General features: G+C 37.3%; 2 protein-coding genes across 2 annotated transcripts; both read left to right on the plus strand.

Annotated features, from left to right (window-relative positions):
• The first annotated feature begins 9166 nt into the window (after positions 1-9166).
• ASB13 (ankyrin repeat and SOCS box containing 13) lies at positions 9167-50454 on the plus strand. The gene is made up of 6 exons (XM_074194914.1): positions 9167-9437; positions 26144-26331; positions 29226-29376; positions 38356-38490; positions 47019-47210; positions 49138-50454. The coding sequence occupies exons 1-6, from the start codon at positions 9260-9262 to the stop codon at positions 49263-49265; spliced, it is 972 nt and encodes a 323-aa protein (XP_074051015.1). The 5' UTR covers positions 9167-9259; the 3' UTR covers positions 49266-50454.
• A 6736-nt stretch (positions 50455-57190) lies between these two features.
• MMGT1 (membrane magnesium transporter 1) lies at positions 57191-58555 on the plus strand. Its single transcript, XM_074194915.1, has one exon. The coding sequence runs from the start codon at positions 57411-57413 to the stop codon at positions 57804-57806; it is 396 nt and encodes a 131-aa protein (XP_074051016.1). The 5' UTR covers positions 57191-57410; the 3' UTR covers positions 57807-58555.
• Positions 58556-72089: the final 13534 nt, after the last annotated feature.

Consider the following 72089-nt stretch of genomic DNA (forward strand, 5'->3'; position numbering starts at 1 on the left):
CCCCCTTCAGTATTTTTGCCCTCCTACATCACACCCTTCCCTTTCTTTCCCCTTTCCCTTTCTCCCTTTTCCCTTCCCTTGCTTTTGTTATTTCCCCTTATTTCCCCCACTCCCCTTCCCTTTCTCTGTTCCCCCCCTCCCCTTTTCCCCTTTTAATACTTGAAAGGTTAGATGTTTTATAAGTTAACTGAGTATGTGTAGGTTGACTTTAAGCCAAATCTGATGAGAAGAAGATTCAGGTGTTTCTCCTCTGCTCCCTTCTTCCCCACTATTACCATAGGTTTTTTTGTACCTTTTAGTGTAATGAGATTTACCCCATTCAATCCCCTCCCTCCTCCCGTCTCTTTCCTGTCCCCCTTTTTAGGGCGGTAGTGTTTTATTTTTTTTTAGATCCTTCTAAGTCATAGAAAATTCTGAGTGTCTGTCCCTTCTAGTTCTGTACATTCTGTTGAATAGAGTCAAAATTCCTGAGAGTTATTAGAGTCTTTCTCCCAAGTGGGGTTAAAGCCAGTTACATCCCATTAGATAGTAGTTTCATAGATAGGTCATGAATGTACATCATTTCTGGCTGGGTGTATTCTCTCTGTTAGAGTTACATTTCTCAAGGTTTATGAGAATCTTTTTTTTTTTACCCCCATGCTGGGGTTTAGCCAATTTCAACTTACTGGATTGCATTTTTTTTCCTTTTACTGCCCCCCCTTTTTTTTACCTTTTCATGTGTCTCTTGAACCTCCTGTTTGATATCCAAATTTTCTGTTTAGCTCTGGTCTTTTCATCAGAAATTTTTGGAATTCTTCCATTTCGTTAAATGTCCATCTTTTTCCCTGGAAGAGAAAGCTCATCTTTGCAGGAAAGTAGATTCTTGGCTGCATTCCAAGCTCCTGTGCTCTTCAAAATATCTCCTTCCAGGCCCTTTGATCCCTTAAAGTTGATGCAGTCAGGTCCTGCATGATCCTTATTGTGGCTCCTTGATATTTAAATTGTTTCTTTCTGGCTGCTTGTAGGATTTTCTCTTTTATCTGATAGTTCTGCACTTTGGCCACAACATTCCTTGGTGTTTTCATTTTAGGATCTTTTTCTGGTGGGGATTGATGTACTCTTTCAATAACTACTTTGCCCTCCAATTCCATGCTATCAGGGCAGTTTTCCATCACTAGATTCTGTAATATTAAGTCCAGGCTTTTTTTCTCTTCAATGTTTTCAGGAAGTCCTATAATTTTCAGGTTGCCCCTCCTCGATCTATTCTCGAGGTCAGTGGTTTTGTTTATGAGGTATTTTACATTTGCTTCTATTTTTTTCTATTTTTTGATTTTGTTTAACTGACTCTTGCTGTCTCATGGAATCACTAGTTTCTGTAGACTCCATTATTTTTTGGGGGGAGGAGTTTTCTTCATTAACCTTTTGCAACTCCTTTTCCAATTGGTCAATTCTACTTTTGAAAGAGCTTTCCATTTGACCAATTGAGGTTTTGAGAGAATTAATTTCTTTTTGCATTTGCTCGTTTGAGGATCTGAGAGAATTATTCTCATTTTGTAATTGTCCATTTGATGATCTGAGAGATTTATTCTCCTTTTGTGTTTGTCCAATTGTACTTTCTAAGGTATTAATTGTCTTTCTCAAATTTTTAAGCTCCTTCCTTATTTCTTCAAGGAAGTCTTTCTGTGCTGGAGACCAGATTGTATTCTCCTCAGAGCTTCCAGGTCTCTCTGAGTTGGGGTCTTTCCCTTCCAGGAATTTTTCTATGGATCCACCTTTCCACTGACTCTTCTTCATTATGCTAAGACCTTGAGTTGGGGGGGGGGCTGGTTGGCCTGGGCTTGGGATCACTAAAGGCTTTACTGAGTGCAGTTTCTCTGGCTGGCCAGTAGGAGGTGCTGGTTGTCCTCTCTGGAGTGTCTGTGACCTTGGTTGGGAGTCCTTCTCCCTTTGCTGGAAGGCAGGAGTTGGAATTATTGAATTGTTTTGCCTTCAATCAGTGGTGGGCTTTACCCTGGCCTGAGGTCATTCCTCAGCTGGGCTGGTTCTTCTGCTCACACACCTGGGCCTGAGGCAGAAGTAATTTGCCTTTGTTTGAGGAGAGGCCTCTGTGCAATGGAGGTGTGCAATCAGAGTTTCTCAGACCCGAGAAGCCTAGGGATGGTGTCTGCAGTTCTCCTGCACCAGAATACTTCCCCCAGCCTGGTCCCCAAGCTCCAGGGGGACAGCACCAACACCAGCGCCTCTGCTCCCTGCGGACCCAAGCCCCTTTAGTCCAGCCCCACCACTGATCCAGCAGGTCCGGCTCGGCTCTCGGGCTCTCAGACTCCCGGTTCCAATTCAGCTGTTAATGTGGCTGATCCTCCCTTGGAAGCCCAGACTCAGCCACCCGGATTCCTCCAAGGCTGCTGTGGCAGACAAATCCTGAGGTAGCTGTTCTTTCTCCTGGCTTTTCTTTCTGGGTTTTCTGGATCGAATTTCTTTTAAGAGGTTTGTTTCATGTGATAGATGGGGAAGAGATCAGGAGACTTTAGAACTGTGCCTGTCTTCTCTCCGCCATCTTGGCTGGAAGTCCATTGTACTATTTTTGGAAAAAATACAAAGAATGAAATAATCCCTATTATCCAGGGGTTTATATTCTGTTTGGAAAATAACATGATATATTTCAATTTGCTGTTGAATCCCAGGGCCTAAGGAACTCTCTCTCTCTCTCTCTCTCTCTCTCTCTCTCTCTCTCTCCTGTTAAGGAATATTAAGGGGTCCCCTAAATTTGTCTTTTTGAGTTGTCATATTTTCTAGAAACACTGGTATGCTGAAGACCTTGAACATGTCAAAGACAAAGTCCTGTGCCCTGAGTTGAAATAATATATTGTTTGCATCCTAAGCTGATTTCCTTATGTCCCTGGGAGTCAAAACTGGCACCAATTAGGGTCCAATTTTGATAGTACAACCTGTTATTTATGTGCCTTTCATTTTGTTTCAATTTTTGAATGAGTTCCCCTACGTTTTGAAGTGAGTCAACACTGAATGTGTTCTTAGGATGGGTCAAACTAATACATCACTAAACTGATAGCTCTTATCACAATTTTTCTGTTGATGTATTATTGCAAGACTGGGATGATCCCAGTTTGTTACATTGAAGGATTTATAATAGTTAAGAGGCAAAATTCCCAATAAAGTATTTAGAAAGCTACATTTATAACTCACTTATTCCAAATGCTGCATTCTCCCCCTTTTAAAAATAAATAAATTTTTTATTGGGAAGATTGTTATACTGTAGTTATTAAAAGAAGCAATATTTAATATTTTTAATTTTAAAGTCTATTGTTTTTATTTAATTGTGTATTGATGGAAGCATAACATCTTCATAATAGTTTATTGATTTGGAACTGGGAGCATTATTAAGAGGGACAGCAGGGTAGCATTTGTATTTTGTTGATAGAGATGAAATTCTTGGATCATCACAAGATGAACCAGAGTCATTTGCAGGAATGTTTTCATTAATTGAGACAAAAGTCATAAATTTGAAGACAATCAGATACCATTGTAGTTCTGACCATAAACGATGACAACTAGCAATCTGGAAACATTTTTCCCATGACCTGTCTGGCAGCTTCCAGGAAACCAAACTCTTTAGGTTTCAGGGGGACTACAGTTGCAGGCCAAAGGAGAAAGGTTTGTGATGATGACTAGACCATCAATAGTCAGGTTTGTATGTTCAATATTGTTAGTCTCTTGTGCTGAAGTGTCATTGTGCCTTGTTGGTAAGGGAGGGAAACCACATTCAAAAGGCCATGAACTCCCATAGCATCCAGATCATCATCTTATCAAATCAGTTCATGGATGAGATGGTTTTAGAAAAGGCAGCGAGAAGGATATCTTTTTACAATATTCCCCTCACTATAATAGACATAATATTTCCCTGATAGTGCGAGTCATGGTCTTCTTTGATTACAAAGGACAACTACCTACCTACTAGACTGTGAAACTGCTTGTGGAGCTAGGATCCTTGTAGATAAGCTGACCATCATATCTCCATGATGTAGCAGTTCTCAAGGGGAAAAAAAAAACCTACTGCTTTTGTCATCACCTTGTTCCATACCTTTGGGAAAAGTTTTGGTCTTTGGCCTTTTCCTGGTTTTTGCAATGCAATGGGGTTTAGTGACTTGCCCAAGGCCACACAGCTAGGTAATTATTAAGTGTCTGAGTTCAAATTTGAACTCAGGTTTTCTTGACTCCAAAGCTGGTGCTCAATCTACTGTGCCACCTAGCTGCCCCCTTTTCCTGCTTTTACTGAACCTTTCCCCCTACCACACTATGCCCCTTTAGGTGGAAATTTTTGTTTCCTCCTACTTCCTTTGTTGTATATTGTTATAAATATGCAAATTTCTATATGGATTGTGATTCCACATGTAAGTCTGTTTTTCTTCTGATAAACTTTTTTAAGGGTTTTTTTTGCATAAACTTAGTTTTCACATACGTTTCATGAAGTTATGATTGCTTGTTGATACTACTAATTCTGAAACTATGCCCATGAACCATGTTTAGCCTAGGGAGAACCTAGTTACATAGAGAGAGGAGTCAGGTTATTTTTCTCAAAATCTCTGGGTCTTTATATCCTACTCTGGAACCTTGAGGAGAATTCTTAAAACTTAGTTTGGCTCAGATACAAGTTCTGCCTAAGAAGGGAAGAGTAGAAAAGTATTTAATATATGATACAATTCAGGTATAGGAAGTTATCCAAACAACACACACACACACACACACACACACACACACACACACACACACACACACACACAGCTTGCTACAAGAGATTTAAGAATACACATTTACAAAGTTTTAAACAAGCAGCAGTAACTTAGAAACTACTACTAAATTGGAACTTTAAACAGCAAAACATGGAAGAATTTGAGAAATTGCTGAAATAGCATTTCACCTTTCACTTCCATTCTGAATTATTTCTGAACTGTGAAATAGATTCTCTATCTTCTGATAAGTATAGTCTGGTCCCATGGCTTCTCCTATCCATGATCATCTTTCAGAGATATATAGTTGAAAAGTCCTCCTCCTGCTGCTAGTCATCATTTAAGAGACCCAAGAGCTCTAGTTTTTTGAACTCATGGTAGTTGTATCCATCTCTGGATCACTGTTTAATTACTTATGGTCAGGGAAGGGATACAAAACAATAGAAGCAGCACAGGCCCCCCAGACTGAGGTTCCACTAAACTAAATACAAACATTAGCTGTTAATAGGGTAGGGGAAGGCTAATCCTCCATCATCTCTCATGGGAATCCTAGAGAGGAAGGATTTGCCGAATGTTCTAGAATTCCTCTTCTCCCAGCTCTACCAGTAAATCTGGGGACTTGGCCATATGTTCCATATCAGTTAATAAGATACACTCTATATATCTATTTTAATGGATAACCATAAAAACTGATCTCTATCTCACATCTCTAGCAATAAATAATTCAATTTTCAAAACTTATCCTGTGCTTTAAGTATACTTTTTATACAACAAAAGAAAGAACAAAATTAATTAAAAACAAGAAAAAATAATACAGACTGAAACAATTTTCTTATTAGATACTCCCCTCAAAGGAAAAAGAGAGAAAATGACTGATTCACGTTACAAATGATTCTTCTGAAACAATCAATTAATACTAGCCAGCCTCCCATTACCATGAGATAAGAATGGGTTATTTCATTGCTTCTAAGCTCATTGTTATTATGCTCATCAAATGTCTATATTATTGCCTTTCTATCTCATCTTTCCTTCTTTTTAAATTGGTTAAATTTGACATTTAATATTAAGCTCAAATGGCAATTTTTTACAAATTTAAATTGCAGAGCAAGGTTACCCACTGTTGGTAGAACTCATCAGATCTCTACTGATGAAAATCAGGTAAAAGATCTATTTTTGTTTGGAGTTTTTTCCTTTAAAGAATGTAAGCTATTTGAGAGTAAGGACTATCCATTTTTACCTCTCAGTCACCAATAAATTAGCACAGTGTATATAACATGAAAATGGTTCTGTACAGGTCTAAATGGGTAAGTAGTCCAAATAGAAGGTAGCATTTATCTTGTAATCTTTTCTGAAGTTAATCCTTTTAGATGTTGCTAGCTATCTTCTCAAAGTGATATTTTTGTTTTCCTTCACCGACTAATTTAGGAACAAGGCATTCTATTAAGCTGCTAGAAATATTGGTAAGATAATGCATTACAAAACTCTCCAACTCTAATAGAATGTCTTAAAGTTTATAAAACATTCCTTTTAAAATGTTGAATGGATTTACAATTTTATTTATGACCATGAAAGCAAGACTTTAGTCTCAGTCTTTCTGGTTTTCTCAGTTGCTAACGCCTATCCTCTCATCCACCTCCAAATTACTTGGAATTACCTCATAAACACATGCATGTACATGATATGCACTCATCTACTTATACATTGCCAAGTATACAATAAATGCATCTGCAGAAAATATATGTAGATATATGTATATATCATTTAAAAAGCAGTCCTTCAGAGGAGTAGTAATAGTAGTAGTAGGTAGAGTAAGATTCATGAGCATCAGGAACATGGAGTTCCAGTCTCACCTTTCACACATGCTGGTTACCTGGACAAGAGCAGTTTCTTGGAACAGATTATAAGTCCAGTAGCAATTTTCCTCTATCCTTAGTAATGATTTTCATAAGCTCCTATTCTTGGTATTTGAGAAGCAACAGATTCCTTTTTAACAGCATTGCCTTTCTAGAGTATGACTGTGTACATGTAGTATAGAGTGCTGGTCTTGGAGTCAGGAGGACAGGAGTTTGAGTCTAGTCTCAGCTACTTGCCAGCTGTGTGACTTTGGCCAAGTCACTTAACCCTGATTGCCTTCACCTGATTCCTATCTGGCTACTGGACCCAGATGGTTCTGGAAGAGAAAGTGAGACTGGTGACTTAGCACAGCACCCCCTCACTCAAATCTAGTTCACCTGCTTGTCATGTAAAATACTAAATAAATAAATACCTTTTAATTTTAAACGTATAGAGAGAGGGGTGGGTGGGTGGGTGGGGGTGTCTGCGTGACAGAGACAAAGATACATGGGTATACGTGGCATCACCTCCCAGATGTCATGGTCTTATTTGAGAATGAAGGAAAAATAACATTATCAAGAGCTGCTCAGCATTAGTACAGGGTAAAGAAAATTCTTCAAAGAAGTCCCTTATAGTAAGGAGTTCAAGGGTCAAAAGGAAAAAAATCGATTATATGTATTTTCACCTCAATAGAAGGTAAGCTCCTTGAGAACTCAGTGTGTTTTTGACTTTTTTGTTCTCTTTATGTCTACTTAATAATTACTTGGTAAATAAATGAATGAAAGGAAACATCATTTTGTTCTCCAACATCCTCTTAAGGATCATCTAACTTATTGACCTATTACTTGGAGAACTGCTTCTCAAGGCATTTAAAAAATTTTTCATTCCTTTTTCTGACAACATTAACTCTTAGGAAGTTTTTATTTAAATTGAACTTACTCATGTTTTAGTAATGTCCTATGTCTATTTTTTTTAGGTTTTTTGCAAGGTAAATAGGGTTAAGTGGCTTGCTCAAGGCTATACAGCTAAGTAATTATTAAGCGTCTGAGGCTGGATTTGAATTCAGGTGCTCCTGACTCCAGGGGTGCTCTATCCACTGCACCACCTAGCCACCCCATTAGTAATGTCCTATGGAGCCCTATGGAGGAAGTATAAAATCTCTACTGACAATCCTCCTAATATGTGAAGGCAGCTATTATGTTTTTATGCTTCCTCTTAAGTCTTTTCTTCTTAGGGCGAAACCCGGGTTCTTTACACTTTTCTTCATATTAAAACTGAACAGTTGGTGGTACAGTGCATAGAGCACTGAACCTGGAGTCAGGAGGTCCAAAGTTGAAATCCAGCCTCAGATGCTTAATAATTATCTAGCTGGTTGACTTTGGGCAGTCACTTAACCCCATTACCTTGCAAAAAAAAACCAACCAAACCTAAAAAAACTAAAACTGAACAGTCTCCTATGATATGGGATAAGGACAGTCTTTACACAGGACCATGGTTATCCAAATTCTACTTTGTTAAAGTTCTGTCTAAAATGTAGAATTTCCAACACAATATTTCCTTTGAGAAAAAATCTAGGAAATTGTGATAATTTACAGCAACTCATTGCAACCTAAGTGGTGAATAAATGCTTCTTGAATACCGAATTAAAGAAGTCAAGCTACCTAAAATTTGTAGGAAATAAAAATATATATTTATATTTACATAAATTTATATTTATATAAACATAAATTCACATTAATATAAACATAAATTTATATTTATATAAACATAAATTTATATCCATATAAATTCATATCAATATCAATTTATATAAATTTATATGTATATAAACATAAATTCACATTAATATAAACATAAATTCATATTAATATAAACATAAATTTATATAAACATAAATTTATATCCATATAAATTTATATCAATATCAATATAAACATAAATTTAGATCTATGTAAACATAAATTTATATCTATATGAACATAAATTCATATCAACATAAACATAAATTCATATTAATATAAACATAAATTTATATTGATATATTTATATCAATATAAATTTATATCTATATAAACATAAATTTATATCAATATAAACAAATTTATATCTGTATAAGCATAAATTTATATCTATATGAACATAAATTCATATCTATATAAACAAATTCATATTAATATAAACATAAATTTATATTGATACATTTATATAAATGTAAATTTATATCTATATAAACATAAATTTATATCTGTATAAACATAAGTTTATATCTATATGAACATAAATTCATATCTATATAAACAAATTTATATCTATATAAACAAATTTATATAAATATAAATTTATATTCATGTTTATATAAACAGTTTATATTTATATAAACAGAAATTTATATTTATATAAACAGAAATTTATACACTTATGTTTATACAAACATAAATTTATATTTGTATAATATAAATTTATATATGCGAAATGCTCGTATTTTTTCACAAATGCAAACCTGCCTCCCCTTTCTTAGATTACTGATTAATGGGTGGTAGTTATAGACACACAGCTTCAGAACGTTTCAAGCCGCAAAACGCCAAAATGCAACCGCTAGAGGCAGTGGCTCCTCCGGGTCCGCAGCTTCTCTCCGGAAGGCCGTACCTCGCGCGCGGGGAACTACGAATCCCAGCGGGCACCGGGAGCGACGTTTGCCCGAGATGCCCCCTAGCCTCGGCTCGGGGATAGGCCGGGGATCGGGCCTCGCGTCCCCGCCGCCGGCCTCCTCCTGTCTCCCTCCCATCCCGTGGCGGGGAGCGGGGCGGGCTGCTGTCCAGGTAGGAGACTCGGCGGACAAGATGGAGCTGCGGAACGTGGACGGCTCCTTTGGAGAAATAGGTCAGTGCGCCGGGGGCATAAAGAGAGGCCGTGTAGCAGGGCCGGGCCGGGCCAGCCCGCCCCCGGGGCTGCGAGGGCCGAGTTCGGCCCGGCTTCTTCGCCTGCTCCGGGACGACGGAAAGCCCGAGCCCCCGGGCCAGAGCTTGGCGTTCCGTTGGCTCCCCGGAGGAACCGCGGGCCCCGCCGAGCTGTTAACGCCCTTGCCGGCCGGGCAGCGGCTCACCTGAGCGCGGCAGCGGCTCACCTGAGCGGGGCAGCGGCTCACCTGAGCGGGGCAGCGGCTCACCTGAGCGGGGCAGCGGCTCACCTGAGCGCGGCAGCGGCTCACCTGAGCGGGGCAGCGGCTCACCTGAGCGCGGCAGCGGCTCACCTGAGCGCGGCAGCGGCTCACCTGAGCGCGGCAGCGGCTCACCTGAGCGGGGCAGCGGCTCACCTGAGCGCGGCAGCGGCTCACCTGAGCGCGGCAGCGGCTCACCTGAGCGGGGCAGCGGCTCACCTGAGCGCGGCAGCGGCTCACCTGAGCGCGGCAGCGGCTCACCTGAGCGGGGCAGCGGCTCACCTGAGCGGGGCAGCGGCTCACCTGAGCGGGGCAGCGGCTCACCTGAGCGGGGCAGCGGCTCACCTGAGCGGGGCAGCGGCTCACCTGAGCGGGGCAGCGGCTCACCTGAGCGCGGCAGCGGCTCACCTGAGCGGGGCAGCGGCTCACCTGAGCGCGGCAGCGGCTCACCTGAGCGCGGGCCGGGGCCATAATTGTAATAAGTGCAATGGAGCTTACAAAGTGGACGAGAATGAGGGGACGCTTAAAAATGCCCTTTTTTAGCCAAGACGCTGTAGACCAAAGGGTAGTCCCGATGTTCAGTTTATCAGTCTGAGTTTCTCATCCTTAAAATGGAATTTATAGCACTTAATTCACGGTGGTGTTAGGAATATTTGTAAAGTGATAAGCAAATCTGTTTTTTTTTAATTTTAGAAGGTTTTATTTGAGTTTTACAATTCCCCCCCCCCAATTTCGCCACCCCCCAGGCAGTTTGTTAGTCTTTACCTCATTCCTATAGTATGCCTTGAGCTAAGTTGAATGTGATGAGAGAGAAATCATATCCTTAAGAAACAAACTATAAGAGATAGCAGAATTACATAATAAGATAGCATTTTTTTCTAAATGAAAGGTGATAGTCCTTGGTCTTTGTTCAAACTACGCAATTCTTTTTTTTAATTAAAGATTTTATTTATTTTGAGTTTTACAGTTTTTGCCCTAATCTTACTTCCCTCCCCCACCCTCCACAGAAGGCAATTTGTCAGTCTTTACTTTGTTTGCCATGTTATACATTGATCCAAATTGAGTGTGATGAGAGAGAAATCATATCCTTAAGGAAGAAACAAAAAAGTCTAAGAGATAACAAGATCAGATAATAAAATATCAGCTTTTTTCTAAATTAAAGGAAATAGCCCTTGGTCTTTGTTCAAATTCCACAGTTCTTTCTCTGGATGCAGATGGGATTCTCCATTGCAGACAGCCCGAAATTGTCCCTGATTGTTGCACTGATGGAATGAGTGAGTCCATCAAGGCGCCCCCATGTTGTTGTTAGAGTGTACAATGTTGTTCTGGTTCTACTCATCTCCCTCAGCATCAGTTCATGCAAATCCCTCCAGGCTTCCCTGAAATCCCGTCCCTCCTGGTTTCTAATAGAACAATAGTGTTCCATGACATACATATACCACAGTTTGCTAAGCCATTCCCCAATGGAAGGACATTTACTTGATTTCCAATTCTTTGCCGCCACAAACAGGGCTGCTATGAATATCTTTGTACAAGTTATCAAACTCCACAGTTCTTTCTCAGGATACAGATGGCATTCTCCATCGCAGATAGCCCCAAATTGTGCCTGATTTGATTTGCAAATCTTAAAGCTTTGCAGAAATGGCTAGTTGTTATTATTTTGATTCCTTGTAAGTACTTTAAATTGGGTATTATTTGATTCTTGTCTTTATTTTTCTCAGATGCTTTATGCTTAACAAATTCTTGTTAAATGAATTGCATTGTGGCATAATATTGAATATCTTTTGCCATATGAAAAAATTTGCTGAAGCTCCAAATAATTTTAGTGCAGTCACCTTTTTGCAGAAAGGGGCTTTCATTCATTAATTAATAGGAGAATTGAAAGTCAGAAGACCTGGATTTGTAGCATTAATACTGCAGGACCAAGTGCCATTCCCCTAACCTCTTAAGAGCAGCTTCCTGAACTGTAAAATTGAAATAATAATATTTATATTGTGAACTTCAGTGGGCTTTTATGAGGAAAAGGTTTTATAAATCTTAGCATTATTTAATGTGATGTATTATTTAATAAAGACCAGCTTATTATGTTTGATAGGAAACCAAGCAAGTTAAACATTGTAGTCTCTTTGGGAAAGTATTTTTATACAAGTACAACTGAATAAATATTGAATGAATATTTAAAATACATAATTTTTTTAAAATTTTGAGTTTTACAAATTTTCCCCATCTTGCTTCACCCCCATCCACAGAAGGCAATTTGTCAGTCTTTACATCGTTTCCATGGTATACACTGATCCAAATTGAATGTGATGAGAGAGAAATCATATCCTTAAGGAAGAAACATAAAGTATAAGAGAAAGCAAGATCAGACAATAAGATATCAGTTTTTTTTTCCTAAATTAAAGGTAATAGGCCTTGGTCTTTGTTCAAACTCCATAGTTCTTTCAGGATACAGATGGTATTCTCCTTGCAAACAGCCCCAAATTGTCCCTGATTGTTGCACTGATGGAAAGAGTGAGTCCATCAAGGTTAATCATCACCCCCATGTTGCTGTTAGGGTATACAGAGTTTTTCTGGTTCTGCTCATCTTACTCCGCATCATGAACTCCTAACTTTTTTCAGAGTTCAGTTTATTCTTCTTGACTTTCACACTTTCCCAATGGTACTTCCTTTTTTTTTTTTTTTAAACTTAAAGGCAATGGGGTTAAGTGATTTGCCTAAGGTCAACACAGCTAGGTAATTATTAGGTGTCTGAGGTCACATTTGAATTCAGGCTCACCTAACTCCAGGGCCAATGCTCTATCCATTGGGCCACCTAAGCTGCTCCCCTCTCCCTATACCCCCCCCAAGGTATTTCTTAATTCTCCTTCTTCTTCCCTAAACTACATACAATACTCTACTGACAAACTCTAGCAGATAGTTTTGTTAATAACTGTATTTAACTCAGAAAAAATAATGCTGAGCAGTGTTTTTTTATATACAATATTGATGAATAAACTATATATGGGCAATTCATAGTAGCTGTTGTACTTTTGGGCCTAAATGAGATAGGGAGACCAAATCTTAAACTATAAAGGGATTCATCCCCATTAGAAGGAACCTAAAGGTTTTACCAGTTTGTCAAAGGAATGTGTGACACAAAAAATGATTGAGAACACCTGTTAATGAACATTGTTGAATCCATGAACCTAACACATACTGTTTATTTATGATAAATGACTATAAGGAAAATATGGGAAATCAGCCATCTGTGAAGCAGAAAAGATCAATGAATCAAACCTTTAACTTGTACCTATTATGCTTTTTGAAACATTTTTTATGCTACATTTAATCACCAAAATATAAATAAGTAAATTTCCATGCACAAAGAAAAACCCCAAAAGAGGATTTTATGAAATTGTGACTTTTTGTTTCATACTGGTTACTTTAAGATATAGGCATTATACACATATATTTATATTTTTATTAAATAAATTATGTGCATAACTTTCAAAATTGTCATCCTTGTCAGTACTTCCTTCTGTTTTTTTCTTTGCATTTTCAGCCGTGTTATGTTGGCCTCCCTTTGTTTTTGGCACCAATCTCCCTCTGATTCAACTTTCACCCTTTAAAAACTCAGAGAAAAAAAAGGAGGGAAAAAACCAAACCATTGTAATGAATTAGTATAGTCAAGCAAAAGGAATCTGCAAAAAAAAAAGTATATCTCTTTATCATGTGTCTATCACTTCTCTGTCATGTGGTAGGTAAAATGCTTCACTGAAAGGTCTTCTTTTGATCCTCTTTCAAAGTTGTCTTTCTTTATTGTTGATATTCTTGTAAAAATTGTTCTTCTCTTTCTTACTTCATGTGGCATCACTTCATATTACCCAGGAGCCTCTGAAATTGTCTCTATTAAAATTTCTAACGGTACAACAATATTCTAACCTCCATTTGTCTCAATTTGTTCAGCAATTTCTCAAATGTCTAAGAGGCAACCTCTTCCACTTTTAACCTCTTCTACCTTATTTCTCTCTTGAATCTGATTTCTCTATCAAACTCTTTCTGTGTTCAACTCTTTTTTTAATCTCTTAGATAAGAATGAGATTTATCAATGAGCATCTACCCCTTTCTCCATGTTTGTATATTCTTCTTAAGCACTCCAATTAGGAGAAAAAAAAATAGGTTTCATTTTCTTTTTCATTCTCTTTACACCAGTATGTTTCTCTTAACCTTCCCTTCTTTTTCCCCTCTCCAGACCTTCAGAATAAATAAATGCAATGACAAACCATAATTCCAGAGGACCAAAGATGACGTATGCTACCTACTTCCTGACAGAGAAGTGATGGACTAAGGATTCAAGACAAGACATACATTTTTAGTCTTGGCTAATGTGGGAATTTAATTTTCTTTGTTTGATTATGCACAGTTATTATTTTATAAGGGCTTATTTTTTCATTTTTGTACAGTTAGATTTCAGGAAGATAGGAGGAAGGGAAAATAAATGCTTGTTAAACGAAAGAGATACTAAAGTTTTGAAGATAGAGATCATTATACAGCTTCTTCAGATTCTCAAATAAATATTTCTTTTCTGTGTTTCTCTGGATTCTTATTTTTGTATTTCAGAGTTCCTAAACAGCCCTGGTCTTTTCATCAGAAATGCTGGAAAATTCTTTATTACATTAAAGGTCCATTTCCTCCCATTTAGGATTATGCTCAGCTTTGAAAAGTAAATTATCTCTGGTTGTTCATCTATTTCTTTTGCCTGTTAAAATATTGCATTCCAAGATCTTTTGATTTTTTTTAAATTTTAATAGTATTTTGTTTTCTTTAACTACATGTAGAGACATTTGTCTTTGCAAAATTTTCTTCCTACTTTCCCTCCTCACTCCTCAAGACAGTTAACAATTTAATATACATTATTCATGCACAATCATTATAAACATTTCCATATTAGTCATATTGTGAAAGAAGAATCAGAACAAAAGGAAAAAATGAGAAAGAAGAAACAAATTTAAAAAAAAGTGAAAATAGTATGCTTTAATCTACATTAAAATGCCATAATTTTTTCTCTGGATGTGGATGACATTTTCCATCACTAGTCTTTTACAATTATTTTTGATTACTTTAATGTCTGTTATACTTAAATATTTGGATTTTATTAGAAACTTCCACATCTTTCAGAGTGTTTTTTTTTCCTTTGATATAGGGGCTCTATTTATTGTCTGTGACATTTCTGAATTTTTTCCTGTTGGAATACCTTTCCAGATATAATTGATGGATTATTTTTTTAAGGTTTTAAATTTATTTTTATTAAATATATTATTTGAGTTTTACAATTTTCCCCCAATCTTGCTTCCCTCCCCCTGCCCCCCCACAGAAAGCACTTTGTCTTTACTTTGTTTCCATGTTGTACCTTGATCCAAATTGGGTGTGATGAGAGAGAAATCTTATCCTTAAAGAGAAGAGAAGTCTAAGAGGTAACAAGATCAGACAATAAGATATCTGTTTTTTTTTTTCTAAAATAAAGGGAATAGTCCTTGCACTTTGTTCCAACTCCACAGCTCCTTATCTGGATACAGATGGTACTCTCCTTTGCAGACAGCCCAAAATTGTTCCCGATTGTTGCACTGATGGAATGAGCAAGTCCTTCAAGGTTGAACATCACTCCCATGTTGCTGTTAGGGTGTACAGTGTTTTTCTGGTTCTGCTTAAATTGATGGATTATTTAACTCTTCATTTTTTCCCTCTGATTCTAATAGATCTGGGCAGTTTTCCTTAATGATTTTTTTTAATATAGTGTCAAGACTTTTAAAAAATGATGGTTTTTAGAGAGTCCAGTGATTCTTAAAATTTTTTTCCTTGACCTGTTTTCCAGATCTTTTTTTATATTTTTGTGTTTCTGATGTCATTCTTTTTTTCTAATTTTTAAATCTTTAGATTTTGTGTGAATTGGATTTAAGTGAGGCAGAATTGCACAAAGTTGTCAGCCTCACTCTCTCTTCCAGAGTCATCGAAGTCCAGTGTCAAGACAAAAGTCAAGATGACTGACGATGGCCCCGGAATGCAATGGATGACCTTAGCATCTCCAATGTCTGGCTAAACTCTCAGCGTTCCACAGCACCTGCTTCAGCTGCCTTCATGGCCATTAGAACAAATTGTTCTCATCCTCCCATTCCACCAGGGGAAGTCTTCACATACTTGGGGTAGATACTGCCCTAATTCACCAACAGATTTTGAGGCCTGTCAGCCTGCTTTAGCCTGTCTGCTGAGACGGTTTTACTGGGGTGTGGCCGCTGTGCAAACTACAGCTTCTTGGAGCCACAGGTGAGAGTTGAGTGCCAGGTGGACACCAAAGGTGCTGGTCTTCCCTGAACATTCCACATTATTCCTGGTACATTGTAGACACTTAACAACGTTAACTGACTGCTTAACCAATTCAAGGGTATAATGGAGGCAGGGTCCTACAGATTTGAAACATGCTCCAAAGCTGCATGAGTCACCACTTTCTGCCCTGCTAGATGTGGTGGTGGTGGTTGTGGTGGTCCCTATATATTATCCATACTATGTTATCTTTCTATGCCATGACTAAGTTTTTATTTTATTAACTGTTGACAGATAAATGTCTCTTTTGTTGCAATATTGCACCTATATCAACCTAAGTCAGGTCCATCCAGGGAAAAATAGGAAATTTATAGTTTATCCAAGTGGATTTGGTTGTGCTGGTTTTCTTCAGCTCTATTGCACAGCACATGAGTAAGGGTAGGAGAGGAGGTCAATAGTGAGAATGATCCAGGGTTGGGGTTTGGCAAGATTTGAGCATCAGTAGGAAAGGGAGGATGTAGAAGATTCAAGAATAGAGAAGAGCATAATGGTTCCTATTAGAAAGAGAGAATAGTGAAGATAGATTGAAGTTTAAGCGGAGTAAGAAAAGTTTGGCCATTCTTACAAGATCTAATGCAATTAACTTATGTAGAATAAAATCATAATTACTGCGACATTCTGTAATTCTATCCATTAGAGCTTTCAAAGGCATTTTATTTACTCACTACTTGTAATGAACAGACTACTATATAGAGGCACAAGATATTTTTTCTGACTTTCTAACCTAACATATCTTTATAATATTGTTGAATGTTCATTTCAGAACCTCAGCCAAGAATAGTGAAATCATTTTATTGTTCAGCTCCCTAAAAGAAGAGAGTTAGTGTGGAGTGATATTTTTGCCATCTTCTCAGACTTTGAGGAAGGAATAGTCATTTTCAGTCTGAAGATTGTGGGAAGGTTTTCTGGAGAAATGAATCCTTGAATTATGAGAAAGATTTCAATAGGCATAGATATGGAAGGAGGATGTGTGGAGAGTTAGAGAATTGAGATTAAAGAAATTAATTTGAGAAATATTAGTTCACTGGAATGTAAAGAATTTGAAAAGGGAATAATAAAAAATAAGGCTATTGGAATTAGTGACTAGTAACTTGGAGTGTTATATTTTTTAGTGTTTTCCATTCTGCTTACTTCTCTTTGTATCAGTTCATCTACATCTTTTCATGCTTCTCTGTATTTATCATGTTTGTCTTTTTTAAAATTACAGTAATGTTCCATTACATTCTTATGCTTTAGTTTGTTTAGCTGCTTTTCACTTGATTGCCATTTACTTTATTTACAATTCTTTGTTACCCTATAAAGTTCATCTTTAAATATTTTGTTATAAATGGTGCCTTTTTGTGAAGTGAAGGAAGTGAATAAGAAAAGTGTATTTAAAAGATTTTATTCTTTTTTTATTTAATAACTCCCAATGTGATGATGATGATGCCCATCATCAGTATACACTGCAACCCATCCTTCTCTTCTCATTCAGTATGCCTACCTATAGTTTATAAGAAAATCATCTACCTACTATGCTTTATGCTTTTTTTTATATTTTGTGAATACCAGTAAGACAATTGAGGTGTTCAGTTATTGTTGTTTTTTAAAATATAAAATAATAAAATAGCAGAAAGCAAAAAATCCTGCCATAGTTCAGAGGAAAAAAGTAGATAAATACTATACTAAATTTCCATAAAAGTATTATTCTTTTGCTTTAACATTTATAGTCAATGACTCAAATGGATCTAATTTTTTAAGGAACAGTAAATTTGATTAAAAGCTCTCTAATTTTCAAAGACAACCAAGTCTAAATAACCAGATCATAAAAATAAAGTGAATTATTCTACTCCTCAAATTGGCACTGTGGCCCCAACCCTTAAGAAATGTGGTCTTGGGGCGGCTAGGTAGCATAGTGGCTAAAGAACCGGCCTTAGAGTCAGGAGTACCTGGGTTCAAATCTGGTCTCAAACACTTAATAATTACCTAGCTGTGTGGCCTTAACCCCATTTGCCTTGCAAAAAAAAAACCTAAAAAAAAAAAGAAATGTGGTCTTTGGGAGTGACTAGGTGGCACAGTAGATAGACCCTGAAGTCAGGAGGACCTGAGTTCAAATCCATACTAAGATAATTAAAAAGAAAAGAAAAGTAATATTATCTTTAAATATAGGAACTTTGTAATAGATACATCAGATATTGAAATCCAATGTCAGAACAGGACATCTTGTGATATTAATTGGATTCAGAAATGCATAAAACATATAGTAGTTAGTTTCAAGTATATATATATATATATATATATATACATATATATATATATATATATATATATATATATATATATATTCTTTTTTTAAGGATTTTGCCAGGCAAATGGGGTTAAGTGGTTTGCCCAAGGCGACACAGTTAGGTAATTATTAAGTGTCTGAGGATGGATTTGAATTCAGGTACTCCTGACTCCAGGGCTGGTGCTCTATCTACTGCATCACCTAGCCACCCCCATGTACCTCTTATATTTTATATTTATATATTTACAATATTTTATATTATAGTATGTAGCACATAATAGGCACATAGATGCTTAAATGCTTGTTATAGAGACTTCTGGCCAAGATGGCGGAGAGAAGACAGGCACAGTTCTAAAATCTCCTGATCTTTCCCCATCTATCATATGAAACAAACCTCTTAACAGAAATCTGACCCACAAAACTCAGAAAGAAAAGCCAGCAGAAAGAACATTTACCTCAGGATTTGTCTCCCTCAGCAGCTTTGGATGAATTTGGGCCAGTGAGTCTGAGTGCAGAGGGTGGATCAGCCAGATTAGCCCTTGAATTGGAGCTGGGGAATCTGAGGGCCCAAAAACCAGACCTGCTGGATCAGTGGTGAGGCAAGACAGCTGGGGCTTGAGTCAACAAGGGAGCAGAGGCACGCTGACCCTCTGGAGCTTGCCAACAGGGCTGGGGGGGAGAGTTCCAGTGTAGGATAGCTGGGGACACACCATTACTGGGCTCCTCTGGTCTGAGGCCTCTTCCCAGAACAAACAATAGCAGACTACTTCTGCCTCAAACACAGGTGTGTGAGTAGAAGAACCAGCCCAGTTGACAATAGGGAGAGGAATGACTTCAAACCAGGGTAAAGCTCACCATTGATTGAAGGCAAAAGGATTCATTAGCTCCAACTCCTCCAAGCTAAAGGAGAAGGCCTCAATCAAGGTCACAGACACTCCAGAGAAGGCAACCAGCACCTCCTACTGGCCAGCCAGAGAAATTGCACTCAGTAAAGCCTCTATCGATTCCAAGCCCCTGTGAACCAGCCCTCCCCAACTCAAGGTCTTAGCAAAATGAAGAAGGGTCAGCGGAAAGGTGGATCCATAGAAAAATTCTTGGAAGGGAAAGACCCTAACTCAGAGAGACCTAGAACCTCTGAGAATACAATCTGATCTTCAGCACAGAAAGACTTGAAGAAATAAGGAAGGAGTTTAAAAATCAACAGGAAAATTTGGGAGAGACAATACCTTGTAACAAGAAAACAAATCCTTAGAAAATACAATTAGACAAATACAAAATGAGAATAAATCTCTCAGGTCATCAATTAGACAAATACAAAATGAGAACAATTCTCTCAGATCCTCAATTGGGCAAATGCAAAAAGAAAATAATTCTCTCAAAACCTCAATTGGTCGAAAGCTCTTTCAAAAATAGAATTGACCAATTGAAAAAGGAGTTGCAAAAGGTTAATGAAGAAAACTCCTCTCTCTAAAAAAAAAGAACAGAGTCTGCAGAAACTAATAATTCTATGAGACAGCAAGAGCCAGTTAAACAAAATCAAAAAATAGAAAAAAATAGAAGAAAATGTAAAATACCTCATCAGCAAAACCACTGACCTTGAGAACAGGTCAAGGAGGAACAACCTGAAAATTACTGGACTTCCTGAAAACATTGAAAAGAAAAAAAGCCTGGACTTAATATTACAGGATCTAGTGATGGAAAATTACCCTGATATCATGGAACCAGAGGGCAAAGTAGTTATTGAAAGAATACATCTGGGTGGCTAGGATAAAGTGTATAAAGCACTGGCCCTGGAGTCAGAAGTACCTGGGTTCAAATCTGGTCTCAGACATTTAATAATTACCTAGTTGTGTGGCCTTGGGCAAGCCACTTAACCCCCTTTGCCTTGAAAAAAAAACCTAAAAAAAAAGAATACATCAGTCTCATCCAGAAAAAGATCTTAAAATGAAAACACCAAGGAATGTTGTGGCCAAATTCCAGAACTATCAGATAAAAGAGATAATCCTGCAAGTAGCCAGAAAGAAACAATTTAGATATCAAGGAGCCACAGTAAGGATTACATGAGACCTGGCTGCATCAATATTAAGGGATTGAAGGGCCTGGAATGAGATATTTCGAAGAGCAAGGGAGCTTGGAATGCAGCCAAGAATCCACTATCCCACAAAGCTGAGCCTTCTCTTCCAGGGAAAAAGATGGGCATTTAATGAAATGGAAAAATTCCAAAAATTCCTGATTAAAAGACCAGAGCTAAATAGAAAATTTGGACATCAAACAGGAGGTTCAAGAGACACATGAAAAGGTTTAAAAAAAAAAAAAAGGGGAGGTGGTAAAAGAAAAAAAATCAGCTATCCAATAAATTGAAACTGGCTATATTGCAGCATAGGGAAAAAGATTTTCATAAATCTTGAGAATTGTAACTCTAACAGAAAGAATATATCTAGCCAGAAGTGATGGACATTCATGACCTATCCATGAGACTGTTAACCAATGAGATATAACTGGCTTTTACCCCCACTTGGGAGAAAGACTCTAATAACTCTCAAGAATTTTAACTCTATTAGATAGAATGTACTTAACTAGAAGTGACAGATACTCAGAATTTTCTGTGACCCAGATAGAATGATCTAAAAAACACTACCTCCTTAAAAAGGGGGACAGGAAGGAGATGGGAGGAGGGAGGGGATTGAATGGGGTAAATCTCATTACACTAAGATGTACAAAATACCTATGGTAATAGAGGGGAAGAAGGGAGGAGATAAGAAACACCTGAATCTTCTTCTCATCAGACTTGGCTTAAAGTCAATTTATACATACTTAGTTAACTTAAAAAACATCTAACCTTTCAAGTATTAAAAGGGGAAAAGGGGAGGGGGGACAGAGAAAGGGAGGGAGAATGGGGAAAAAAGGAGAACAAAAGGAAGGGAAGGGAAAGGGGAAAGAAAGGGGAGGGGTGATATAGGAGGGCAAACACACTGAAGGGGGTGGTATTCAGAAACAAAATACTGGGGAATACAGATAAAGGGGGAAAGGGGGAAAATACAAACAGAGGGAAGATAACACAGAGGGCAATAAAGAATTCGTAATCATAACTTTGAATGTGAATGGGATGAACTCTCCCTTAAAATGTAAGCGAATAGCAGAGTGGATTAAAAACAAGAATCTGACGATATGCTGCTTATAAGAAACTCATTTGAAGCAGAGAAATACATATAAAGGTAAAAGGTTGGAACAAAATATATTTTGCTTCAGCTGAAATTAAAAAAGCAAGGGTAGTAATCCTTATCTCAGACAAAGCAGCAGCAAAAATAACTTTAAAAGAGATAAGGAAGGAAACTTTGTACTCCTAAAAGGTACCATAGATAATAAAGCTATTTCAGTATTGAATATATATGCACCCAATGGGACAGCATCCAAATTCTTAGAGAAGCTGAAAGAACTACAGGAAGACATAGACAGCAAAACTCTACTAGTGGGAGGCCTCAACTTCCCACTCAGATCTAGATAAATCAAATCATAAAAATAAAGAAGAAAGAAGTTAAGGAGGTAAATAGATTGTTAGAAAAACTAGATATGGTAGACTTGTGGAAATTGAATGGGGATAGAAAGGAATATACCTTTTTTCTCTGCAGTACATGGAACTTATAAATATTGACCATGTACTAGGACATAAAAACCTAATGATCAACAGCAGAAAGGCAGAAATAGTGAATACAACTTTCTCAGATTATGATGCAATAAAAGTCATATGCAATATTGGGCCAAGGGGATATAGACCCAGAATCAATTGGAAACTGAATAACCTAATTTTAAAGAATGAGTGGACCAAAAAACAAATTATAGAAAGAATTACTGGGGCAGCTAGGTGGCGCAATGGATAAAGCACCGGTCCTGGAGTCAGGAGTACCTGGGTTCAAATCCAGTCTCAGACCCTTAATAATTACCTAGCTGTGTGGCCTTGGGCAAGCCACTTAACCCCATTTGCCTTGCAAAAATGTAAAAAAAAATTAACCATTTTATCCTAGATAATGATAATAATGAAACAACATACCAAAACCTATGGGATTCACTCAAAGCAGTTCTCAGGGGATATATTATAGCTTTAAATGCTTATGTGAATAAATTGGAGAAAGGAAATCAATGAACTAAACATGCAACTCAAAAAATTAGAGAAAGAACAAATTAAAAATCCCCAATTAAATACCAAATTAGAAATTCTAAAAATTTAAGGAGAAATTAATAAAATTGAAAGCAAGAAAACTATTGAATTAATAAAGCAAAAAGTTGGTATTATGAAAAAAACAATAAAATTGATAAACCTCTGGTCAATTTGATTTTTAAAAATGAAGAAAATCAGATTCCTAGTATCATAAATGAAAAAGGTGAACTCACCACCAATGAGAAGGAAATTAAAGTAATAATTCAAAATTATTTTGCCCAACTCTATGCCAATAAATTTGATAATCTAAGTGAAATGGATGAATATTTACAGGTTAAATGAAGAGGAGATTAAATACCTAAACAACGCTATCTCAGAAAAAAAAATTCAACAAGCCATCATTGAAGTCCCCAAGAAAAAAATCTCCAGGGCCTGATGGATTCACAAGTGAATTCTACCAAACATTTAAGGAACAATTAGTTCTGATCCTATATAAACTCTTTGGAAAAATAGGGAAAGATGGAACTTTGCCTAACTCTTTCTATGAAACCAATATGGTGCTGTTACCTAAACCAGGAAAAGTTAAAACAGAGAAAGAAAATTATAGACCTATCTCCCTGATGAATATAGATGCAAAAATCTTAAATAAAATCTTAGCAAAATGATTACAAGTTATCACTAGGATAATACATTATGATCAAGTAGGATTTATCCCAGGAATGCAGGGTTGGTTCAATATTAGGAAAATTGTTAGTATACTCAATTTTATCAGCAAACCTATCAGAAATTATATGATATCAATAGATGCTGAAAAAACTTTTGACAAAATACAGCATCCATTCCTACTAAAAGCACTAGAGAGTGTAGGAATAAATGGATTGTTCCTTAAAATAATTAGTAGTATCTATCTGAAACCATCAACAAGCATTATATTCAATGAGGAGAGGCTAGAGGCATTCCCAATAAGATCAGGGGTGAAACAAGGGTGCCCATTATCACCACTACTATTCAATTAGAAATGTTAGCTTCAGCAATTAGAGAAGAAAAAGAAATTGAAGGAATTAGAATTGGGAAGGAAGAGAAAAAACTCACTCTTTGTAGATGACATGATGAGAATCCCAAGAAATCATCCAAAAAACTACTGGAAACAATTAGCAATTTTAGCAGAGTTGCAGCTTATAAAATAAACCCTCATAAATCCTCAACTTTTCTATATATGTCTAGCAAGATACAGCAGGAAAAGCTAGAAAGAGAAATCCCATTCAAAGTAACCTCAGGCAATATAAAATACCTGGGAGTCTATTTTCCAAGACAGACTCAGAAACTTGTTGAAAACAATTATAAAACACTACTCACAAAAATTAAATCAGATTTAAATAACTGGGCAAATATCAACTGCTCATGGATAGGTAGAGCTAATATAATAAAAATGACAAATCTACCAAAACTAAACTACCTGTTTAGTGCCCTATCAATCAAAATTCCAAAAAATTACTTTACTGAGCTAGAAAAAATTGTAAGTAAATTCATATGGAGAAATAAAAAGTCAAGAATTTCCAGGAGCTTAATGAAAGAAAGTACAAAAGAAGGTGGCTTAGCCCTGCCTGATCTAAAATTGTATTAAAAAGCATCAGTCATCAAAACTGTGGTATTGGCTAAGAAATAGAGTGGTGGGCCAGTGGAATAGACTAGGTGCAAAAGCAGGAGACAATTCTAGTAATCTGCTGTTTGATGAACCCAAAAAGTACAGCTATTGGGATAAAAACTCTTGATAAAAACTGCTGGGAAAATTTGAAGTTAGTATGGAAGAAACTTAGATTAGACCAACACCTAACACCCTTTACCAAGATAAGATTCAAATGGTTATAGGACTTAGACATAAAAAACAATACTATAAGCAAATTAGAAGATCAAGGACTAGTTTACCTGTCAGATCTATGGAAAGGGGAACAGTTTATGACTAAGGAAGTGTTGTAGAACATCACCAAATCCAACTAGATGATTTCGATTACATTAAACTAAAAAGTTTTTGCACAGATAAAACCAATGTAACCAAGATCAAAAGAAATGTAGTAAATTGGGAAACAATCTTTACAACTAATGATTCTGACAAAGGACTCATTTCTAAAATATACAGAGAACTGAGTCATATTTTTAAAACAAAAAGGCATTCCCCAATTGACAAATGGTCAAAGGATATGCAAAGACAATTTGCAGGTAAGGAGATCAAAGTAATCTATAGCCATATGATAAAATGCTCTAAATCATTAATTATTAGAGAAATGCAAATTAAATCTTCTCTGAGGTACCACCTCAAACCTCTCAGATTGGCCAGTATGACCAGGAAGGATAATGATCATTGTTGGAAGGGATGTGGGAAATCTGGGACACTAATTATACTGTTGGTGGAGCTGTGAACTCATCAAACCCTTCTGGAGAGCTATTTGGAACTATGCCCAAAGGGCAACAAAAATGTGCATACCCTTTGACCCAGCAATACCACTACTGGGTCTATACCCTGAAGAGATGAGGAAAAAGGGTAAAAACATTACTTGTGCAAAAATATTTATAGCAGCCCTGTTTGTGGTGGCAAAGAATTGGAAATCCAGTAAATGTCCTTCAATTGGGGAATGGCTTAGCAAACTGTGGTATATGTATGTCATGGAACACTATTGTTCTATTAGAAACCAAGAGGGACGGGATTTCAGGGAAGCATGGAGGGATTTGCATGAACTGATGCTAAGTGAGATGAGCAGAACTAGAAAAACACTGTACACCCTAACAGCAACATGGGAGTGATGTTCAAACTTGAAGGACTTGCTCATTCCATCAGTGCAACAATCAGGAACAATTTTGGGCTGTCTGCAAAGGAGAGTGCCATCTGTATCCAGATAAGGAGCTGTGGAGTTTGAACAAAGTCCAAGGACTATTCCCTTCAATTTAGGGAAAAAATACCAGATATCTTATTGTCTGATCTTGTTACCTTTTAGACTTCTTGTCTCTTCCTTAAGGCTATGATTTCTCTCTTATCACACTCAATTTGGATCAATGGACAACATTGGAAACAAAGTAAAGACTGACAGATTCCTTCCCGGGGGGGGGGGGGGGAGTAACATTGGGGGGAAAATTGTAAAGCTCAAATAATATCTTTAATAAAAAAACAATAAAAAAATAAAAAAATGCTTGTTATCCCATTTCTTTCTTTTTTTATATATTTTTGCAAGCCAATGGCGTTAAGTAGCTTGCCCAAGGTCACACAGCTAGATAATTAAGTGTCTGAGACTGGATTTGAACTCAGGTACTCCTGACTCCAGGGCCAGTGTTCTATCCACTGTGCCACCTAGCTGCCCCTATCCCATTTCTACTTTAAAATTTTTTTATGTTCTCTATTTCTAGGTTGCTTTCCTCCCTTTAGAGAACCCAACATATACTGTACATAAGACATTTTGCAAAACAGATATTTTGTGGACAGTATATGTGGGACATATAGTACTGAACTCGGCATTAGAAATCAAAAATAAATTTTGCCTCTATTTCTAAGGACATAATTTTCTTAACTCCAAAATGAGAGCAGGTGTACTTATTGTATGAGAAATAAAAGAGTGGTGGTTGTTGGGAGTGTTTAAGGGCTCCTTTTTTCTTCCTAGGATTCTGGGTGGATCGGACACCCGTTCATGAAGCTGCCCAACAGGGGGAAACCTTGCAGCTTCAGCAACTGATTGAGAATGGTGCTTGTGTCAACCTGACCACGGTGGACTCCATCACACCTCTGCATGAGGCTAGCCTTCAGGGTCAGACACAATGTGTGAAACTTCTGCTGGCCGCTGGAGCCCAGGTTGGTTATCTTGGTATGGAGACAGTTTTACAGGGAAGGGCTACTCAATCTATTTCTGAGGAGATGCTTTTGATAGTGGCTATTTTTTTGCATCTTTGATGCTCTACTTATGTGCCATCTTCTGATCATGCATGTGGGTAGCTTAGTTGAAATGAAGGAATATTATGAGAATGGAAGAAGTTGATGAACTGGGAGACAAATATGTTTAACGAGATATCAGTATTTTTTTTTAAGGGTTTGGTGTAGAAGAGGAATACTACGAGCTGTGTACTGATTCCTTTTTAACAGTGTTACTACAGATAAGTAGAGGAGGGGAATGCTGTGATGTGGCTTATTTAGATTTTAGCAAAGCTTTTGGTAGGGTATTCTTGTGGAGAAGATAGAGATATGGATTAGATGACAATACAATCAGATTAATCAGAACTGGTTTTATGGTTAGACTTGAAGTAGTTGTTAATGTCTTGGTGTCAACCATTAAAGTTCCTTAATGCTCCTTGTTTGACCCTATATTGTTTTAACACTTTTGATAACAAATTATTTGGATAAAGGCATAGTTGGTATACTCCTCTTATTTGCAGATGGCACAAAGCTTGAAGGAGTAGCTAACTTGGTGGATGTCACAGAGGGAACAATCTCATGATTTTTCCTTTTAGTTTTTGATTCTTTTTTTTAAGATTTTTATTTATTTAAAGCAGTAGGGTTAAGTGACTTGCCCTAGGTCACACAGGCAATTATTAAGCATCTGAAGTCACATTTGAACTCAGGTTCTCCTGACTCCAGAGCTGGTGCTGTGTCTACTGTGCCATCCAGCTGCCCCATAGATGAAACAATTTTGACAGATGTAGCGATGAGCCAAATGTTATTAGATGATTTTTGGTATAGATAAATTTAACGTCTTGCATTTGGGTACAAAAAAATTCAGTTCTATAAGTACAGTAATGGAGAACTATGTAGTTAAATATTACTTGTTCTGAAAAATTCAAGTCAGTAGTGTGACATGATAGCCAAAAAACATCAGTGGGCTGCATTAAGATGGGGCATAGCTTCCAGGAATTGGGTGGTGATAGTCCCCCTGCACATTGCCCTTAGACTTCATTTGAAATATTTGAAAACCACAGTTTAAGAAGAACCGTATAAGCTAAAGAGTATGCAGAGGAGGATATCCAGATCTGGTGGGCCATGAGTCTGTCATATAAAATTAGTAGAAGGAACTGGGCATGTTTAACTTGGAGAAATGACTATTCAGTCTTCTTTTAACTATCTTTTCTGTTTTTTTGGTTTTTGCAATGCAATTGGGGTTAAGTGACTTGCTCAAGGTCACACAGCTAGGTAATTATTAAGTGTCTGAGGCCAGATTTTGAACTCAGGTCTTCCTGACTCCAGGGCTGGTGCTCTATCCACTATGCCACCTAACTGCCCCCTTAACTACCTTTTGATTTTTAGCTGTTTCTAAGTATTTGAAGGGTTGTTTAGTGGAAGAGGGATTAGATTTGTTTTGTCCTTAGAGGGCCAAACCAGTAGCAGTGGGTCTAAGTTACTACAAGAGGCAAATTTAGGCTTGACATCAGGAACAATTTCCTAACAATTAGGGTTGTCCAAATGTATAACAGTCTAACTTGAGAGGCATTAGGTTCACCTTCCTTGGAGATCTTGGAGTAGAGGCTGGACAGTCACTTGTTAAGTATACATAATGGGAATTCTTTTTGGTGTATTGGTTAGATTAGATACCCAATGAGGTGATTTCCAACTCTTAAATTCTGTGATTTTTTTGTGATCTAGTGGATTATAACAAATTATTGATCTAACAATCTCAGATGAAGACAGTATTAATAATATAGGTTAAATTTAAAACTGGATTGTAAACTTGTGTGCATGACTATCTTTTCATGAGTGCATATGGATTGTATACATGTATGCATGACTGTTTACATGCATGCATTTATATAACCTATATCAGATTGCTTACTGTCTTGGGGAGGGACAGAGAAAAAAATTTGAAACTAAAAATCTTATTTAAAAAATGAATGTTGAAGTGTAATTGGTAAAAAAAAACTACTTTTTTCCAAAAAAAGTAGATCATGTCTATTTTTTTTCTCTTTGAGAGTTATTGTTAAACATTTACCAGCATGTCATTGCTTAAATTAAATTTATCATTTCCTTGACCCTCACTGTATTCCATAGGTCTTTAATTTGATCAAAGAACAGAACTGAATTCTCTGTTAAGAAAGAGATCCTTAGGGGTGGCTAGGTGGCATAGTAGAACATATTTTAATGAAAAAAATACCTAAACTTATAATCAGAAGTTTAAATCTAGACTTAGGTTTATTTTTTCACTGGTGTGACTGTGGACTTAACTCATTTCAGCAAGCATTTACTAACTGCTTAATGTATGCTAAACTCAATATTAAAACAGAAATAAAACCCATCTCTGCCCTTTAGGAGTTTATAGATTTTTTTTCTGACCCTCAATTTTTTCATGTATAAAAGATGAAATTAGATCACTACTTATATCATAAGGTTGCTATGAAAAGTTCTATAAACTGTAAAATATCACATCAATATTCAGCATTATTATTTACTATTAACTAAGGGGCCTCTGCTGAACAAATTTCTCATAGATTTTGTGATGTATAATATATGGCAAAATACTTTGTAATTATAAAGTACTATATAAATGAACTTAAAAAATAAGTACCTCAAAGACTTTTTCAGTAAGAGAGATTATTCACGTATAGCGAGATTAATATTACCAAGCAATATTTTCCATTGTGTGTGTATGTGTGTGTGTGTTTATGTGTGTGTATGTGTGTATATATGTGTGTCTGTGTGGCTATGTATGTGTTTATGTTTATGTGTTTCTGTTGTTTGTCTGTTTTCTTTTTTCCCCTCTTGAGGTGGATGCCCGGAACATTGATGGCAGTACCCCTCTTTGTGATGCCTGTTCCTCAGGCAGCATTGAATGTGTGAAGCTGCTGCTTTCTCATGGGGCAAAAGTCAACCCACCACTGTATACTGCATCTCCACTACATGAAGCTTGCATGAGTGGTGAGTAGTCATCTGTGGAGCCTTACTGACCTAGTGTTCTTTTATAGTCTTTTTTTTTTTAAGGCTCCATGTCAATCAATCAAGAAACATTTATTAAGGGTCTACTATGTCCCAAACATTGTGCTTGTTATATTAGGGACATAAAAGGAGACAAAAGACAGTCCCTGCCCTCAAGGGAACTGAATGGAAGAGACCAAATACAAGCAAATATGTATAAAGAAACCTGTACATAAGATATAGAAGAAATAATTAACAAAAAAGAAGGCACCAACATTGAGAGAGATTAGAGAAAGTTTTCTGTAGAAGATGGGATTTTATTTGGAACTTTAAAAAGTCAGAGAGGGTAGTAAACAAATTTGAGGATATAGAGCAGTCCAGCTAGAGAAAATGGCTAGAGTTCAGAGATAGAGGGACTTTTTCATGGGACAGCCAGGAGATCAGTGAAACAGAATCAAAGAATATGTGTCAGGGAATAACAGTGACTAGAAAGGTAGGAGGGGACTAGATTATGAAAGGTTTGAATCTCAATAGTCACTTTAGTGACTGAATAGAGAATAGATCGAGTAGGGAGAGAATTAAGGCAGCTGACAGACCCATCAGCAGGCTATTGCAAGTGTGAGGTGGTAAGAGCTTATACTAGAATCATGGCAATGTCAGAGGAGAGAAGGGGGGCATATTAGAGACATATTAGAGAGGTTGCATATTAATGTTTTTGTCCTTCATTTTGGAAGAAGATCACAATATTAGGGAGGTGATGCCATGACAAACATGTGAAATGGATTTGAGTGAGGGGGTGCTGTGCTAAGTCACCACCTCACTTTCTCCTCCAGAGCCATCTGGGTCCAGTGACCAAATATGAATCAGGATGCCTGGAGATGGCCCTGGATGCAGGGCAACCAGAGTTAAGTGGCTTGCCCAGGATCATACAGCTAGTAAGTAGCAATTGTCTAAGGCTAGATTCAAACTCCTGTCCTTCTGAATCCAAGGCCAGTGTTCTATCCACTGTGCCACCTTGGCAACAGATATGGGTCTGAAAGATTAGAAATAATGAGCTCAGGATGACTCCTATGTTTTGAGCCTGAGGGACTGGGAGGATGATGGGTGGGGAATGTTTAGGGGAAAAGAAAGTGACACATTTTGAATTGAGATATCTATTGGATATCCAGTTCAAGATTTCTGCAAGGCAATTAATTGGAGGTGCCAGAGATTGGGGGGAAGGAAAAGTAGATTTGAGAATTATCATCATACAGTTGGTAATTAAATCAATGGGACACATACAGTTAGGAGGTGAGGTTTGGATGATGATCTAGCAAAGGAAACGAGAATGGGAGTGGTCAAATAGGAGAACTAGGAGAGAGTGGTGTTCTGGAAGCCTCTTTAGGCTTTAGGAAGAGAGTGTCAAAGAGCAGGGAGTGATTAGCATTGTCAAAAGTTGAGATTGATCAAGAATGAGGATCGAGAAATATTGTCACGGGCGGCTAGGTGGCGCAGTGAATAGAGCACCAGCCTTGGAGTCAGAAGTACCTGGGTTCAAATCTGACCTCAGACACTTAATAATTACCTATCTGTGTGGCCTTGGGCAAGCCACTTAGCCCCATTGCCTTGAAAAATCTAAAAAAAAAAAGAGAGAGAGAGAGAAACATTGTCACACTGGATGTGAAAACTAAGCAATCTGTTTCAATGGAATGAAAAGATCAGAAGCTGTATTATAAAGGATGAGCAACAGTCTGAGATATGTATTGTAGATTATTGTAGATGACCTTTTTGAGTTTAGCTTTACGAAGGACTAAAGAGATACAGGACAATAGTTAGTAGAAGTGGAAGGATTAAGTGAGGGGAAATGTGGGCATGCTTGTAAGGAATGAGCCAATAGACAGGGAGAGATTGAAAATAAGTGAAAGAGTAGGGATGGAGGTGCAGCTTAGGTGGTGTAGTGGATAGAGCACCGGCCCTGGAGTCAGGAGTACCTAAGTTCAAATGTGGCCTCAGTCACTTAATAATTACCTAGCTGTGTGACCTTGGGCAAGCCACTTAACCCCATTTGCCTTGCAAAAAGAAAAATTAAAAAAAAAAGAAAGAGTTGGGATGAGGAGGTAGCCTATTGGAGGAGAGGGGATGGAATGGGATTGTTAAAACAAGTAGAGGGATTAGCCTTGGTAAAAAGTAAGGCCACTTCATCATATGAAATGGTTGAAGAAAGAAAGAGTGGTAGAAAGCATCTGAATTAGAAGAGATAAAGACAAGGGGAAGTAGAGAGAGCTCACAGAATGGTCTCAAATTTTTTTCTGTAAAAATGAGCATAAAAATGAGCAAGGGAAGACCATGGGAAGTTTAAGGAAGACGAAAAGTTTGGAAAGTGCTTTTGGAGAGTGAGATAAAAGAGGTATACTAGAATTACCTAGCATTAGTGACAGCCCAGTTGGGATTATGTAAGGAACTCAGAATGGTTGTATGATTTTCTTCATCTTTGTTCAACAGTATATGTGTAGGAGCAAAAACAGCAAAAGATAGAAATAATCCAAGTAATCCAAGACTGAGATTTTCACTGGATGTAAGCGGCAATATGATGAAGGTAGAGATTCAAGAGAGGAGGACAATGTGGAGCTGAATTTGTTCACCAAAGGGTCAGGATGGGTAAGAGAGGAGAGAGTAGCCAGGGTAGGGAAGATGGTCTATGAGAGAATTCAAGAGTCAGAGGATTGGAAATCATGGTGACGATGAAGAGTAGGATTATATAAGGAAAGGCGAAAGGAGAGATGAAAAGCCAATAGTTTATGATTGGGTAAGGGAATTTTGGAATTCTTGAACATAGAGGTAGAACATTTGCAGGTCATGGCAAGATCAAAACTGTGACCACCTTTCTCTGTAGTTATGAGGTAGGGTTGTAGAAATAGATCATGGAAGTGAGTAACTTGAGGAACTGAGTGGTTACGGCATGTGAGGGAGAGTCAATACATATGTTGTACATATGTTGAAGTCCCTTAATATGAGGGTAGGAATTAGGGAGGAGAGACAAATTGTGAACCAGGTACTAAACTCATTGATGAAGAAAGGGGAATGATCAGTGTAGACATCAGCTGCCAGGATATCGATTTGATTGGGTAGAAGAAATGAGTATCATAAAACTCTAAAGGAGAAGAGATGGAGGCAGAGAAAGAACCTTGAAGAAGCAGTGGGGGAGAGCAAGAGAATTACAACTCCCCTGCTTCATTCCAGGAGAATGAGAAGAAAGCTGCAGGCAGGAATTCTGTGTTGACACAGGGGAGGCCAGGTTTCATTAAGAGCTGAAGTAGGGGGGCAGCTAGGTGGCGAAGTGGATAGACCACCAACCCTGGAGTCCAGCCTCAGATACTTAATAATAACCTAGCTGTGTGACCTTGAGCAAGTCATTTAACCCCATTGTTAAAAAAAAAAAGATTTGAGTTAGATAGAAAGAGTGGATGAGAAAAAGATTCAAGTTGAAGGTATGTTTGTGGCCTAAGGAAAAGGCATTTCAGGGGCAACTAGATGGTGCAGTGGACAGAGCATCAGCCCTGGAGTCAGGAGGACCTAAATTCAAATTCAGCCTCAGACACGTAGTACTTACTTAGCTCTGTGATCTTGGGCAAATCACTTAACCCCCATTGCCTTGCAAAAAAAAAATGAATAAGCATTTTAGAGGGCACATTGACCTAGGAAGCGTGATATTAAAACTTTGGGGTAGGAGGGCTGAGAGGTATGACAATGAGGAATCAGAGAGTAATGTGGGGAATCAGAGGAAGTGGGGAATGGGGTTTGGATAATGATCTTCATGAGTTCAGAGTCTATAGAAAAAGCTTCAAGCTGCTTCTCAGTGGCTTGACATATTTCCTATCTTTTTTTTTAATTTATTTTTTATTCTCATTTTGTACAAATTTTTCTTTACATTAATAAAATATACTTGTTTACAAGTAAACAAAATACCCCTCCCCCCATGACTATAGATAGACTTGCTTGGGCAAAAAAGTAAAGGGGGGAGAAAAAAAATTAAAATTAAAAAAAATAATAGTAATAATTGTAGCTATGGCCAGGTGGCGCAATGGACGAAGCACCAGCCCTGGAGCCACTAGCACCCGAGTCCATATCCAGCCTCGTAAACCCAATAATCACCCAGCCATGTGACATGCAAGCCACCCGATCCCCACTGCCCTGCAAAAACCAAAAAGAAGAAAAAAAAAGACCCAAAATAAAATAAAATAGTAATAATAGTAGGGGTGGCTGGGTGGTAGACAGAGCATTGGCCCTTGAGCCAGGAGCACCTGGGTCCAAATCCGGCCCCAGACACCCAATGATCACCCTGCTATGTGGCCCCAGGCAGGCCACCCAGCCCCACTTGCCCTGCACCCTCCCCCAAATAATAATAACAAAAAATGTGTTTCAGTCTTTGTTCCAACACCATCAACTCTGTCGTGAGTGGATCACATTCTTTATGATAAGTCCATCACAAAAGTTACTTCCATATTTTTCCAACGTTGCCATTGCTGATCGCAACTCCCTCCTTTCTTATTTCTCCACTACCATGTACTATATTTTCTCTCTCCTTTCACTCTGACTCTGCTGTAGGGTTGCTGAGTGGCACAGCAGACAGATCCCTGGTCCTGGGGTCAAGAAGCCCTGAGCCCCCATACCACCCCTTAGGCCCAGAATCCACCTGGCCCTATGGTCCCAGACAGGCCATCCAATCCCAGCCCCTTGCAAGAAGTAAAAAAAAGAAAATGTGTTATATCTGACCACTGTCCCCCCATGGTCCATCCTCTCCTCCTTTATTCACATCCCCACCCCTTCCCCCTGCTCCCCCCTCCTTCTTACTCCAGTTGTCTATACCCCATTGAGTATATCTGCTGTTTCCTCTCCTAGCCATCTCTGATGAGAGCAAAGGTTCCCTCATTCCCCCTTGCCTCCCCCCTTCCATATCATTGCAATAGCTCATTGTAATAAAAAAAAATCTTATTATGTGAAATATCTTGGCCTATTCCCCCTCTCCTTTTTCTTTCTCCCATTCCATTTCCCTTTTTTTCTTATTGACTCCATTTTTATACCATATTTTATCTTCGAATTCAGCTTTCTCCTGTGCTTCAACTATAAAAGCTCCCTCTACCTGCTCCATTAACTGAGATGGTTCATATGAATATTATCAGTATCATTTTTCTATACATGCAGTTCATCATCATTAAGTCCCTCATATTTCCCCCCTCTCCTCCAATCTCCATGCTTCACCTGAGTCCTGTATCTGAAGATCAAACCTTCTGTTCAGCTCTGGCCATTCCAAAATGAACCTTTGAGATTCCCCTGGTTCACTGAAAGTCCATCTTTTTCCCTGGAAGAGGACATTCAGCCTTGCTGGGTAGTTGGTTCTTGGCTGCATTCTAAGCTCTTTTGCCTTCCGGTATATTGTATTCCAAGCCCTACGAGCTTCCAATGTAGCTGCTGCTAAGTCCTGTGTGATCCTGACTGCAGCTCCACGATATTTGAACTGTGTCCTTCTGGCTGCTTGTAATATTTTCTCTTTGACTTGGGAGTTCTGGAACTTGGCTATAATATTCCTGGGGGTTGGATTTTTGGGATCTCTTTCTCGGGGGGGGGGGGTCGGTGGATTCTCTCCATTTCTATTTTGCCCTCTGTTTCTAGAATATCAGGGCAATATTCCTGTAGTAATTCTTTGAAAATGATGTCAAGGCTCTTTTCCTGATCATGACTTTCAGGTATTCCAATAATTTTCAAATTATCTTTCCTAAGTCTGTTTTCCATATCAGTTGTTTTTTCAAAGAGATATTTCACGTTTTCTTCTAATTTTTCATTTTTTTGGTTTTGAAGTATTGATTCCTGATTTCTGGTAAATTCATCAATTTCCTGAATTGTATTCTTTGTCTGAAGAATTTATTCTCCTCAGAGAGTTTTCTTATCTCTTTTTCCATCTGGCCAATTTTGCTTTTTAAAGAATTCTTCTCCTCAATAACTTTTTGAACTGTTTTATCCATTTGACCTAAGCTGTTTTTTAGCATGCTATTTTCTTCAGCATTTTTTTGGATTTCCTTGACTAAGCTGCTGACTTCATTTTCATGTTTTTCCTGCATCTCTCTCCTTTCTTTTCCCAGTTTTTCTTCCAACTCCCTCATTTGATTTTCAAAGTCTTTTTTGAGCTCTGTCATAGCCTGAGCCCAATTTCTGTTTTTCTTGGAGTCTTTAGATGCAGGAGCTTGTGCTTCCTCATCTTCAGACTGAGTATTTTGATCCTTCTTGGGCTCATTTGCAAAATATTTCTCAATAGTCTTCCTCTTATTTGCTTGTTCATTTTCCCAGCCTAAGCCTGTTTTTTGGGGGTGCTTCCTGAGCTTTTGGGACACTCCCACAAGGGTCTCAGTGTGTGAGGTTCTGTCCTTCCTCCTGGTCTGTGAATGACCATAAGCACCCCCCTCTGCCACAGGGCCTAGGTGGCGGGGGGCTGCTGTTCTATGGGGGGGCCTAGACTGAGATCAGGATCTGAATGTGGTCAGAGCCCCAGAGTCCTGTTCCAGGGGCAGAGGACAGAGCTCTGCAGTCTCTCTTCACTCCCCTCCCTCAGCTCAATGGGCTCATGCCCTGGGGGCTCCTGCTTACTGGCTCCTCCTGCTTCTTTTTTGGGGTCTGGGCTGCTGAAAGACCAAGCTGCTGGCTGTGTGCCCTGAGGGCTGGGTTCCATGTGCTCTCTTAGGCAGAGGTCCCCCGCTGCTCCCCCACTCCATGCCGGTGCTCCCCGGGGTGCAGCCCAGGAGACTTCCCTGCTGCTGCGAGCTGCGAGCTGTGAGCTGTGGCTCCCAGCGCCCTGGGGCTGCCTCCCGGAGGCTGAAGTTCCTTGGCTCTGGTGGGCCACCCCTCCGGCAGGCCGCCCCTCCGGCCCCGGGGAGCAGAGCCTTTCTGCTCTTTTCCAGGTTACCTTGGGTAGGAGAACTGCCTCACTGGGTCCCTTTGTGGGTTCTGTCTCTCAAAAGTTTAGTTAGAGTCCTTAGTTTATGAGTTTTTATCAGAGAGCTCCTAAGACTCGATCCCTTCATGTCGCCATCTTGGCTCCAACCCCCATATTTCCTATCTTGTTTGCTGTTAGGGAGTTTCATTTTTCTGTCTCACATTAAGTTTAAAGCAAAGTATTTGATAAAGTCATGCTAACCCTTTTAGATAAGATATGATATTTACTAATAAATAGGAGGGTTAGATAGATTGGAAACTCTTTAGGAATTCAACATCAGCTTGAAGAGAGATCTCTAATGCTTTGCCTCAAAAATCTGTCCTTGGATATATGGTGGTCAAAAAATTTGTAAATGACTCAGAAAAAGGCATAGATAGAATGTTTACCTAACTTTGAGGTGATAAGAAGTTTGCTTGATACCTAATGTTGAATATAAAAAGTCAGCATTCAAAAAATATCTCAAAGAAGTGGAAGTCATTGGTCTAGGTAAATAAGATGAGAATTAATAGAGATAAATATGAAGTCCTACATTTTGATTCCAAAATTTAACTTCAAAAGTATAAGATAGTGAATACATGATAGAGAGCAGTTTATAAAGAAATGTGTGGCATTTAGTTGACTGCAGGTTCAGTATGAGGCAATGGTTCAACATATCAGTAATAAAAGTTAATGTTAATAAATTACATTTTTAAAAAAGCATAATATCCAGACCACATTTGAAATATTAAGTTTGAGGCACCACATGTTAGGATCTGGAACAAAAAATGAGGAAGGGTCTTAAGTCCCAGCCATAGCGAACTGGAGATATTTATACTGGAGAAGGGAAGATTGAGGTGGGGAGGGCAGGAACATGAGGTTGTCTTCAAATATTTTGAAGACTGTCACATGGAAGTGTGGGATTAGACTTGTTTAGAAGAACAAGCTAGGTGCAATGTGTGAAGTTTCAGGGAGGTAGGTTTAGGCTCAAAGTTAGGGAAAAGGGTCTTGAGGTTTATTTCTGTCCTTGGTTTCTCTCATCTTCCCACCTATGAAACACATGATTTAATTGTAGACATTACCTCTAAAAAAAGACACTTTTGATCTATAGGAGAAATATTTCATATTATAGTAAGTTTTTTAGCTTGAGTTCAAATTTAGCAGGTAATAGGTAAGGATCAGTCATTTATCAGCTTCCTATTGTTGCACAATTCACTATGCTAGGAGCAAAATCTCATAAAGTAAGATCTCTGCCTCTGCTGACCTAAATGAATCTATTCCAACATTCAGTCTTAGAAGCCTCTCTTCTCTTATTATCCTTTCAGTTTCAGAGACTTATTGGCTTTTATCTATCATTCCTTAGTAGATAATTCCTGAATTTTCCTCTTCTGTCCTGATTTTTCTTCTAAATTCCAGCTCTACATCTCTAAAAGCTTAATGGACCTATCTATCACCTCAGTCTTATAAAGATGAAGAAAATGAGACCTGCAGCGACTAAATGACTTGCCCAAAGTCAATTAGTGGAGGTGGGAGTCAAAACCAGATTCTCTGATTCCAAACCTTATGTTCTTCTCATCATTCCATTCCTCCACCTTTATACCTACCTACCTACCTAAATCTGACCCGTTGTTTAAGACCCACCTTTTCTTGGAAACTTATACCAACTATCTCAAATAATTAGGGAGTAATTTCTTTCTTTCTTTGTTGTTTGTACCTCTTATGTGGCACTTATATCCATCCTCCCTGTATTTTGCCTATATCATTTTATATGTCTTATCTTTCCCAATTTTCTTTGATTTTGTTCCTAGCACAATGAATTGCACAACTATACGTGACTGAATATTGTGTCCTGAGCCTTTGATCTAGTAACAATTGCTTCCTTAGAGTCATGTAGTAAATGCTTATTAGGTTAGGACAGAGTTGGAGTTTTGTCTTTTTAACCAGAGCTTGGGGTTCACCTTCTGTCCTATTTATTATTTTACAATAAAGGGAATGATTTACATTTACTAACTTCCATGCTTCCTTTTTTAATTTATTGAAAGGAAGTTCTGAATGTGTGCGACTTCTCATTGATGTTGGGGCTAATCTAGAAGCCCATGATTGCCACTTTGGTACCCCATTGCATGTTGCCTGTGCAAGGGAACATCTGGATTGTGTGAAGGTGCTGCTTAATGCAGGTAAGTGGTTCTTAACCAATACAATTTTGTTTGATACATGACACCTGGGGCCCAGACACAAGCCCTGTCCACTGGGACTGATTCCTTAATTGGGTAGAGAATGCTAAAGCATGCTAAGCAAAATCAAAACTAGGGATGTGAATCACAGAGATCGGGCACAGCTTCAAGACTATAGAATTCAGTTAATTCATGTGATTTTCAGGCATCCTAAAAAAGGTTCAGAATGGACAGTTTTCCAAGATGTAAGCCAAGTAATAAATAGAAAGTTGAAGATATTTATACATATCAGATAGTCAGAGCAGATTTTATAGCATGGTCAGAGTTTAAACTACCAAGAGATTTTTCTCATTAACTTTCCATAATATCTAGAATTATTCTTTCTAGGAAAAGGACTCCATGTTTTATCTCAGCTTAATTACTTTATGAAAGAAAAGTTTATCATATTGTATCTTGATGTTTAAGTAGCTATTGGGGTAAAAATATTTATCTGTTAATGTAAACATGGGGAAATATCAATTCTGTTGAGCTTTGAAATCAAATCTTATTTCATTTTGTGACTCAGGTGAAAGGAGGGATTCCTGATTTACTTTTCACTTCTAAGTATGGTCCAGATCAAAATAAAGCATGCATCCTAGATAAATTTCAGAACAAGCTTCCACAGACCTAGGGCATTAAGTACAGGAGAATATGACTCTTTGAAAGCAACAGAGTTTTAAGGTTATTACTTCCTGTTATTTGAGAGTTGTGAGATTGGTAGTGTGCTGGATGCAGCAAAGAGGCACAGTGGATAGAGAACCAGGTCTGAACTTTGTGAGTTCAAATTTGGTCTCAGACTTTTATTAGTTCTTGTTAGCGTGGACAAATCTCCTAACCCTTTTTGCATCAGTTCCTCATCTGTAAAATAAATGGAGAAGGAAAAGATAGACCACTGCTACCTTTGTTTTTTGGGGTTTTTTTAGGTTTTTGCAAGGCAGTGGGGTTAAGTGGCTTGCCCAAGGCCACATAGCTAGGTAATCATTAAGTGTCTGAGGCCAGATTTGAACTCAGGTACTCCTGACTCCAGGGCCCGTGCTCTATCCACTGCGCCACCTAGCCACCTCCACTCTGGTATCTTTGCCAAGAAAATCTCAAATGAGATCATGAAAAGCTGACCACAACTGAAAAACAACTGAACAGCAACAAAAAGTTGGTATGTTAGGAGCTAAAAGAACCCAGTTCCCCCAATAAATCTCTAAAAGGAACCAGAAGAAATAATAATAAGGAAAATCAAAGAAAAACAGCTATAAGCTCCTTCATCCAATTAGAAATTAAAAAAAAAAACTTTAAATTTAAAAATTAAAAAAAAATTGCCAGAGCCCTACCCCACCAGGGTAGGTAAAAGATAAAAATATACAGATGAGCTCAGATCCATGGCAAGAAACAGGATTAGATCACCTGTTTGTGTAAGTTCTTCATAAAATAGTCTTTTAGGCAAACCTGTGTTTGACCAGCCTACCCTTATTGTGCTCTCTACAGTAGAGTTTGAATACTTGACAGTTTCGCTCAAGAAAGGTACTTTATCTTGACATCTGATTATCAGAATCTTCCTAAGTTAATTCAAATGGAAGCTCTTCAATTTCCTGGCATGGTACTGGTACATTATCCAGGTTTCACAGACATACAACAATGAAGTCAGCACAGTGACTTTCTTCCACACTTTCCTTTAAAGCCTCTCAAACACTGAGCTAGCTCTACCAGGTCTTTGGCCCATAAATAGCCTTTTAGGGCAGCATAAAAAAAGTTTTGCACTTTCACTATCAGCAGAAAACTGAATTTTATCTGTCTTCTAACTGAGCCAGGAATCCTACATCTCCCTATATTTTGCTTGCACTTTTCTTTTGATGGAGTTAAAATACTATCTTCTTGGAAAAAAGATGAACCATCCTGCTGGCAAACTTGTGAAATTGTCATTTTTTTATTTAACAGTTTATAAATTTCTCCATAATTTTCATGTTGCAGATTTTCTGGCTCAGATAAGTAAATGTGATGTTGTACTCCAAATCTTCAAAAGCTGCCCATTCCTTATCTGTTGCATTGTTACTGTGGGTTGTCTCAGTTTTCCCTCTTAAATTAGGAACAAACTGCTTATCCAGAGAGAAGTGATCTTAATCTGTTGACATTCAGGTCTTCTGATGAGAAGTCTTATGGTGGGGCTACTGCTTTGGTTGCATGCAAATGTTTAACTTGGAGAGAATAAATCTATGATTGATCCTGTTCTCTAGAGAGTACCACACATCACTTTTGTCACTCTTAGATCCTTTATATTTCTTCTTTAAAATGACATAGTTTCAAAAAAAACCAGTTTCCATTTATTAAATGCCAATGTTTGCTGCCAAGGGTGCAACAACAAAGTTTTGATGTATTTAGGTAAAGGGAAGACAGTGTTAGTGATGAGGTCATGAGATATACACAAATCTTTAGTAGTAAGTGATCATTACTGTTGCTGTTTTCAACTCTATATCCTCCCAAGTACTTCCTGCCAGGTCTGATAGGCTGTGCCTACACTGTCATTAAAAGTCACCCAGCTGGGGCAGCTGGGGTGGGTAGAGCACTGACCCTGAAGTCAGGAGGTCCTGAGTTCAAATCCAGTCTAGCTCTGTACAGAGGCTTTGGGCAAGTTACTTAACCCCATTGTCTTGCAACCCCACCCCCCAAAAAAAAATCACCCAGCATTACAACTGTGTTGTCTCTTGACACTCTGATGATTAAAGTCTCCAGTTCTTCATGAAATTTTTCTTTGATCTCATCAGAGATGTCATGATGGGAGCATCCAAGCTGATGATGGTTGTGTGGCACTTTCCTGAAAGTAACAATCACATTGTCATGAGTCTGTCATTCAGTCCTTTTGGGAAGCTTACAATTTTAATTGATTAGTTTTAATTGTGAAACTTATACCATTTTCATGAAGATCTCCATCACTGTAGCCACTCCACAAAAATGTATATCCATCTCAGACTTCTGTAGACTGGATTTCATTTGCCAACCTTGTTTCAACTTAGGGCTGCTGTTTGGATGAGAAACCTGCTATATTCTCACAATAACTGTTCATTTCTCAGTTCTACTGGATTTTGTATTATCTAAAAGTTGCACACATTCATCTTTGCAAAAGGTTTTGTACATTTTTTTTGTGTTTCAAATACAGGGTTGGATCCCTACCTTGTTTAGTAAGTAGGCCAAAGTTGGATGAAGCAGACAACTTTTAGGGCATTTTTTTTCTAATCCTACTTCATGCCAGGAGATGAGCAATGTAATCCTTTAAAAAGGCTACTCAGACACTCAGGGACTGCTGAATCCCACTGGTACTTCAGTCCAGTGAGAAGATGTGGGCAGAATTGTGACTACAGCTTCCAGTGGATTCACACCTGCTGCTTCATCACTCTCTTCTAGGGTCATTGAAGTACAGTGGCAAGACAAAATTCAAGAAAACTGGTGATGACTCAAAATGCAGTGGATGACCTTGGCATCTTTGATGTCTGACCAAGCTCTCAAGTGCTCCATAATGCCTGCTTTAGTTGCTTTTGAGACCTTTAGAACAAATAATTCTCATCTACCCATTCCACCAATGGAAGTCTTCTCAGTGGGGTAGACTCCCCCCTGCCCAATTCATCAACAGTTTGGAGCCCCTCAGTTGCCTTCCACCTGGTTAGTTGTCTGTTGAAACAGTTTGTTGATATGTGACCCTTGTGCATGCTAAAGCTTCTTGGAGCCACAGGTGAGAGTTTGATGGAAAGCAACCTTGAATTTTTCCTGAATGTCTATATTCCTTGCTACCACAGCATACCAACGGACAAAACCCCAACCCAGAAACTAAAACTGGAGATAAGAGTAAGCAGAAGAAAATACCAAACAAAATAAAAGTCAAGAAACATACCCTGAAGACAAGTTAACTTCAGAATTACTCCAAATGGAGCTTTAGAGAAAAGGATATTCTGGCTTCAAGGATTACAGGAGAACCTGGTAGAAATGAAGCAAGAGATATAATAAAAGAAACAAAAATTAGGGAGAAGAGAATGACAAGGAGACTCAATGACTTAACACAGAAGGTGGTAAACTTCAGGAATTTGACCCCCAGAACAGAAATCAGTGACTTCATGAGACAATAAGAAACATTAAAACAAAAATAAAAATTTGAAACAAAATAGAAACAAATATGAGGCAAATGATTTCTGAGGCAACTCATTTGTGAATCAGATTAAAAGTGGGTCAATCTAAGAATCATCAGACTCCCTGAAAGTTATGGGGGAAAAAAAGCCTTGATATCCTATTACAAGAAACCATAAATGAAAGTTGCCATTTTTATTAGAACTAGAAGGAAAAGTAAAAATAGGAAAAATCTACTATTGAAAGTTTTTTTCTTTTTCTCATTTATTTTACCTTTGGTTCTGATTCTTCCTTCACAACATGACTAATATGGAAATTTATTAAACATGATTATACTTGTATAACCTATATCGTATTACTTGCTGTCATGAGGATGGGGGGAAAAGGAAGGGAGGGAGGTAGAAAAATGTAGAACAAAATGAATGCTGAAAACTATCTTTGCATGTAATTGAAAAAATAAAATAACATTCAAAAAAAGAAAAGAAAATTCCCAGTAACAGCATAGTCCAAATCCATTGTCTCCAAGGTCAAAGGAAAAAAAGTTAATAAGCAGCCAAAAAGCAAGAAAATGCCAGTGACCTAGTAAGAATCACAGGAAACTTGGCAGATGCCACTTTAAAGGAAAGAAGTTTGGAATACACTATTCCAAAGGAAATAGTAGTGAAATATAATATTCTAAATGGAAAAAGAGAGATAATTTTAAGAATTGCCTATATAGCAACACTAAGTTTAATCCTAAATGGAAAAAATGGACATCTAATGAAATAGAGGGAGAAGAGGATAGTTACATGTTGAATTTAATATACATTTATAATCCTCTTTTGAAAGAGGATTTTTTTATTTGGTATTAAGATTAAAAAAATAAAATTTGGGGAAATGGTGTTGGGTCACCCTCAGTAGACCTACCTAGAATAAATAAAATCCTTATTTGCTATTTTATAACCTGAATATGGGATGGAGCTATTTCTCACTAACTAATGTATCCTAGTTAGAATGAATCACAAAGTGCATTACAGTATGGAAAACACTTGAGATTGTTAATGCCCCATCTACAGACAGTTGAAGGTCTGAAGTCAAAAACATTTTCGTACTAGTGACTGAGAACCCAACTGATAACATAAATTGTGCTTCGTTCTCACTTGCCCTTTCTTTTCAAAGGAAAGGGGCACAAAGAGGTAAAAATTGAATCTCTACTGTTTATGTGACTTTTCATTGCATGACAAATTGCTTACCTTTGCTTTGAGTTTTTGGAAGGAGTTGGACACTGGCTAATTAAGACAATGTCCCCCTTTTAGCATAGTTTTAGGAAATTTTTTTTCAATTCTCACTCTTTTTATTAGTTTGTTCAACTGATTTCCCCTTTGTTTAAAACTCTAGGTGTCTTAAAATGAGAAAATCAACTGATATAACTTTATATAAAAGAGTAGCCAATGTTAATTTACAGAATTTTACTAAGCTATTCTCTAACCTGGGTGAAACAGAGCAAGTCAGAAACAGAGTGCCAGTAATCAATTAATTATTTTAATTACAAGGAATAGATTTACAAATTGGGATTTAACGCCACCATGCTGCAGTGAATGGGACAAATGGGGAAGGTGGATCAGAAAACAATCATTTTTGAGACTTGAGTGGTTTTCTTAGGATAAGCCCACTAGTGTCTGAAGCCCCATATAGGTGTCTGGAGACCTGAGAGAATTGTTAAGTTGATTGTTTAGTCTTGGGGGTACTTTATAGTTTTGCTTGGGTACAAAACAGATTATACTGTTTTCTGATTCACTTCACTTAACACAGGCAAGTATAGGTCAGACAAAGAATGCAAACTTGTCAGAGTTAACAAATTACTCCAAGTCACTTTGTGCTTTCTGATTCCCAAGTTAGAGCCTGCTGGAAAAATGGATCTCTAGGAACTAAATAATTAATAAATTCATTACACATATATTAATCCATATGAAAATCATAATTCTCTTTTAACACTGGGTAGTTGTGTTGCAGGGGCTTGGTGTTTTCTGTGATGAATCACACATAGATCCATGAATGCAGGTGTAAAAAGAAAACAAGATTTATTAAGAAGTAGTTTACTTAGCACCAGCTCTGGAGTCAGGAGGACCTGAGTTCAAATACAGCCTCCCGGCACTTAATAATTTCTTAGTTGTGTGACCTTGGGCAAGTCACTTAATCCCATTGCCATAAATTTTTTTAAAAGTAACAAGGAAAGAGAGAAAGTTAAGAGAAATTAAAGACCTTTTGGATTTTAGTAATTCAGATTAACCAGGCAGGGAAGTTCAAAGGGAAGAAAAGGATTAGCATGGGCCAGTCTCCTTAAATGCCTCCTCCAGACCCTTGGGAAAAGGCAGTGTCTTGAGAATTGTCCCAAGTCCTGCATTGGAGAATTTTCCTTTTGGGAGTGGTTGGAGGGTCTTGATTCTGGTCAGATGATTTTTTTTTTAGCTCCTGCATTTGCTTTACCAGTGAGAACATGGCCAAGGTCAGACTAGAGATCAAGGTGAAGGGTTTTAACAGAGGGTTGCAAGGATCAATAGGATTACAAATTTTTAAAAGTGTAAACAAAAGATTACAAAATTTGTTTTTAGTTAATTACAATATTGCCTATACCCTTGTTTCCCTGCATTAGTAGTAACAATCAAAGTTTATCTAAACCCTTAACATGATTATATCCCCTGCATGATCAAATGCAGCTTGGTTCCTGCTTGATTGCTGAAGGCAAAGCTAGAACTAATGGGTAGAAGTCTCAAAAAAGCAGATTTCAGTTCAATATGAGAAAAATCTTCCTAATTAATGATAAGAACTATTATGAAATGGAATTAATTGCTTTAATAGATAATAAATACCCTACTCCTCAAGGTATTAAAACAAAAAAATTATGAATGACTATCTATTATAAAGATATTGTAAAGGTAATTCATAGAGAAATGTTTATCAAAAATACTTAGCATTGTTGGGGAGAATTTTCTTCAGAGAATCCAAATGGAAAATGGTGAGGTATTCAAGATTTTTAGGTTTCCAAGTGACATTGTGTTGATTTTATGAAGTCCCAGAACATTATATAGTGCTTCTTAAATCAAACTTTCATCCACTCAAAAGAGATCAGCCTTTTACTGACAATGAGATAAAATTTTTATTGACATCTTTTGTTTTTACATTGCCTAGATTTTTCCATTTATCTCTTAACTTCTTCTTCCCAAGAAAGTTATGTTATAAGAGTTTTTCAAAAATAAAAAGAGGAAGAGAAAAAAATTCAGCAAAACTAAAGGTGGGGGGATGTCCTTTTGTTAGCACTAGTTCTTTACCTGCACATCTGGAAAATATCTTTTCTTTTCCTTTCTTTGGTGCCAAACTTGTTCTTTATAATTTTATAGATTTCACTTTTGACTATTTTGTTCTTTTTTCCATTTACACTGTTGTCATTGTAAATTTGTTTTCCTGATTCTGCTTGCTTCACTTTGTATCAATTTATGTATGTCTTTTCATGTTTCTGTAGATTCATCGTGGTTGTCTTTTCTTACAGTACAATAATATATTCCATTATATTCATATATTACAATTTGTTTAGCTATTTCCCAGTTCTTTGCTATTATATAAAATACTGATATATATATATATATACTATATATAATGCTATATTTTGATATAAATGGGCCTTTTTTTTTGTTAATTGATGTTTGATCTTCTTTCTTGAAGGAGAACATGAAATCAGGAATGTGATACTATGATAAGCATGTGAATTGGATTTGAGTGAGGGGAGTACTGTGTTAATTCTCCAGCTTCACTTTCTCCTCCAGAGCCATCTGTGTCCAGGGGTCAGTTACAAATCAGGACTAATTGAGATGGCCCAGAATTTAAGGCACAGTTAAGAGACTTGCCCAAGGTCACACAGCTAGTAATGTCAAGTGTTTTGAGATCAAATTTGAACTCAGGGCCTCTTGATTCCAAGACTTGTGCTTTATCCACCTGACTGCCCTCTCAAGAAGGGACAGACAATATGCAAATAACTATACACAAACAATATATTTCCAGATAAAGGACTGAGAAGAGTACTGGGAAAGGTTTCTTTTTTTTTTTTACAATTAAAAAAATTAAGGTAGTGGGGTTAAGTGACCTGAGGACAGATTTGAACTCGGGTCCTCCTGCTTCAGGGCTGGTGCTCTATCTATTGTATCACGTAGCAGTCCCTGGGAAAGGTTTCTCAAAGAAGGTATGAATTGATCTAAATAATGAATGAACTTCCTTGGTTCATTCATACTGCCTAGCAATATAATTTCGGGGTCAAAGGGAATGGATATTTTAGAAAGGTCATCGTATTATATCACTCTTAACTCCTGTGAGAATGCCTCTGGTGATATCTTTTGTTTCTCCTCCTTGTATTTCAGGAGCCAATGTGAATGCAGCGAAATTACATGAGACAGCTCTTCATCATGCAGCCAAAGTAAAGAATGTAGACCTGATTGAGATGCTAGTTGAGTTTGGAGGCAACATCTATGCCCGGGACAATCGAGGAAAGAAGCCTTCTGATTATACTTGGAGCAGTAGTGCCTCTGCTAAATGCTTCGAGTATTATGAAAGTAAGCCCAGTTTTTGAGCTCTTTGAGGGAATATTACCCTGTGTTTTGATAACCAGAAGCGGGATCTAGTTACAAATCCAAATTTTCTAATCCTTTATTTAATATTCATTTAAGTAGCCACAGTTAAGCATTCATTCTCCACTCACACTACTCTGTTCTTTGTATAGTTGATCAATTAACAATGATTTATTTTTTCCTCCTATATAGTGTTAGTGATCCTTGAGGACCACAGCTGTGAGATAGCAAGGACAAAGGTCTTCAAGACCCTCTTGCCCCTCTGTTGTTTTGCAATACTGTTGGCTTTATCCCTAACATTTTCGATAGTATCTCTTAGTGCTTTGATGGCCTTATAAAATTCTTCATCTATAATTCACTGTTCTTTAAACCCCAAAGAGACGTTCTTAGCTAATTCTTCCAAAAATTGAGCCTGTACTATTTCGTTTCTTATAGTACTTACAGACATTGCTAAGGACATAGATGAAGCAATAAGAGATATTAATAGATATTCCCAAGATAACACATGAAATACACCTTTTCTCTCTGATGGCTGTAGGAGAGTGAGATATTCTTTCTTCTATTTCTGAAAATACTTGATCAGTCCTACTTTAGTACCATCCCTGGGCTTTTACAGGTATCATAACATATCTTGGTCTAGTAACTATGAATATTGTTCCTTTGACTTTTCTACCTATACATTCTGATACAGTACAATTCATGTATGATACATTATAATAATTGTCGATCATAGTTAGGTTCACTTGAGATCCAGACTTAAATGCATAGTTGTCCCTCAAACAAGCCCTTCCCATCAGTACATCTGTTGAGGTATTTTTTCTGAACTAAGGGGCCACTGATCTATCCAAATAGGCTCATCTGACTTCCATTTTATCTTAGGGGGCATCAGTTGTTCTTTTTATTCCTTTTCTATAGTGGCCCCTGTGAAAAAATCTGTGGAGACTGTGAGTCCCGCTTGTGTGATAAGAATATTCTTACCTCACCAGTTCATACACTGGGTTGTAGCTGGAGACCTCCTGGATCCCTGGAGGCTGATCTGCCCCGTGGTTGAAGTCCTTCCAGGATCTTCCCCTACTACATTGGGTGCCAAGAGAAGTGAAACGGTGCACCAACCTTGAGTTCTTTGACCAGCAAAGAACTTGTTCTCAGCTACAGTGAAAGGATGAAAGACATGAGCCTCTTTTCGTAGACCAAAAAGACCACAAGACTATTGAGTATCCTTAATTTCTCAATGCCCTTGGACAGCACAAACACATGAGATAATCAGTGGGAGTCAACCATACAAAAAGATCATAAAGTTGCTTGCCCCAATTCTTGTCATACTTCCTTATTTATACAGTTTTGGTATAATCCTGTTACCTCAGGATGAGCTGCTTCCTGGGCAAACACAAAGTAGGAGAATGAAGATGTTCCAAGATACTGAGCCAGCAGTATTGCTAAACAACAGAGGGGCAAGAGGGTCTTGGAGACCTTTGCCCTTGTTATCTCACAGCTGTGATCCTCAAGGATCATTAACAGATAAGCTGGGGAAGGATTTTCCCCACTTTGGTTGCCTGGTGAGTCCCCATTTTGGAGATCACTTCCCTATGAATTAAATTAATTATTCATAAGTTAATCCTGCCTTATCTGATAGGTTCTATCACATATCCCAAGAACCTCAGGGTAAAATCCAATTCCTGTGCTTTCTGCCTTTGACTCCCTGTTATATATTTACAAGCTTGATGGCTTGTAGTATTTGTTCATCTTTGTACTTCCCACAGAAAATAGTAGGTGTTCAATAAATAATTGAGACTTTTTGAAAGATCCAACTTTGGAATTTTGATACCTTTATTCCTTAGTTAATCTAGTTAATTCAATATTTGTTGTTCCTTAAATTTTACTCTTGTATGTCTTTATCTTTTACTTTTTTCAGAGACACCCCTGACATTGTCACAACTTTGCAGAGTGAGCTTGAGGAAAGCTACTGGAGTCAGAGGGCTTGAGAAAATTGCCAAGTTGAATATTCCTTCAAGGCTAATCAATTATCTTTCATACAACTAAAACAAAGACAAGGAAGAAAGAAAGGATATTGGGATTTCATCCTATGTTGCTATAATTACTCTTCCCAACACCTGGAAGAGAAAAATGACTTTTGTTTCTGTATTGGTGTTAATATCATATACAGAACATTTCCACTTGTCCCTCTGTTCTATCAGAGAAATTATTTCAAGTGAAATAAGAAGGCACTAACTCCTCGCTCAGCTCTTTATGCAGATATGCTTCTGGGTTACTGATACTGAAATTTATCTATTCATTTTCACAGTCACCAAATTAGTGAGTGGAAATGACATTGCTATAGTCTGGGCTTCCTTTATTTGATGAACTTCCCCAAAGTGACTCAAATTATAAAGTTGAACTCAGAGCAGAAAGGGAAAATGGCAGTTATGGATATCTTTATGGAGACTTCTTCTTCCCATACCTGCAGGAGCTCATGTTGATTTTTTTTTACACTAGTATAGCAGTCTCTTTAAATCACTGACAGTAGGACCTTGAAATAACTATTCCATAAATACCCTTCCACTTGTATTCTCTATTTTGGACAGTAGCAGGCTACACAAAAGCCCACTGAGATTAAAAGGATTTCAGTTTCTCAGGAAGTTTTTCATGGGTCTGAGTTGTAGAGAATGACTACAGCCTGGTAATGATATTTGTATCGATTGAAAGGAGTTAAGTCCACTGTAGTTTATTTCTAGACTGAAGGACTGGTGAAGAACAGCTTATAAAATATTTACACAGAGGTGGGAGAACCCATGGCCTTTTAATGGCTGAAAATTTAGCTTTTTTCAAGGTGGTTCTCTGCCTCACAGATAAAGTTAAAACCTTCTCATTTGAAAGTCTTAAAAGTCTAGTTAGTTCACTGTTACAGGAAATGAAGATAAAATAAATGTCTTGTTCATGTTTCAGCCCCTTTCAACTAAAAACTCTTCTTAATGTCTAACAACATTTGCACATAATAAAATGCCTACAACTTTCCTCATCCTTGGTCACCCCCAAATCCAGACTTCAGTAAAAGCTGTTGGTACATAAAGGAACAATCTTATATTTAATAGTCTTTTTCTTCTAATGAACCCCAAACACAACAGGATTCCAGGAATAATTCTCAGGATATCTTTGAGGTGGGGAAAGAGGATCTGTTATTTACTTCATGTTTTGGAAAGAATGTAAACTTTGAAATAATACCTTTAAAAGATTCAAATGTTTTTGCCTCTTTTCTATGCTTGTTTCTCTATTACTATAATGCTAGTGTTGGTTAACAGCTTAACATAGGAGAAAACAAAATTGATTGGGAGTCACAAGACCTGGATCTGTCATTAACTAATGGTGTAACTTGGAAAAAAATTCACTCTACCTCTTTGGACCTTGTTTTCCCATCTCTAAAATGGATATAATACTCTTCTATATAGGGTAGGTATTGTACAGTAATGAAAATAAAAATGTTTAAAATATAAACTGTAATACTAGAACAAAGAATTCACAATAATGCAATACACTGCTGCATTTGACTAAGTAAACCACTGATAGTATTAGTACTTTTCCATTATATTACTTCATTTAGTCTTTATAACAACCTTGTGGGATATATAATGCAAAGATGGTGCCCACTTTACACAGGAGAATTTTTTTTTTTTAGGTTTTTGCAAGGCAAACAGGGTTAAGTGGCTTGCCCAAGGCCACACAGCTAGGTAATTATTAAGTGTCTGAGACCGTATTTGAACCCAGGTACTCCTGACTCCAGGGCCAGTGCTTTATCCACTACACCACCTAGCTGCCCCTGAAGAAGTGTCTTTTTGCAAATGGACTGAAGAGCCCTGCCCAGGTGCAAAACACTCTATTAGTGTTAAGACGACTTTTTTTTTGCAAGGCAATGGGGTTAAGTGGCTTGCCCAAGGCCACACAGCTAGGTAATTAAGTGTCTGAGTCTGGATTTGAACTCAGGTACTCCTGACTCCAGGGCTGGTCCTTTATCCACTGCATCACCTAGCTGCCCCTAAGAGAATTCTTAAGTTAGTTTTAGGTCCCAGAAATGCTAATTTTCTGCTTTAGATTCCTCTCTTTGTGACATAAGATTATTATCAATTTCATGGGTGACATATTGTGAAACATAAGCCTGCTTATAGGGTAACAAGTAGAAAGTAGCACTAAAAGGTAGAATTACAGAATCTTAATGATTGAAGGGACTTCATACCCATAGAAGAATCCTCTCTGGATCAAAGGATATACACTTTTGAGCTAATTGTTTTTTAAATAACATAATTGCAAACTGCTGTTCAGAATTATTAAGTCAATTAATAGTTCCATTTATATATTTGTGTTTGACTGTCCATGCCCCCTCAAACACTGCATCTGGTATTTTTTTGAATATATCCAAGAAGGGGGGAGATCCTACCATCTCCCCAATGAAAAGCCCTTTCTACTTTTGAATAACTAATTGTTAGGAAGTTTTTCTTGACAGTTTGTCATTCTTCTAGTGCTTCTAAATTAAGTTAATTCTCTTTCAAATTACAGTCCTTCGTGCATATATGACAACATCTCATCTCCTTTAAATCACAGAAACACAATTTGAAAGTAGGAAGGGACTCAGTGACCTCTAGTGCAACCTTATCAAAATGATGTGAGATCTACATGAAGACCTCCAACGAAAGGAAACCCATAGCTTCTCAAGACGTATCATTTCACTTTGGAATAGCCATAATTGTGAAATTTTTCATAATATTTTTTTTCCTGGTTAAAAGCACTTTGTTCATTGGTTACAATATCAAGTCATGGCAACATATTTCACTGAGCCACTGTACAAATATAAAGATCAAATCCATTGGAAAAACCTATAAACAGAAGTTCATAGCAAGTGAGAATTTTCACAGGGAAGTCATTGAAGCGAAAGCACTATTGGAGGATGCATGGCACAAATCCCTGGTTTGTTTTTTTATTCATTTAAATTAAAGCTGTTAAGACTTATTTGTATCCAGACATACTCCAAAGGCAGTGTGGAATTGAGTCATCTTTTTGTGATACATTTACTGACTTCTAATTTTTCATAATATTAAGCCTAAATTAGCTGCTCTGTAACTTCTACCCACTCTTCTCAGGCTAAACTTTCCAATACCTTCAACCAATTTTCATATGTCAAACTACCCTTCATATTGGGTGCCCTCCCTTGCAAACTCTTCAACTTGTACGATGCCTTTCTTAAACTTTTCCCCAAAAATGACTACAGTACTTCAGTTGAGATGGAACAGTAAAGAGGACTATTGCCCCCTTATTTCTGTGAGCTATGTGCCTTCATTACAGCATAGGTTTATATTAGCTTTTGGCAGCTACAGCACACTACTAGCTTATATTGAGCTCGCATTACATGAAAGCCCTCATTTTTTCAGAACAACTGCTATCTACATAGGACTTTCCCATCTTATACTTGTGAAGTTGATTTTTTGTGCCCAAGTTTAAGACTAAATTTATTCCTATTGAAATTCATATATTGTGAATTCATCTCAGTGCTATAGTCTGTGAAGATCCTTTTGGATCAACTCTGTCATCTACAGTTAGCTATTCTTTTAATCTTTGTATCTTTGCCTATGTTTTTATCCAAGAAATTGATAAAAAAAATTTATCAGCACTATAGTGCTAAAGACTTCCTGTTACATCAACTCTGAGGCATTAATAATTTCTTTTCTGCAGGCTGATTATCTCCAGTTTTTTTTCACAGCTTTTTTACATGATAGGAACTTCAGATATCAACATCCAGATATCATACCCTTGTCTAGCCAATTCCAGGTTATCAATTCCATACCCAATATAGAGTTCATAATTGAATATAACTCCAGGTGTGGTTTGATTAAGACATGGTGATCATGGCACAGCATCTCATTCTTTTCCCCATCTGAATTTGCTATGAACTCCAGAAATCCTACCTCTCTTTGCCTCTCTAACAGAACTGGTAGTTCTGATTTTTCTTAATGCAGCCTAAAACTGCATTAGCTTTCTTGGCTGCCATATCATGTTGTTGCTTCATATTGAGCAAAAAGTCAACAAAATATTTTAGGTGGTTATATTCTTGGACATAAACAGAATTCTGTGCACCTTATGTACCAGGGTGATCAAAACTATTAACTCTATAAATGGTGAAACCAACTTTTTTTTTCAGTTGAGAAAGTCATATATTTTTTTCCAGATGTGATAAGATCTCTTTAGCTATTGTAATTTTAAAAAATGGGGTTAAGTGACTTGCCCAAGGTCACGCAGCTAGGCAATTAAGTATCTGAGACTGAAATTTGAAATTAAGTCCTCCTGACTCCAGGGTTGGTGCTCTATCCACTTGCATCACTAGCCACCCCCTAAAGCTATTGTAATTTTAAAATGGAATTGAGTTAAAAATACTTATCATAGACTTTAAAAAAGGTCAAATATAGAAAGGATTCTAGAAATCTTCTAATTCAATAACCTCATTTTAGAGATGAAGCAAAGACCAAAGAGTAACTTTTCTTTTTAAATCAGTACTGAAGGGGCATAGTGGATAAAGCACTGGCCCAGAGTCAGGAGTACCTGGGTTCAAATCTGGTCTCAGACACTTAATAATTACCTACCTGTGTGGCCTTGGGCAAGCCACTTAACCCCGGTTGTCTTACAAAAAAACAAAAAAAACTAAATCAGTACTAAAAACCTATAAGGTATGTGAGTTAGCTCTTAAATCTAATCTTAGTGCTCTGATGTTAATTACATTTAATAAGTGTTTCCTTTTCAGGTTATAATTTTACTCTGCCTTAACAGATATCCACTTTTCTTGGTGTTTGTGAAAATTTTAAGGCCTGATTTGGCTTCAGTCCTCAAAACTCAAAACACTCTTAATTTGGAATAAACTTTAATGAAGAAAACTAATTTTTGATTAAAGGCAGTGGGATACAGCTGCTGTTTCTTTCATTTCTATATACATCAAACTAAATGCATCATTTCTTTCTTTTGACTGCCCTCTGCAGACAAAATGGGAAGTCTTTGGTCAGTTTCTAACTGGCATCTTTTTCTCTTTTCCACCTATATTTTCTATGAACTATAGAAGTCCTTCGTCTCTTTACCCTCCTTGTTGAAAAAGGGAACCAAAATTTTGTTATCATGATGATCCATCTATTGACAAAAGAATCTCATTCATTCTGAGATTCCTGGGCATTTGAGTTGAAGAGGACTCTGGCTTTTCGGGGAGGAGAGAAAATGAATAAGCATTTATATAGAACCAAGGATTTTACTAAGGGCTTTGAAAATAGCTGAGGCAAACAGAGGTTAAGTGATTTGTCCTGAGCCACTCAGCTAAAGTGTCTGAGGTTATATTTGATCCTTCGGTCCAGCACCACTTTGCTAATATCTAGCATATATATGTATATCCTGTGTGTGTGTGTGTGTGTGTGTGTGTGTGTGTGTGTGTGTGTGTGTATTTGACTTGTGAGATTTAATATGTATTTTTTTATACTCTACTAAAGTCAGCGTAATCACTTTTAAGAAATTGATTCCCTTGTTTTTAAATGTGAGGTGCCAAAGTACAGGAAAACTGACCTCTGAATTAAGATCAGGGTTTAAATCTCACTTTTGACTTTTAAGGCTATTATGTCTATGACCTCTCTCAGTACCACTAATCAACTCATGAAGACTATAAGTTGCAGAGAAGGCATTGATCTTATTGGTAGAGGTTTTTCATCTGGAGATCTCTACACCTATGAAATCTTGGCTGGCAAAAAAAAAATTCAAGGTAGCATAACTTTCCAAGTTCAGTTCGATGTCCCTTAGCATTTTCAAAATCTAAGGACTTTGCTTTAAGGTTATCATGAGACTAGGTTGTCTGATTTAAAACACTTTGGCTAAAAATGTATCTTTACTTGGTCTTCAAAGTATCTTTAAAGAGCATCATACCTCAAAACAAAATGGAGAAGGAAAAAAGAGCAGTAAATTCCTTTTTCTTTTTAGCATTCCTCTAAGTATGCCATTCTTTTCTTTTTAAATGTTATTTTAATTTTTTTCCAATTACATGCAAAGATAGTTTTCAACATCTTCTTGTAAGATTTTGAGCTCCACATTTTTCTACCTCTCTCCCTTCCCCTTCCCCCACCACGACAGCAAGTTATCTGATAAAGGTTATGTATGTACCTATATGTTTAATGTTTTCACAAATATGCTATTTTAGAATTAGGGAGAGGAATTTTTTGTCATTCAATTTAGCATTCTGTCGAAAAGAGTAAATCAGGGATCTTCAACTTGGGCTATACATTTCTCTAGAGGATTAGACAAGGTATAATTTAGGTTTTAAAAAGAAAAGTACAGCTCCTCCTTTAGTACTTAGTAGTACTCTTAACTCGATCTCCAAACTCTCTCTGAATCTTCATTCCAGTGTATCAGAGGGCTGAGATGATAGGAAAATTAGGTCATTTTGTGAAGCAGAAAATAAAGGGATAACTTTTGATTTAAAAAATAATAAAAATAAGGGCTTCCTCAATGTATTCCCTAGGTGTATTATGGGTTGGGTACCCCTATTTACACAGTATCTACCATATTTTAAAGGAAAAATATAATTGAAAAATGTGTATCTTTTTCCTCTTGCTAGAAAAGGGGGGATAGACTAGGTGTCAAATAATGCCTGTGTTTTCATTCACAGTTCAAGTATTTCTTTTATTCAGCTATACTTCTATGTTGTTGGGTACAGTTCTAAATATGTGGGTAAGTGTATGGAGAGTATGGGATAGTTTAGCATTGTTAAAAAATCAAAACTATTAAAAATAATGAAATTTATCAACCTTTCAAAATAAATACGAGGAAGAGAATGGAGGCAGAAAGAATTTTTAGAAAATTACTGCAATATAAGTCAATGTTAAAGGATCTCTTAGGAGGGTTCTGGTGGGAATAGAGAGGATGCAGGAGATATTGTAGAGAGAGAGTTGGCAGGATTTGGTAACTCGATGACAGGGAAGGAAGTAAAAATTTTGTATAAGGGAGAATGAGAAAATGGTTGTTGCCACTACACGAAAATATCAAGTCCAGGAACAACAGTAAATTTAGAGGGAAAGATAAAAATTTGAGGTACAATTGGATGGAGAAACATCTATAATATATTTAAATATATCTAATTTATGTAGCTTTCTAGTCTTCTCCCGGGTTTCTCCTTAGTCCTTTTCACTCTTCCTTGAAAAAAATTAAATCTTATGTTATCTCTATAAACATTACATATATAAACGTATATATACATATTATATAGAATATTAAAATAATTTATATCTGAATCTTTTCCTAGATTTCTACCATGGTTCTTTGTATACTCTTACTCTACAATTTTATTCACTCCTAAGGTTTCAAAAATTATCTTCAAAATGACATTTACACACACATATATACCAACACATATATATATAATTTTTTGAGATATAATTACAGTATTTTGAAAAGTTAAAATTTCCAATACTTTGGTATATACAGTATCTTGAGATTGTAATTTTTGATATACGCAATATTTTGAAATTTTATATACAAATTTAGGTAATTTGGGAGCCATTTTGATGGAGATAATTTTTGAAAAATTAGGAGTGAATAAAAAAATTGTAGGGAATGGGAAGCGAAAGCCGGGCCAGGGAAGCTGGAGAAAACAAGCTGTAGCATTAAGGGTCGGTTCTAAAAGGGACTTCGATACCGCAGTATAAATACTACATATTATTATTATTATTATTATTGTCTAGTAGCTATTTTACATATAAAATGGCAAAATTAAACCACAGGAGTAGGGAAGGCGAGACAGACCAGGCAACGCCCTTTGCGCGGCGTCGGACCACACGGGTCAGGACATTATGACGTAAATTGTTCAAGCGTTACGTGCTGCAGAGGACTGAGAGGTCGAGGATTGGATGGGGAGGACGGAGAAAGGAAAAAAAAGCTACAGGAAGTCGCGACACCTTAGAATCTCGCGTCCTTTCCCCCACGCGTCCCCCTCCCTTCTTTCTGCCTTGGCTGCTTCCTCCTTCCGGTCCCTTCTCCCGCCCCCTCTCCTTCTCTCGCTTTCCATTCGCCGAACGTCGTGACGCCATTACTTAGCGCCGCGAGCGCCGGGCGCGGGAGGCGTTGCGTAGTCGTCTCAGTCACCATCATAGTTGCCGTCGCTGCTTCCTCCGCTCCTCGGGAATCATGGCGACTTCGCTGTGGAAAGGGCTGGTGGGGCTGGGCCTCTTCGCGCTGGCCCACGCTGCCTTCTCCGCTGCGCAGCATCGTTCCTATATGCGCCTAACGGAAAAGGAAGATGAAGATCTACCCATCGACATCGTCCTCCAGACGCTGATGGCTTTTGCCGTTACCTGTTACGGTATAGTTCATCTTGCCGGAGAATTTAAAGACATGGATGCTACTTCAGAACTGAAAAATAAGACACTTGATACGCTAAGGAACCACCCGTCCTTTTATGTATTTAACCATCGCGGTAGAGTGTTGTTCCGGTCCTCAGACATGGTGTATTCTTCCAACCAAGATGCTTTGTTGTCGAGATCCACAGTGAAGTTACGAAAACTTGAACCCCTGCGTCGTTAAGATTATTCATGTTACAGTAACCCGGAAAACGGAGACATCATATTGGAGTTTGGGGTATAAACCGGTTTTTAAGATATCTACAAGCAGACTTTATACTATAAATATAACCGAGGACTTCGTTTGTACACTGTTAATTGAAATGGCTGAATTGTGACTTGGCAATGCAGTATATAAGTTATTGCGACAATTATACTGTGAAATGTGACTGACCTTTCATACCTTAAACACTGTTTCAGTTGATTTTTTTTCCCACTTAAAAACAAACTCATTTTTTCAAAGTCAGACACTAGAAAAATTTCATCGAAGAACAATGGACTGTTTTGTAGCAATTCATTTTCTTTGGTTTGCTTATTCGACAATTTTAAGGCTTTTTTGTGTGTGTGTGTGGAAATACTGTGTGGACTACTGAATTTTACATCAGAAGGGTGGAAAAAGCTGTTGGTCTTCAGTTTTTAGGGTTAAATGTGCTGTAACTGCTTAACTGCGATGGTCCTTTGAGACCAAAATGTTGGCTTTTCGGGTTTTTTCCCCCAGACCCTTCAAAAGTGGTTAGTTCCTTTCAGTTTTATCAGTGACTTTCTTCTCCCAACTCTCACCTCCAAGCTGCACCTCCATCAATCGAAGATAACTCATGTTATTCTTGAACCTCTCTGGAACTTTATTCAAATATGCTATTTTACTGGGCACTTTTGTGGCAGAGATTATTTGCCCTAACAGAAATTTAACTAACAAGCGCAACTAGCTTAAAGGTACTTGTGTTGCTTTCCTTCTCTGTAAGAATGTTTACTATTTATTTATGTAATTTATTTAGAAGTTGAGGATAAATTGAACTTTTTTTATAGCTCAGCTAATCAATTTTTCCCATTGCTAATTGTTTTTTAAATATTAACTTATTTGTAATTTACTAAAACAGTGGGTAGACTCATTGTATGAAGAGTTCCTCTTAAATTTTTAAAAAGAATTGGAATATGTTCCAGGAATTTGGAATTAATATTTATACTTAATTGTTTAAAGTAAAATCTAATAATATTACACAGGTTATGATTTATAGTAGGCTGATAAGAGTTTTATCATTTTACATATTTGAAGGTGAAGATGAATTTAACTTGATTTCTATTTTATATTATGAAGTAATTGTTCTCTTTTCTTAAGAGAAAACTGGATCTTCAGTCCTTTGCAAAGGCCTCTTTTCTCTTCCATAATTCATTTTTCAGTATGTATTATGAAGTTACAGTGGAAGCATTACTTCCTTGAAGAAAAGGGTCATTATTTTTTTTTTAGTTTTTGCAAGGCAATGGGGTTAATTGGCTTGCCCAAGGCCACACAGCTGTCTGAGGGCAGATTAGCTGCCCCCAAGGGTCATTACTTGATGCTTGACAGAATGTTTCTTTAGATTTAAAAATGATTTCAGTAATAAAATTACAGACAGTATCATTGAAAATTTTCTGCTGGCACAACCCTGGCTCTTCTTTTCTGAACCTAAGCAACTGGAACTCAATTATAATGCCAGTGAAATAAGGGCAGCTAGGTGGCGCAGTGGATAGAGCACCGGCCTTGGAGTCAAGAGTACCTGGGTTCAAATCAGGTCTCAGACACTTAATTACCTAGCTGTGTGGCCTTGGGCAAGCCACTTAACCCCATTTGCCTTGCCAAAAAAAAAAAAAGAAATGAGTTTAAATCCGGATTTATGAGGCTGAAATGTGATTAAAATCAAGACAATGTGGGAAAAGGGTTTTTCAGAATGAATATTTTAGTGCTACTTTTTATGAAGTACTTTCTTCCCTTTGCCTTGGTTCTCAAAGATGCCAGTTTTTGCTTTAATTCTAAGTATCATGAGAAATGAGTAAGAAATACTATCTAGGGAACCATTATTGCGGTAAAAAAATAAGTGTCAGTAGTTTTGAATGAGTCTGATATTTAGATTTGATTGTTCTAATTGTTTTGTTTCTTTTCCATCGAGTGTTGCCCAACCCTCTTGATACATTTTTGGGCATTCTGGGTAATGGGTGCTTGTGCCCACTTAGCTTTACTAAACATTTTTAGGAATGTGTTTGTCACAGACAAACTGTTGGTCTTGCTATGTAATATATTTATTTAAGTCCTAGTTTAAACTTATAGTGTTGTATTCAATCATCAATTATTTATTAAATATCTACTATGTACCAGGCAAATCCTTCTACAAGAATTTATATTCTCTTGGGGAGGTAACACTTTAGAAATATAAGCCTATATAGAAATAAGAAAGGGAAAGCATTAATAGTTTGAGGACTGGTAGAAGGTGTTGCTTGAGTTAAATCCTGAATGAAGTAATGGATTCTTAGAGCTGGAATCAAGGTGAAGCAGACAGCCTGTGGTGATTAGAGATGAACTGTGTATTGGGAGGAAGTTATAATCCCAATTTGAGTGTTGGAAGGTTAGAAATGAATAATTAGACTATATTTGAGGTCAAATTATAAAAGGTTTTAAAAGTAAAACAATGGATTTTTAAAATTTTTATTTTCTTGTTCCAAATTCTCTCCCTCTCAACTTCCATGTCCTTTATTCATTGAGAAAGTAAGAAAAAAACCAGTTACATATATACATATGAATGTGAATATATATATATATATATTCAGCCAAATTCACATTAGCCACCCCCCCTCCAAAAAAAACCCCACAACTACATATGTGCACTCTATCCCTTCACCTCTCTTTAGGAGAATGTTTCGTGGATAAGTCCTCTGTAATGGTTTGGTTCCATTGTGTTTATAACAGTCTAAATCTTTCAGAGTTGTGAGTTTCCATTTGATTCTAGTATCAATAGGGAGTCACTGATGTTATTTGGCAGGGAAATTATATGGTTAAGTATATTTTAGAAAAATAGCTTTGATAGCTATATAGAGAATGGAGTGGAGTGGGGTGAAACTTGAGGCAGGGAGATAAAGTAGGCAAGAAGCGATGAGAGCTTGAACCTAAGGATAGTGAGAGGGAAATAAATGTAAGGGATGTGGAAGGAAAGATAGAAAAATTTGGTGAATAGTTAAATATACAGGATGAGCAAATGAGGGTGATGATGAAGTTGTGAATTGTGATCACTAGAAGAACGTCAGGTATACTCCATAGAAATAAAGAATTTATGAATAAAGTTTGGTGGGAAAACAGTTAATTCTTTTTTGGAAAAAGGGAGTTTGAGATGCCCATGGGACATCCATTTTGAAAAACCGAAATTAGTTATGTATGAAATTGGCAATCAGGAAAGAGATGGATTGGATAGATAGATTTTGGATTCATCTGCCAAAAGGCGTTCACTGAGAGAGTATATTTAAAAGGAGGCCTAGGATAGAGCCTTGATGTATACTTACATTCCTTACAGAGCCTATATCATGGCCTCCAGGTGAATGATTAATGATGATGAAATTAGGAGACTAAGGAAAACCAAGAGACAAATAGTGTCATGAAGAGGGAGAGGATTAAGAAAAGGCTAGTAGGTTTGGCAATAATTTCAAATATTAAGGTCAGAAACCGGGTTGAAAAGGTTTGAGAAGGGAGTAAAAAATGAAGTATACACAAGAGGTATTAATTACTTTTTCTTGGAATTTGCCTGAGAAAGGCAAAAAAAGGATCCTATGAAAAATCGGTTTTAGAGCTGGAAAAGAACTTTAGATGCCGTCCAGTTCAATTCCCTCATTTTATAGATGAAGAAATTGAGGCACTTAGCTCTTTAGGTGTTGGGGCAGACATGAAACATGTCTTCTTGATCCCATGTCCAGAGATCTATGCTATTATTCCATGCTTCCTCTGTAATAGCTTCAAGAAATGACAGGGCCTAGTCAAAGTGTTTTTAAGGGTGAGAGAGGCAGTAGGAAAGGGAACTGTAGATAGGGAGAGCCTGTTGATAAGAGGAAAAAAAGGAAAGAAGCATGTATATAGTGCCTATCTACAATATATTAAACAATATTTACAAATATTGTCTCATTTGATCCACACTGTGGTAGGGAGGAGGTGGAGGGGTGTATGTGCTATTATCCCCATTTTATAGTTGAGAAAACTGAGGCAAACAGTTTAAGGAACTTGCTCAGGGTCACACAGCTAATAAGAGTCTGAGCCACATTTAAACTTAAGTCTTCTTGATTTCAGCCCAACTCTATACATTGCTGTTTTTGATGAAGCTAGGAGGAAATGGATCATTTCTATCCTGGGCAAGTTACTAGGTAATTACTAGAATTGGCCTCATTAAAGAGATAGATCACCTCTTCATCTAATACTGCTGAAGTAAAGAATAGAAGAATGAGGATAGGGATTTTAGATGAAGAGAAGATGAATAGGGTGCTAAACAGAATAGTTTCTGTTTTCTTAATGAAGTATAAGGAGAGATGAAGGACAGGATAGAATGGAAGGGAATTTTGAAAAGAAGGTTCTGAATTATCCTTTTGAAAGAAAAGGCTTTTAGATTTGTCAGTTAAGTGACTTAATTGACTTAAGTCAGTTGGTGACTTTTACAAGACTTGTTTAAGTTAATCTCAGGGAGAGTACTGAATTTTTGAGAGACTGGATGGTGAATATCAGATATGGACTACTTTTTTGTAGTAGACATCAGATTTAGACTACTTTTTCAGGACATATGGACGTAAGAGGAGAAAGATGAGATGGCAAATGGATGAAGTGGTAAATTAAAAATAAGACTTTTAGTAAGCAGAGGGGAAGGACCCAGTGGATCAGAGAGAGACTGAGTAAAGAATAGTGAGATTCTAGTGCAGGGTCCTCTTTTTTTCCTGCCATTGGCCATTTGTTTATTTTTAACATCATTTGTATGCTACATGTAGGCAAACAATTAGTTCACCCCTAAAGAGCGCCAAAATGTATTGAATTTCTAGTCCCTGCCTGCAGTTGCCTTGGCAACACCAGACCAATATGGCTTGTGGGCCACAGGTGCCCTGCCTCTGTCTAGAGAAAACATGAGGGAATGACATCAAGAACAAAGGGAGAAAGATTTTTTTTTTGGTATGTCATGGCTTTTTTTCTGAGATGGTTAAAGAGATTGAATGATGATAAAGCAGCTGGCTTAGTGCATAAGAGGACTTGAAGTGGAACACTATTTTTGAATTCCACTGACATGTATTCGTATGATCCTTGGCATATTTAAGCTCAGTTTTCTCTTCAGTGAAAGGGGAATGACAGGCTGTAGGATAGTGGATAAAGATCTGGAATCAGATCTTGTGATCTTACGGGTTTTGTGATTCCAGGCATATCACACTTAAATTCTCTGATTCCTAAGCAACCTGGTAAGACAAGACTATATTGTTTAGAATGGATGTTAGTCTGCATTGAAGGAATTCCTCACCAGGAGCTACCTATACTTGTGAAATCACAGATCCAGATATATTTCTACATACATATTTACACATCATATATATAAAAATACATACACATATATTAAGTTTATATATGGGTATCTCAGAACTGATAAAAATAATGGGAATAGTAATAAGAATAATAAGTTACAAACTTTGAACTACTGTATTAGTTATTTTTATTAGAAGAGTTGAGACCATTCAAGCCTTAGTTTTATTGGTGAATAGTGCCAAGCAGTGTTCTACATGATGGAGGTAGGAAAAAGGACCAGATATATACACTAGTTCCTTCTCTCAAACAACTCAGTCTAATGAGGGAGAAGACATGGAATTAATGTTCAAACAAGATACATCTATGAGCTTTTTTGGAGATAATGGTAAGGAAAGGCAGAATAAAGTGGATTAGAAAAGCTTTCTTATAGAAGGTAGAATTTTAACTGGGACTTGAAGGAAGTTGGGGAGTTCAAGAGAGAGATGAGAAAGGAATAATTTAAGACATGGAAAACATCCATTAAAAATACCTAAAATGGGGAGATGGATGGATGGTCTTATTCAATGAACAGCAAGGAGACAAGTGCCATAGTATTTTTTTTTTGACAGAGTTTATTTTGAATTTTACAATTTCCCCCCCAATCTTGAGCTTCCCTTCCCCCACCTCCCACAGAAGGGAAGGGAGTCTGTTAGTCTTTACATTGTTTCCATAGTATGCATTGATCTAAGTTGAATGTGATGAGAGAATCATATCCTTAAGGAAGAAAAATAAAGTATAAGATATAGCAGAATTACATAATAAGATAACACTTTTTTTTAAATTAAAGGTAAATAGTCTTTGGTTTTTGTTCAAACTCCACAATTCTTTTCTCAGGATACAGATGGCATTTTCTGTTGAAGATACCCTAAAATTGTCCCTGATTGTTGCTCTGTTGGTATGAGCAAGTCCATTAATGTTGATCAGTGTTCTGGTTCTGCTCATCCCGCTCAGCATCAGTTCATGCAAATTCTTCCAGGCTTCCTTGAATTCCTATCCCTTTTGGTTTCTAATAGAACAATAGTGTTCCATCACATCAAGTGCTATAGTATTACAAAGAATATAGGGAAGAATAAGGTGTAAGAAGCTGGAAAGATAGGAGAGGATTACTTTACTGAGGGCCTTAAATGCCAAAGGATATTATATTTTATCTTGGAGGTGAATTTATTTTATTTTATTTTAGTTTTAGTTTTTGCAAGGCAATGGGGTTAAGTGGCTTGGCCAAGGCCACACAGCTAGGTAATTATTAAGTGTCTGAGACTGGATTTGAACCCAGGTACTCCAGGGCCGGAGCTCTATCCACTTCGCCACCTAGCTGCCCCAGAGGTGAATTTATTGAGAGAGAGAGAGAGTGAGTGAGTGTTTGTGTGTGTGTGTGTGTGTGTGTGTGTGTGTGTGTGTAGGCTGCAGTGATGTATCCAAAAGATGAAAATAGACTTGACATTTGATTGCCTATAAGGGGAGAGAAAGAATGAACAGTTGATAACACCTAGGTTGTCATTTGAAGGATGGTCATGCTGTTTACAATAGCAGGAACTTGAAGAGGAGAGACTGGGGCGGGGCGGGGATAATTAGTTCAGTTTGTAACAAACTGTTATCTGCTGCAGTAAATAGTTCTGTATGGCAATAGGGTTGTTAGAGTAGAAAGTAATTTGTTGGCTTGATGAAAATGGAAAATTTGGAACAAAAGTTGTGGGGCTTTAAAACATGAGTAAATAGAATGATTGCTGAGCTCTAAGCTGTGGTTTTGTACTACAATTGTAGATAAAAATCTGCTTAGTATTTTGACTTTGTTCCATAAAACTCAGCAACTTTAGAGTAAAAGTGGATAGATGGGATCTTGGAAATCACCCGAGTTTTTATTTTTATTTTTAAGGTAGTTTGGCTAGAGAAACATTAAATTATCAAATGCTAGGATTGAGTAATTAGGGGATTAGCCTATCCTAAGGATGATGACAGGGTGGGGGGGTGAACAGGACTGTAACCGAGGTGCTTAAGTTCTTGAGGAATTTGGGGTAATTAGGCCTTAGGTGACAAAAAGAAAAGGTGTTTTCATTGAATTGCTTGGACTTTGAAGGATAAAATATAATTGAGATACTGTAATAGAAAAATAGTCTGTGAGTTCTGGTTGGGGAAAAAAGTGCCTCTAAATCTGTGGAAGCTTGAGAAAGATTGACCTTCCAAAGAGAGGCTTGCAATGCCATCATGTTTTCATGAAATAGAAAAGAGAATTGGAAGTAGTAGTTTTAGAACAGAATGTTCTCTTTGAGCCTTTTTTTATTTTTGTTTTTGCAATGCATTGGGGTTAAAGTGACTTGCCCAAGGTCACACAGCTAGGTAATTATTGTCTGAGATTGGATTTGAACTCAGATCATCCTGACTCCAGCGCCAGTGCTCTATCCACTGCACCACCTAGCTTACTCCTCTGAGCCTTTTAGAAGGATTCTTCAACATTTTTTTGTGTGAACATAGACTTAGAGCTAGAACGAACCTAAAAAGTCATCCCTCCAACCTTCCTTTAAAGAGAAGGAACTGAGGCCTGGTGAGGGCTTCTGCAGCCCTCTATTAAGTGGCTTCCATTTCACTGTGCTGTGCTGGTCCTAGATCAGTTTTACAGGTAGTGTGGTACAATAGAGAAACATCATTTACTTGGGAGTTAAAAGACCTGGGTTCAAATCCCATTTCTGACATAACTGGATGTTTGGGGCAAGTCATTAAAGTTATCTGGACATCAGGTTTCTATAAAATGTGGGAATTGGGTTATATGGTCCTTTAAGGTTCCTTCTATCTCAAAATTTGCAATCTCATGAGTCTGGATGTGAGAACTGGAATCAATACCTTAAATAATAATTTTTCCTTCCCATCTTTGCCTTTTCTAAGTTCTGCCTCCTAGAGCAAAGGCAAGTTAGGAAACATTGTATATTGTGCCATTTAGAAAAAGCAGAATGTGATTTGGGAGGGGGGAAAGGAGGCAGGGAGTCCTCAAACTGAGGTTTTAGCTCACTTGTGCCCTCTTCATGTTTTAAGCTATCATCAGTCTTAATAGTAACATCTTGTCAAATACAAATATATAGCAGTTAAGATTTAGAGTGCAAAGGTACTGAGTACTGTAGAGACTCAATTGTAAACATTACGGGAAAAATAAACCTATAGAGAGCTTAACATGAGATATAGCTAATTATACTAAGACTATAGCTGAAACCAGGAAGACAACAATCACATAAAATGAAACATGTCTGTGTTTATATGGTGTTGTTTTCATCAGAGACTATAATTATTACCTTTGGTCCGAATTCTTCTGTCCCTGGTATACGATACAAGAATATAATAGTATTGCTTAATATGAATGATGATTGAATCCGATGAAATATATGCAAGAAGAAATAAATAGGAGAATTGCTATATTTTCAAGATCCCTTAGAAAGGAAGATTTCAAGGAGTTAAAAATAGCAGGTATTCACTCCTTTTATCCAAAACATCAGTGCTACCAATCTTATTTTCTTAATTTCTCATCTCTATAAAATCTTTGTGTGACCTTTGCAAATAATGAGTTTTTTTTTTTTGATGAAAACAAAAGCAGGCAAACACACTTTGGAAAATGATTTTTCTTTACAGCAGATCATGCCTTTTTACATTCTAACTGATCTGGTTACTATTTTTTGTTGATTAAGAGAAACTCTTAATAATTGAATCAGTAAATCAATACAGTCAGGTTTATTTTTATTTTTTTAAGAAAGATTTTATTTTTGAGTTTTACAATTTTTCCCCTAATCTTGCTTCCACCCCCCCACAGAAGGCAGTCTGTAAGTCTTTACATTGTTTCCATGGTATACATTGATCTAAGTTAAATGTGATGAGAAAGAAATCATATCCTTAAGGAAGATAGCAAAATTACATATTAAGATAATGGGTTTTTTTTTCTAAGTTAGAAGTAATAGTCTTTGGTCTTTGTTTAAACTCCAATTCTTTCTCTGGATACAGATGGTATTCTCCATCGCAGATACCCCAGAATTGTCCCTGATTGTTAAACTGATAGAATGAGCAAGTCTATCAAGTTTGCTCATCACCCTCATGTTGCTGTTAGGATGTACAGTGTTCTTCTGGTTCTGCTCATCTTACTCAGCATCACTTCATGCAAATCCTTCCAGGCTTCCCTGAATTCCCATCCCTCCTGGTTTCTAATAGAACAATAGTGCTCCATGACATACATATACCACAGTTTGTTAAGCCATTCCCCAGTTGAAGGATATTTACTTAATTTCCAATTTACTTAATTTCCAATTCTTTGTCACCACAAACAGGGCTGCTATGAATATTTTTGTACAAGTGATGTTTTTACCCTTTTTTCATATTCTTCAGGGCATAGAACCAGTAATACATACACACACACACCTTGGATCAAAGGGTATGCTCATTTTTGTTGCCTTTTGGGCACAATTCCAAACTGCTCTCCAGAAAGGTTGGGTGAGTTCACAGCTCTACCAACAATGTATTAGTGTCCCAGATTTCTCACATCCCTTGGAACATTGATCATTGTCCCTTTTTTCTTTTTTTTTAGGTTTTAGCAAGGCAAATGGGGTCAAGTGGCTTGCCCAAGGCCACACAGCTAGGTAATTATTAAATGTCTGAGGCCAGATTTGAACTTGGGTACTCCTGATTCCAGGGCTGGTGCTCTATCCACTGTGCCACCTGGCCGCCCCTGATCATTGTCCTTTCTGGTCATATTGGCCAGTCTGAGAGGTGTGAGCTGGTACCTCAGAGATGCTTAAATTTGCATTTCTCTAATAAGTAATGATTTAGAGCAGTTTTTTATATGACTATGGATCGCCTTGATTTCCTCATCTGAAAATTGCCTTTGCATATTCTTTGACCATTTGTCAATTGGGGAATGGCTTGTTTTTGGAAATTAGACTCAGTTCTCTGTATATTTTAGAAATGAGTCCTTTGTCAGAAATACTAGTTGTAAAAATTGTTTCCCGATTTACTACATTTCTTTTGATATTGGTTACAGTAGTTTTGTCTTTGTAAAAGCTTTTTAATTTAATGTAATCAAAATTATCTAATTTGTTTTTAATGATGTTCTCTCCACCTCTTCCTTGGTCATAAACTGCTTCTAAAGGTTTTTTTTAAACTAGTATATTCCACACATACATTAAAATTATTTTAATTTAACATTCTCTTGGTTTCTGAGACATGCCACTGTAGTTTTTTATAATGCCCTACTGAGTGTTGACATCAAATGCGGCATGCTCACTTAGCTCACTTGTGCCCTCTTCATGTTTTAAGCTACCATCAGTCTTAATAGTAACTTTTACATTGAATAGAAACTGAATTAGGATGACTTTGATTCTAATCTTACTAGCTCTGTGATAAATCAGATCAATGGCTTGACTTCTGCCCTAAGCAGCCTATATATTACAAAGGAGTTGCAGACCTGCATCTGTGGAAGATGTGCAAACCATGAATTCTCTTATCAGTTAAATCACAGGCTAAATTAAAAATTTTTTTTTAACATGCTCATATAAGTGTTTACCAAATATTATCGAGGGTGTCCAGGTTATGGTAGAAACAGAATAGAAAATCCCTAATGGCAAGGTTCTCCAAATACTCCCATTTCCAGGTGAAGACCCAAAACATTTGCAAAGTATTTTCAGTGCAATTTATAATTTGAAAAATATTCTAATCATTTACACTGGCAAAGTAAGCAGGTGAAAGCATATGTAAGAGTGATAGGGACCTTTGCATAGGTGGCAGCAATACCAGGAAAAGACTGCTAGCTCATCTCTCCTTTTTTATTATAGTCAAAGTGCCTCTTTGAGGCTTATGAAAGCTATAGTACAGTTTATAGGACCATGTTAGCTATTGGGGCATGTGTGGTATACCCCATTTAGGAATGAAGACTGGAGGACTTGTTGGGGAGAGGATGTGAGTGAAGAAAGATAAGGGCCTAGAAAACACCTGTAATCCTTTTTGTTCATCAGCCTGGTGAGGTTTAGGGGCTTGACTAACAAAAGAAGTTGAAAATGTGTTGTTTTTGGGTAATCTCACAGAATAGTAACACTATTTCCTATCTCCCTTCATTCACTAGAAAAAGCAGCTGAAGCCGAAAATGACAGCCCCAGCAGACAACAGATGGCACCAGCAGATTGGCAGAGAAAAAGACACTGTTCCATATGACAGCTGTGTAGAAAGGATGGAACAACTGCTGATGTGGAATGGAATGGCAGCAGCATGGGGGACTCTGGGAGCACTAAGGAGACTGAGTCATGGAACTGAAAAGCAGAAATGCAGCCATTTGCTGAGAGACAGAACCAGGATATGTGTTCTAGCTAAAATACAATCTTCCTCATCTTGGAGTTCCATTTGTATTTCCTTTCCCACCAGAGTGAAAATTTGAAACCTTTGTGTATATGAAGGGTGGGCTGAGAGTGAATCTACTACTTTTTTTTCCCTTATTTTCTTTGCTTTTCTTTTCCAATTAAATGCTTTGCTATTTAGTTTAATGTTCCTGTCTGGTCTGTTGATAGAGAATGTTTTTGTAGGATTTTTTTCTTGAGATCCTTGCAAGTATGGGTTTATAGATTATATTGGATTGAACTTAAGATACCACAGGGATTCAATTTTTTTTCCTTGATTTTTTTTTGAAGACTAAGCTAACTTATGTGTACATTTGTACATTAGTAGACATGCAACAATAAATTACATTACTTAAGTTGTTTATAGTAGAAGCATTAAGAATTTATTTCTTCTTTCAGTGTTTTAAGTTATAATTTGGCAGCATTTTTGTCATACTTTGAACAATCCAGATACTTTGATAAGCAACCAGTGTATAATTATGTTCAAGTACATTGTATGAGGCATTGAGCTGTCATTGCTTACTCTATCGAAGTGACAATGCCGTCAACAACTATCCAATTATTGGAAAGCTTGTACTCAGAGGTAGGACTTGACCCTCATTCATGATGATTGGTTGGGGGGAGTACCAAAAATTTCGACGATGAGGATGTTGACAAAACCTTTCATTGTGTGTGTTATGAACCTCTGTTGTCTATGTGGGGCAAGAGGTCTAAAGTACTGGGCAAAACATAAAAAAGAAGACAGCGTAGTTATTCTACTTTGAGAACTACCCAAAGCTGTGGTACATTCTAGATCCTCAAGGAGACGATAGGCAAAGGGGAACTTAGAAATCAGTTATTAAACTTCACTGCTAAGAGTTGTCTGACTTTTCTTAGAGGTCTCATGATGAGAAGGATGGATTGAGGCCGATTGTAAAAACCTGCTGAGGAGAAGGCCTCTCTCACCAACAGCTAGTGTCCCAGGGCCATTTTCTTTTTGGGTAGTTATTCACCATTAAAATGAAAATTACTCAGAAAATAGGACCAGTTGTCTTTCCAATAGTTCAGCTAAGTGAGGTCTGATAAAGAGATAGCCAATCTGATTACTTGGAGAGTAACTTAATGCTAATTCTCTAATGCTTACCTAGAACACAGTTTGCAATTATACAAGAATAAAAGAGGATTAATACAAAGAAATATAGGTTTACTATTACTAACCTGGTGATCCACTCAGTCTTATATGTGAATTGAAGCTGTAATGCCTTCAGCTACTTGATGTCTGTGAACACTAGATAGCCAATATGATAATATTAGTAGCAAATGGCCTCTGACTTTTTGCTTAGGTTGAAGAAGCTGCTACAGGGATTCATGGTCAAGTGTTTAGTGCTTGTGGGAGCAAATGGACCATATTTAGCAAATTTAACTTTCCCTTCTAAGATTACCTTCTCTCTACTCTGTACTTATATTGTTTCTCCCATTAGAGTGTAATTACGCATTAAGTGCTCTAGGGTACTGTATATGACATCATGTTCTTGGTGTACCTGAAGCTTCATGAGCACTTCCAGCTGCTTGGAACTGATTTATTCAATTTGGAAGTAGGAAAAAGACCATATGGGCCAAGAGAGGTTTTTGAGACAACAAAAAGTAATCCTATAGGACTCCAGGCAAGTGTGCCATTTTTGCCAAAGTGCAAATTGATCTCCAGATGCAGTATGAACTTGGTTTGCTGTTTTCTGAACCACAGTTTAATTATTCTTTTCAGAAGACAAGGAGGTTTGACTTTAGAGAGTGACGTAGCCGAGGTTAAGAATAGCAACAGAACACAGTGAAAGACGAATTGTGCTTTGCTACATCTGTGAACAAAATGAGTTCATGTAGTCTGTGGATATGAAAGTGCACCATGAATCTTCTAGACACTAAGCTCCATTAGACCAACATTTTAAAAATGAAACAGTTTCAAAATAAGGATCACTGAAAAGAAAGATACAGATTTTAGAAATGTTGTAGGGGTAAAAATCAAAACTTGGCAACTGACTTGTTATGGGGGGAGGAAAGAATGAATAGGAAAAATTCCTGGATGAACCTTCAGTTGAGGTAGTCACATGAAAGATCATAGCCTGTATAATTCCCTCAACAAACTTTTCAATAAATATTTAAAATGTCATTAGAAGAAAAATGGATCAGTAAAATTATAAATGTAAATTCCATTAAGCTTTTCTATCCATGCTAGGACTACATAAGATTTTGAGTGGAGTAGTTCAAGACTGTGTGGAGTTACAAACTCTGGTAAAACTGGCTTGAAGCCAATAGCATATTTCAGGGCCAGCTTGAGCTGAATGGAGATTGGAGTCAGTCCTTGGTAGGTCAGTGTACAGAAAAGAGGGTTCTGGAAAATGAGTATACCTGGCATCCCTCTAAGAATTCTGAAGCCAACATTCTTGTCAGAGTCAGAGATGAAATACAATTTATCTTTTAAAAAATGCAATATTTTCTAGATTTCTACCTTCCTGAGGAGAAACTTCTCAATTATATGGCTCTCCCATTGTAGTTGAGGTGATAGAAGAGAGGATGGATGATGTCAAAGTGTTTC

The sequence above is a fragment of the Macrotis lagotis genome, chromosome 7 (assembly GCF_037893015.1).
Source record: "Macrotis lagotis isolate mMagLag1 chromosome 7, bilby.v1.9.chrom.fasta, whole genome shotgun sequence".
NCBI lineage: Eukaryota > Metazoa > Chordata > Mammalia > Peramelemorphia > Peramelidae > Macrotis > Macrotis lagotis.

What these genes read in the sequence shown, in the direction of transcription:
- ASB13 (XM_074194914.1), top strand. Translation starts at nt 9,260, where the DNA reads ATGCCCCCTAGCCTCGGCTCGGGGATAGGCCGGGGATCGGGCCTCGCG. An exon ending in CGGCTCCTTTGGAGAAATAG is followed by an intron (nt 9,438 to 26,143) that starts GTCAGTGCGCCG and finishes TTTTCTTCCTAG; the next exon opens with GATTCTGGGTGGATCGGACA. An exon ending in GAAGGTGCTGCTTAATGCAG is followed by an intron (nt 38,491 to 47,018) that starts GTAAGTGGTTCT and finishes CTTGTATTTCAG; the next exon opens with GAGCCAATGTGAATGCAGCG.
- MMGT1 (XM_074194915.1), top strand. Translation starts at nt 57,411, where the DNA reads ATGGCGACTTCGCTGTGGAAAGGGCTGGTGGGGCTGGGCCTCTTCGCG.